This window comes from Miniopterus natalensis, chromosome X (assembly GCF_054644295.1).
Source record: "Miniopterus natalensis isolate mMinNat1 chromosome X, mMinNat1.hap1, whole genome shotgun sequence".
NCBI lineage: Eukaryota > Metazoa > Chordata > Mammalia > Chiroptera > Miniopteridae > Miniopterus > Miniopterus natalensis.
In genome coordinates, this window is record NC_142103.1 from 83,655,593 (window position 1) to 83,716,540 (window position 60,948).

The window sequence follows — 60,948 nt, forward strand, 5'->3', positions numbered from 1 at the left end:
GGATTAAGTATCAGTTCTGTCAGTGTGATTCAGTTTTAAAAGTACTGATTTGGATTAAAAATGAAACATGCCCATCAAAACTGGCAGGATCCATATGACTGTAGATGCCAAAACTCTCATAAAAGATCTAGCAATGTGGCCCAAGGATGAGAAAGGCTTGGGTCTCAGGTGACTGTATAATTGCTGTCTTAATGAAATCACTGAAACCAAAAAAGCACCATAAGTAATGAAAGCCCAGAGTCAAAGTGAGGTACTCTCTGGCTATATCCACTCCGCAATTCTCCAGGTTATTTTAGCTGGTGAAACACCAGCATTGTTTTCGATTATTCCAAAGATTTTCTCAAATTCCATATCCTCTGTTGCTTTCCAATATAGAGAATAAAAAACCAAATACTACGTCTCCCTAACTGCCCCAGCTTCCCCAATTCTCTTACAACTAGCCTTAAAAACCTTTTCTAGGTGGAAGGGAGATAAAGCATTACTGGGAAATCTTTTTCTTTTATTGAAATAATAAAACAGTCACAGGTTATGTTAACGAAAATGGTGGTGGTGTGCACTGAATTTCTCCACTCCAAAATTTATGTTGAAACCCCATTCCCCAATGTGACTGTCAGAGATACGGACATTAAGGAACTAATTAAGGTTAAGTCAGTTCATAAGCATTGGGCCATAATCTGATAAGATTGGTGTCCTTATAAGGAGAGACAGCCACCAGAGAATGAACTCTCTCTCTGTCTGCATGTGCACAGAAAAGAGTCCATGTGAGGACACAGTGAGAAAGCAACAATCTATAAGCCAGGAAGAAAGGCTTCACCAGAAATCAACCCTGATGGCACCTTGATATTAGAGTTCTAGTCTCCAGAACTGTGAAAAAAATTAATTTCAGTATTTAGGCCACCCGATCTGTGGTATTGGTTATGGCACCCTGAGAAGATTAATACAGGCAAAGTAAGGATATCCAGGGGGTCTTTCCATCCCAGAATCATTGAAAAACCTGGGAGAAACTTTCAGGTTAAACCATATCAGAACTCTGGAAGATAATGAAAGGTTTACAGCAACTAAGTGAATACTTAACTAGGAGAAAGGCCACTAAAACACAGTAGGAGAGCTTTGTGGCATTTTTACTTACCCTTGTCTCATCCTCCTGCCCAGTGTGGCAGTAATGATCTGGAAGATAGCAGCCTGCATTCCCATTTGTAGGTACCTGGTTGTAAAGGGACCAGAGCAGACTTTATTCCCAAAGAATAGTATGTGTCTGTTTTGACCTGTGTGGGGGTTCCCTGAAGGACTAACAAAAATACTGGACTTTGTTTCCCTTAAATTAGAGTTCCCTCACTGTGGAGATGTGGCAAAAGCCTTTTATGAAAAACATTGAAAGGAAAGCCACTCCCACCTGGGACAAAAATAACAATTGGGGCAAACAATAGACACATTGATAGCCTGGCAGGAAAAGCTGGGCTATGAGATATTCTGAGGAATAAATTTTGACAAGCTTCCCTGTAGATTGGGGAAATTAGAAGACCAGACACATATCCGGGGGAGGGTGCATGCTCAGAAAAGACATAAGAAAACTACAAGCTTTCACAGCTGGCTGATCTGTAGGCTCTGAGGAAGTAGGAAGTAAAGGTCAAGACAAAATTGTAAATGGCCTGGCTAAAGGTTGAAAGATTGTCCCAACACAGAGCCAATCTTCAAGGACCTGGACAGTATATTTTCCTCCCTCCCTCCCTCCCTCCTCCCCTCCCTCCCTCCCTCCCTCCCTCCCTCCCTCCCTCCTTCCTTCCTTCCTTCCTTCCTTCCTTCCTTCCTTCCTTCCTTCCTTCCTTCCTTCCTTCCTTCCTTCTAAATTTGGTTGCAGGTGTGTAAGGAAATCTCTGTTAATTGACTAGCTCACAACTGAGCATATACTACTTATGGCAAAGAATACAATCTTTACAAAAGTAGTTTAGAAAAGACACTAAAAAAAAACTATAACCCACAGTGAGCAACAACTAATCTCTGGGGGGAGGGGGAGAATCTAAGTTACAAAATGTCCAGTTTTCAACAAAAAATTACAAGGCATGCAAAGAAACAAAAAAGTATGGCCCAGATAGATGGATGAAGAAAATTTGATATATACACATAGTTCACCCTTGAACAATGTGGGGGTTAGGGGCACTGACTCCCCACGCAGTCAAAAATTTGCACATAACTTTTTTTTAATCCTCACCCAGGACATGCTTAGAGAGAGAAAGGGGGGGGGGAGAGAGAGAGAGAGAAACAGAGAGACAGAGACAGAGAGAAACAGAAACAGAGAAACATCAATGTGAGCAATCCATTGCCTTCCATATGTGCCCTGACCAGGGACTGAACCAGCAACCCAGGCATGTACCCTGACTGGAAATTAAACCAGCAACCTTTCCGTGCACAAGATGATGCTCAACCGAGCCACTCTGTCTCGGTGCATATAACTTTTCACTCCCCAAAAACTTAACAACTAAGAGCCTACTGCTTGACCAGAAGCCTTACTGACAATGTAAACAGTTGATTAACACATATTTTGTATGTCATGTGTATTTTACACTGTATTCTCACAATAAAGTAAAGTAGAGAAAAGAAAATGCTATTAAGAAAGTCATAAGGAAGAGAAAACACATTTAGTACTGAACTATATTTATCGATACTGTAAGTTTACATTGTCTGTTTTAGACTAAGTGGTGCATCTGCGAGTTTTTTTCAAATTGTCGATTAAAAATATCTGAGTATAAGTGGACCAGCACAGTTCAAACTGGGAACAAACTTTCAATTATAAGATGAATAAATAAGTTCTGGGGATCTAATATACAGGGTGGTGATTATAGCTAATAGTACTGTATTATATACCTGAAAGTTGCTAAGAGAGTAGATTTTAAATGTTCTCACCACAAAAAAGAAATGTTAATTATGTGAGGTTATAGAGGTATTAACTCACCTTAATGTGGTAATCATTTTGTAATATATACATATGTATCTCAAATCATCACATTGTAAATTATATCTCAGTAAAACTGAAGTAAAAAAGATAAGATCTTACTGGGGTAGGATAGGCCCTTAATCCAATGTGAGTGATGTCCTTATAAAAAAAGGATCTGAAGATAATGAGAAGATCATGTGATGAGAGATGCAGAGATTGAAGTGCGGTAGCTATTAGTCAAGGAATGCCAAAAGTTGCTGGAAACTACCAAAACCTAAGGAAAAGGCAAGGAAGGATTCTCCCCTACAGGTTTCAGAGGGAGCATGGCCCTGCTGACAAGTTGACTTAGGAATTCTAGCCTCCAGAACCATGAGATGATAAGTTTTTGTTGTTTTAAGCCACTCAGTTTGTGGTACGGTTGTTATGGCAGTCCCAGGAAAATAATGCATGCCCCTTGCAGAGAAGATAACATGTTCAAAGGCCTGGAGGCATGAGAGAGAGAACTACAAATAGTTCAGTGTGTTTGAAATTTAGAGAGAGAAGGGGGCAATGCCAAGAAGTGAGGCTGGCTAGGTGAACAATCAGAGGCTGGATTATTCAGGAGTTTGTAATTAACCCTAAAGATAAATAAAATTCATTGAATGGTTTAAGAAGGGGAATAAGATGATCAGATTTGTGTCTTAGAAGAGTACTATGACTCCAGCAGAAAATGGGTTGGAAGAGAACATTGTAGGCAGGAGTAAAAGTTAGGGGGCTACGGAATTTGTCTAGGTGAGTATATAAATTGGCTATTGTGTCATAAGAAAATTCTCCAGATTCAGTGGCTTAAAACGACATCCCATATTATCTTTTGTGAGTACTTGGATCAGTTGCTAGATGACTAATCTAGGCTGGGCAATCTGGGAGTCAGCTGATGTAGACAGGGCTTGTCTGGCCATGACTCCATCCCCTGTGTTTTTTAGCCTCTTCCTGAGAACAGCGGACAAACTTGGGCACATCCTTCTCATAGAGGTGGAAAAGGCACAAGAGAGCAAACCAAAATGGACAGGTACTCTTTCAGGCCTCTGCTGGCATCATGTCTGCTAACATCCTGGTGGACAAAACACATCACATGGCTGAGCTCAATTTCAAAGAGCAGGAAAAAACATTTAGTCCTTTGATGGGAGAAGCTATAAAGTCACATAACAAAGGCTATGCATATGGGTAGGGGTGAAGAATTGAAACCATTAATACAATCCACTTGTCTTGTGGTAAACTACCTTAATACAATGGTGGGAAATTACCTTAATGTAATGGTAACCTCCAAGTACACTACTAGGCAAGCTATCCCAGAGGTCACAGGAAAGACAGACCCACAGACCATATGAAGAGGGTGATTCACATTGTTTATCAAATAAACTTTAAACACACAGCAAATGGCAAGGAGAAAGAGATAAGGTAGGTTTACCCACTGAATATAAGATATAAGCAAGTAGAAGGACCATACTTCCTGAATCTCTCACTCTCTCCCTTGCATCAGCCTTTCCTTCTGATGGTGTGGTTGTGAGCACCAGAGTTGAGGCTTGAGTCAAGGGTCTGCAGACAGAAGATGCCTGGGACCAATGGCACACACTTCCTCTGACAGATGCAGAGACAACTATCCCTAGCCACAGCTCTCTTTATTTATCTCATCTGTCTTTCAAATTAATGACATTTATTGCTATGGAATGAATCATGTCCCCCAAAATTCATATGTTTAACCCTAACCCCCACTGTAATAGTGTTTGTAGGTCATAATTAAGTTTAAATGAGGTCATAAAGGTGGGGCCCTAAACTGATTTAACTGGTGTCCTTATAAGAGGAAGAGAGAAAGATCTCTTTCTTTCTCTATGTGCACACACCAAGGAAAGGCCATGTGAGGAGGACACAATAAGAAGGCAATCAGGAAGAGACTCTTCACCAGAATGCAACCATCCTGGCACCCTGATCTCATACTTCCAGTCTCCAGAACTGTGACAAAATAAATTTCTTTTGTTTAAGCTATCTAGTCTGGTATTTTGGTATGGCAGCCTGAGCTAAGACACATTATACCTAACACATCATATGACTTTCACCCACCCCATTTGTTTTCTTGTCTTCCACAGGAGAATCAAATATTCTCAAACAATACAGCAAATATACAGTGTACCAACACTCTGAGAGAGGGTAGCGATGTGAATTAGACTAGAAAGAATGTGAAGAGAGAGAAATGGAAGGATTAATAAGTAATACTGCCAGGATTTCTTCGTTGAGGAATAAACTAGGATAAGATTGAGGAACAGGAAGGAGTCAAGGCAGACCTCTGGTTTCTGGGTTGGGCAGCTGGCTTAATGGTGATGGCATCTCCAGGAGAAAAAAAAAATGCATAAGAAGAACAACCATTACGCAGAGGAAGGTAGTAAGTTAGGTTTTGCACAGGATTGAGTTTAGGTTGGTTGGGAAGATGAGACTTCCAAGGGGAAGTGTTGACTGATTAGTTGGATGTACAGATGTGGAGCTCAATAATTAAGTCTGGCAGGAGAAGTAGGTGTGAGTGTCATCAGTAAGTAGAAGGTAAACAGAGTCATGAGAGAATGCAGCAGCAAGAAAGAAGGAGACCCAGGGTAGACACTTCTTGGAGATCTTGGTTTGAAAGACAGCAGTCTGAGAAGAGAGGGCAAACCTGCAATGATGGGGCTAGGCAGCCACTGGAGTCTTAGGTACCAATCATTTGATGCCAAGAGTTTATGTATGAGACAGATTGATAAGTGACCACTGGGTCTCACAATAAGGAAGTTATTAGTGACCTCAGGAAGAGATTTCAGCAGACAGCATGGAGGGGAGCCAGATGTTAATGGGTTGAGGTGAGGGAATGGAGTTACCTCAAAATGACTGGCTGTGACAGGGAAGAGAGAGCTTGGCTGGAATAAAAAAAAAAAGAAATCATGCAGACACCAGAGAGATTTGATTTCATTTTGTTTTTAAATAAGTGCCTGTAAATGTTGTTGAGAAGGAGTTAGGACAAAGGGAGAGGCTAAACATGAAGGATCTTTGATAGAGCAAGTTTCCTGAGCACATGGGAAGGAGAAAATCGAAAGAGCCTTAGACAGGAGGAGGGGCCTTTTCTCTTGAAAAAAGAGAGAGAGCAGATGCAGGAAGCTTTGTAGGGTTGGTGGCAGGAGGTTGAGGGACTTCCTCTTTGTGGTTTCCATTTTCTTTGTGAAAGAGCAGAAAAGGTCATTTATTAAAAATGAAGTGGTAGGTTAATGTTTCAGGAAAATGAAGAAAGTTTTCAGGTTTTGTTTCTGCTCTTGGGAATTAGGGGTAGGCTGTAGAAGCCAAAATGATTTCCAGACAGACCTAAGGACCCATTTGAGTCTGAGATCATAAATCAGTAGGGACATAAATCAGTGGGTAATTTTCATAGCTCTCCTTAGCAACCCATGTGCTAGTGTACAGGAAGAAGGCAGTTGAGGTGATCAGGGTTGGAATTTGCCTGCCAGAGGGTACAGAAGGACAGTGTGTGAGGGAATTTGGGACATGTGCAAGAGAATGGCTGAAGTGATGGATGGTAGAGTTTAACGCGGGTAGAACACCAAGATGTGAACCAAGAGGGAAGCAAAGTCAAAGCGTCAAAAAGAAACTAAAGATCTTGCTGAGGTTGAAGGACAGTCATCTTGGGCATTAGTGAATGAGGAAAAGAGAGGAGCAGGAGGTGGTCTGAGGGGTTACGTCTGAGGTGGAGATTTTAAATATGATGCACTTCTTAGAGATGACCAAGTCCACAATGTGGCTATGGGAGAGGGTGGCTAAAGTGAGGATCCCTGAATGAGAAGGTAAAGGAAGAGTGAGGCAAGGTTCTGGATCCACTTAAGTTACCCAGAATGAAGGCTCAATGAAGTAACATAGAGTTTGTTTGAATCCAGACCCTCTACTTTTCAGCTGTATGGCCATAAGCAACTTATTTAACCTCAGACTCAGTTTCTTATCTGTCAAATGGAAGAGGTGTATTAATACTTACCTGGTTGGGTGGTGGGACGATGAATGGCACACCATGCACATAGCACAGTGTTTGACACGGTAGCTGCACAGTGCATGAGTTTTACCTCCCTTATCATATGTGGTCCACGACTTGAGAAAGATGCTCTAGGTGTGATCTGATTGGTAAAGAATGAAGAGGGATCTTGGCTTCCTATTATTGGGGAGATAACATGTTTATGACACAATCACAAGCAGATTGTGCTGCCCTTTTAGTGTTGCTTCACATTATTGGCTCACATAGAAGTGTGCAATCAACTTTCACCAGCCGAATATTTTAATATAAACTCCGCAAATTTAGTCAGGCTGGCTGATAAACATCTGGCCTGGAATATCTATACATCATCTATATCTATATATCTATATCTATATCATCATCTATCTATCTATATCATCTATATATATCTATGTCTATATATCTATATCATCTATATCTATATCTAATCTATATCTATATTTATATCTATATCTAATCTATCTATCATCTATCTATCATCTATCTGTATAACTCGGCTGAAGCATGTCTCTGCATGCCTTGAACTTCATAGTAATCCACCACATTTTAATAGGCTGTTGGAAAGAAGTGGAGGACTCGGGAGCCTGCGGCAGGAAGGCACAGCGGGGCAGCAGCCGTCTCCTGGGCTCCTTGCACTTTCCTTTCTCCTTTTTCCAACAACCTGTTACTGAAACTTCTATTGGGCACTGCTGGTCCATAACTAACGGGCCCTGACATAATTTAATTGCATCTTTCTCTGAATCTTTCATTGGCTAGATGTTTTACAGCAAATAATAAAAATGTGGAGAGGTACAAATTTGATCATTGTGTTTTAAAATCTCTTTTAAAATTATGAAACATGCATAGCTAGAAGTAAACATAACATAACGTGTAGTTTAACTAATTATTTTAACTAATTATTTTAAAGTGAACACCCATGTAAGCACCAGCAGGGTTAAGAAACAGAACACTTCCAGTCCTCTTGTATCTCTCACTTGGTATACCCTTCCTGATCATACTCTAACCCTCCAGGCATGTTCATTAGCCTGACTTTAGGTAATTATTACTTTCCTTTGTAATTTTATTACCTATGGGTTCATTGCTCAGTCATAGAGTTTAATTTTGTAAAAACTTTATATAAATTGAATCATAAAGTAGGCATTATTTTTTCATCTTGCTTCTTGCATTCAAAACAATGTTACTAAGATTCATCCATGTTGTTGCACATAACTGTAGTTCATTCATTTTCTTTGCTGTGTATGTAGTATTCCCATTGTATAATTATGTCACACTGTTTTTCTCTTCTACTGTTGATGGCCATTTGACTTGTGCCCAGTGTTTGACTATTACAAATATCCTGTGAAAAAAGGAGGATTTTCCCTCAGGCCAAAGTGAGACTCGGGTTAGCAGCAGTTTACAAACATTTCTGACCATAGCCACAATAAAAATACATCTTATATTGTGACCCAATACACTCATAAATGTATAAACTGAAACAAAAATTTCCCCAAAGAATAACTGACTTGATATGTGTAAGGCACTATGATATTTTCCTTTGTATCCGATTCTAGTCTATTTCCTTTTTAAAAGAAAATTCTGGTTGTGACCCATTAAATTCATTTTGAGATCCATGAATGGTTTTCAACCCACAGGTGGTAGTATTCTGGAAAGTGGGTTACAAAAGATATGGATGGCAACACTAGACTAGTGGAGCCCTTCCAAGATAAGCCTTCCACAGTTTCCATGACTACCCATTTTTCAGGCCAACAAAATCAACCATGCATTGAACCAAAACTATCATGGCAATCTTCTCTTTCCTCTCTTCTTCATCAGAATTGGGATGTAAATATAGCACACAAACGAAGCAGCCAAAATGTGGGATCTGTCGCCAGTGTTCTCAGAGAGAATCTAGACCTGTCTCTGCAGGAAGCCTCATGTCCCAGAAATAGTTTGTCCACATATATCACCCAGGCTGCAGAAGAGCTGACCCCTTCCCTTAGTTCAACAGCTGTTCAGAGGATAATTTCTTTATTTCTTTATTGAGATGGCCCTTCCCCAGGGTGTGGAAGAATTACTCATGGCTTGAAGAAACCAAACCTCAACCCTGAATCAGAGGACATACCTCCTCATAAACCGCCCTTTGTGTTTTCCTCACATTCCCAAGTTCACCCAGCTTCTCAGCACTGGAGACAGTGAATGTCACCTACCTCACCATATGCCCAACTACCCATTGCCATTGGGTTGACTTCCCTATTTGGGTATTATCAGGGCTCTTTCTTAGCTTGTTGGAGATGGGACCCCAGAGTAGATGTCCACAGCCTTGCCAAGGTGACAGGTCAAGTTTCCAACTCTGATTTTTCTATAGAGTTGTGACCTGTGGGTGGTGAAGGGGAGTGACATCTGGGAATTGTGGGTGTGGGGTGGGCATGAGCGTGATGGCATAGTTCTACTTTTAGCAGATGAAGCAAGAACATGTGATGTTTTGGAGGACCTCAAGGGAGTGGGTGGTTAAGAGCAAGGGTTTTAAAGTCAGATGGCCTGGATCAACCCCAGCTCTTCCACTTCCTGGCTGCATGACTTTGACTGTTTAATGTCAGCCATGGTTTCCACATGTGTAACTGCTACTTCTCAGACCTGTTTTGAAGATGAAATGATACAATGCATGTGAATCAATAAATGCCTACCACTCAGAATTGGCTCACTGATGATAGCTGCTGTTATTAATACTTTGCTGTTATCATATTGGGTAAGAGGAAATGGTGGAAAGGCCTAGGCAGTGACTCTGGGAAGCAGGTAAATGCAGGATGGAATGCTGGGAACTGCACATATACAGTAGTCCCTTCTTATCCATGGGGGATACGGTCTGGGACCCCCAGTGGACGCCTGAAATCACGCATAGTACCAAACCCTATATACACTATACATACAAAACTATACATACATGACTATGATAAAGTTTAATTTAGAAATTAGGCACAGTCAGAGATTAATAATAATAATTAAATAGAAAATGTTAATAATATACTGTGATAAAAGTTATATGAACGTGGTTTCTCTCTTTCAAAATATTTTTTGAATTGTTTGTTTCTGAAATTTTCTGTTTAATTTCTTCAGAATGCCATTTACCACGAGTAACTGAAATCATGGAAACCAAACAATGGATAAGGGGGCAGTGATACCACACTCAAACCCAGAAACTTGCTCTACCTGGGGTGGCAAACATAGGTTTGTCTTAATGGCTTGTTGGCTACTAGAAATTACAAGGTGAGTTGCTCTGAGAAAGACTCTGAAGCCACAGCAAGTGCCAGTGAGGAAAAAGAAAAACTTCTTGATTGTCATCCTGTCCTGCAGGAGGCTTGGCATGGAGAGGAGTAGAGTTTGGAGTACAGAGACCAACTGAGCATTTGCCTTCCCTGCCGCTTTAGTGACTTAATATTTAGTGATTTAATCTTTAATTTACCAGGATTTTCAAGGTCGCTCTTTTAAAAACATCATTTCTGATGAGCATCTTACTGGGTGGTATGTAAGCCTCAACCACATTTCTGCAAGGTGCATATTTGAGGAAGTAGTTAGATGCATAGTGGAAGTGGGTCAAACAGTAGAGGAAGAAAGAAGTGTAAAGGAAAAAACAGGCAGTCACAAAATAAGGCAAGAAAAGAGGAAGGAGAAAATTAGAACACGAGCAACTTCTAAAAACAGCATCATCCTAAACTCAAGCTGGGCCCCAGGGCAAGGCAACTGCCAACACTCTGTACATGACTGAGATAACATCCCCTCCTGGTGGCCAAGGAGAATGTGACTGTTGAGGGATCAGTCTGGAAACCACATATTTGAAAAATGTGAGGAAAAATGGTGAATGAATAGAAAATTTGAAATATTGAAAATGTGTGTTTTCCATGTGTGTGTAAATGTGAGCTGGGTATAGAAACCAGAGGGTATTAGAAGTGAGATTAAAAGGTAAAGGAGGAACATGCATCCTTTATAGATGACATTTACTGAATGTTTACAGTGTGTCAGGCACTAGTCTAATGGTTAAGTGTGTATTATCTCATTTCTCCTCACATCCGACTTATGAGATAGTACAATTATACACCCATAGTACATTTGTGGAAACTGAGGCATAGAGGAGTGAGTGCACACAGCCCAAATTCACTCAGCAAGGAAGTGACAGTGCTATAAGTTCCACCCTGGCAGTTTAGCCAGAGCTCAGTGCACGTATTTGAAACATAAAGGAAGCCAGAGATTGAGTGTAAGTTTCAACGATTTGTAGATTAAGTAAGTAGGGAAAGGAGCTGAATTAATAATGAAGACATGGAGATAACGTATCTTTCCCCAGGTGAATCATTCCACAAATATTTACTGAGCTATGACTCTGCATTCCCTACTGTGCTAGGCACTGTGGGGGCTGCAAATCAATATGGGGTATAGTCCCCACCCTCAAAGAGTTCACAGTTAAGTTGCAGAAATAAAATGCACATGTAGGACACAATCAGAAAGCAACATATAACTGCATCAAAAGATAGTATAAACTGTGCAGGGCCGAGTAATGGTGATGAACAGAGTAAGGCTAAGGAGTAGGGGTGGGAGTACTGTATAATAAGCCACATTAGATTAATGGAAGTGTCTGGAATTCAAATGAGCCTGAAACAAAGAATTTGGACTCCATAGTGAGAGATGAAATACTGTTGGGAGGGAAACTTTAATCATCAGTCATAAACCCAACTGAAGTTGTCTTCCTGCATATAAATTTACTTTTTAAATATTTTACTCCAAGTCCTTCCAAGAAGCATTTCAGTAGTAATATCTCCTGGCTCTTATGTCAAAAGAACACTTTCTTGCAGCAGTTCTTCTTTGTGACTCCCAGGAAGAGCAGTGGGGAGCGTGCAGAGGGAAAGAGGCCATGTGGGGTGGGAGGGGGAGAAGAGCTTGGTGGTCTAGAGCATAGACTCTGGAGCTGGTCTAAATCAAAATTTCTGGTTGACCTTGGCAGCTGTGTGACTTTGGGCAAGTTACTTAACCTCTCTGTGCCTGTTTCTTCATTAGGTTGTGATTAGGATTAAGATGATTTAATTCATGTAAAGCACACGGAACCACACTGGCATTCAGTAAACTGTTCCTGTATAATTGTAATAAGAGTAATAATCGAGTCTTAAAATGCATATTAATGAACTTTTCTCTTTTGCTTTTCCATGTGGTGGATCCTGTCCCTCCTCACCCTGGGATGGGGGAATGGAGGGATGTGACCTGGGCTAGTATGGGAGAGAAAGTATTATTTTCATTTGAGGTTGGCAAAAAGATTTTTTGAGTTGAAGTCATGATTTTGAAAGCCAGGCTTGCTGTGAGAGAGGACCATTTTCTAAGTTTCCTTGGCTCAAACTTAGCACATCAAAAACAAATCCTGAGGGTGGAGGCCACATTGCTCTTGCACAGCAGAGAGGACACCCTTGCAGCACAGGGGGTCTGGAACAGGAGACTTGCTGTCCCAGACAAAGGTGGGCTGTGAGAGAGAGGAAGTGGGCAGTGGGCCCTAGGGATTGTAGGAAGATGGAACTCCCTGCATCCTGACCTGAGCCTGGGAAGGGGCATACTGAATCAGTTGGGAGAGTACCAAAGGTTAAGGGCTTTTGCTTCTACTCCCATTGGTGACTCCCTGAAGGACGCTTGTCCAGGGCCCCACCTAATCATGGGTTACCAAGGAGGAGGAGAGGGCAGAGAGAGGGCAGGGACCCAGAAGCCTAGCCTTGTTCTGGGGAGGTGGGATGTGTGGCTGAAGCTGAAAGTCTTGCCTGTGCCCTCTTCCAGGAGGCAATGGCGTGGGCTCCAGGGTCTGTAGCTCACAGCCAGCCAAGGAGGGCAAAGGAAGTAAGCAGAGGACAGACCCCACCAGCTGCAGATCTCAGCAGCAGACTCCAGCAGAATGTGTAGGGCCCAGATGTGAGTGAACACTGGCCTGACCTGGCCCTAGGACCAGCCTCAGGCCGGAAGGCCCAGCTGTCCCTCTGCCATGAGGTCATCCACAGTCCCTCTGTCACACAACCAGGTGCCCCCATCCTAGTAAAGGAATAGGGTGGGGAGGCATTCTGAAAGACAGAGCATTTTAAGTCTAAGATGTCCTGTTATTCCAAAGCCACTATTCAATTTAGCCGAGACAGAGACACCAGGCTTTGCAAGACTTCTTCGTTGTTTTGGTTTTTGGTGGCAAATGGGGACAGGGACTCACGAGTAAGTTCAAATCCATTCTAGACTATAAAGGAGCTACCTTTTATTCAGACATCTGGTCACAGTGGAGGAAATCCATGACTTTGCTACCTTCAGACAAACACATCTGATGAAATATTCACATGTCAAGCCCCTGACACCTGACTTTTCTTACAAAGTGAGATTTCTGGAATGCTGGAGAGCCCAGGTGCATTGTAATTATCTGAGGAACTCTTAAAAACCCAGATGCCCAGGTCCCACCCCAAGACATTACCGTTTAATTAGGTTGGGGGTGTAGTCTAACTGGAATTTTTTTTTATTGTTCAAAATATTACAGATGTCCCTTTTTCTCCTCATTGACCCCTTCCACCCCACCCTAACCCCCTCCCCAGTCCCTCACCACACCATTGTCTGTGTCCTTGGGTTATGCATATATGCATATAAAGTCTTTAGTTAATCTTCCCCCCCCCCACACACACACACCCACCAAAGCACCCCAGGTGATTCTAATAGGAAGCCAAGTTTGAGAACCATTATATAGAAAAACATTTCTCCATTGCTCAGGATATTCTCACTGAATACAGAAATAACGGAGTGAGTACATGTTCTTACTGTAAATACAATTGCCCTGACATGAGGTGAGGAAAATGCCATCCAAGGATCAGACCTTGCAGATCTGGTGTTTTTCTAGTGCACTTAGCGTTCTCCACAGAAAAGCAGGCCTTCAGGGTAGCTATCATCCAAGCGTCTACAGCAGCACTGTCCCTGACTACACAAACCACAAATGACATTTTAAATTTTTTAATAGCCACATTGAAAAAATAACTAGAAAGAGGTGAAATTAATTTTTAATTAAATTTACTGGGGTGACATTGTTTAATAAAATTATGTAGGTTTCAAGTGTACATTTCTATGATATAAGATCTGTATATGTCATTGTGTGCCCACCACCCAAAGTCAAATCTTCTTCCATCACCATATATTTAACCCCCTTTACCCTTTACTACCCCCATTCCCTATTTAGCCCAATATATTAAAATATTACCAGCATAATATATCAATATAAAAATAAGATATTTCATATGTTTTTGTACTCAGTTTTCAAACTCTTGTGCTTTATAGCATATCTCAATTTAAACTAGGATGATTTCTTTCTTTTTTTGCCACACTTATAAACATTTATTAGCAAATAGGCAAAAATGTCATAAAACCTGTTCTAGAAGCTCAATGATGTTTCAGATCTCTGTCCTTTTAAAAAATTATCTTTATTGTTAAAAGTATTATAGATGTCCCCTTAGCCACATGTGACTACTGAGCACTTGAAATGATCCTAGTAGAAGGGGACAAACTAAGACCATTTCAAGTGCTCAGTAGTGACATGTGGCTAGTGGCTGCCACATTGGATGGATAGTGCTGGTTTAGACATGATGGCATTTATCAGCATTAGATGCTGAATCACAGTGCTAAGGAGATGACATTTTAGCATAAAATGTATTTCCCTTTGAAAACATGGTGATGATATCAAGGTGCTGAGAATGTAATATTTGTTTCTTCCCATAATCCCAGTTAGCTCTGTCAGGTCACAAAAAGTCCTGCCCTACCTGAATATAACCTAATGGAAATCTTATCTCTTTCCTTCAGAATCAGTTCTCCAGAGAAATTATAGGATGAATTCAGTCTGGGAGGTGAATTTAAAGCAATTACAAGGAGTTCTAAGACCTAAAATGTGAGCTCAACATTTAGGCAGAGGAATTAGAATCTTTTTTGCCTTGTAACCCATGGTACTAAGAGAGTTGTATGACTCTGGAGGCTGAAGAAAACCACTCTGCTTCCTTTCATAACTCCTGGGACCCTCTCCATACTACAAGATGTCCAAGGCCAATTGATCAGATTTTGGGGCCAAAATTAATCCACATTAAGCCCTTTAAAGTTGAAAAATGTGTCCTGTGGAACAAGTGGTTGAACTCTTCCTTCCATTGGTCTTGTAATTTCAAGAGTTAAGTATTGGCAGTGAGACAAAATACATAGGGTAGGTCTTACAGCCTGCAGTTAAACATTTAAGCTACTTAAACCTTTCTAATGTAGGGAAAAGGATCCTTCTAGATGTATCAGACCAACTACTTAGAGTTCTGCATTGGGGTTGAAGGAGATAAAGTATTTTGCTTCTTTCTCTCAGGAAACACTCTCCTTGGGGACTTTCGAGAAAGAGGTGGATGAGCTGTGTAGGGATTGAAATCTTCCTTGGCAGCTTGCCTGACATCAAATGTCACATAACAACGACCCCTTAAGCAAACTGTCTTCCTCTACAATGTGAGAGCACTTAATAGTCTTCCTCCTCAAATCTCACTTTGAAGAAAATATTTTTTTCTAATTTATCTACTTAAGAAGTGTTAACTTTTTTGGCTCCAAATAACAAACAAACAAACAAACAAACAAACAAACACACTAGATTAACTAGGTTCTAGGCTCAGATGTGCTCTAACTCACTAGTTGGCATTGAGTGAGTCCTATCAGTTTTTCTAAGAAAAGAGGAGAGTAGCCCTAAGCACAAAGATTGTTGTAGAAGAGTAGGATTTTAATCCCAGAGCCCTTTCCTGTGGGACCTTCATGGTTTCAGCCCAGTGGCCCCCTCATGGCTCTTCAGAGCATGCCTCCAGTGCTTGGAACTGTAGAGGGTGCCTTGACTCAGCCCCCAGCCATACACCCCAGCAGAAACAACTCCCGCTAGTGAATATTCATATTCCTGCCCCTTCATAGCAGGGTGCCCCAGGAAATACCACCAGGCTTGCTTCTTCCCTCAGTCTCTGACATTTGCCAAATTTAACCACATCTGCAAACTGGGCAAAATTCAGGAGTGAGGAGTGACTACACACTTGAGCTTTGGCACCAGAAAATATCGGGCTTGAATCCCAGCCCTGCTAGTTACTGTGCAACCATAGGAAAGCTTCTCTGTCTCACCAGTCTCAGCTTTCTTTTCTGTAAAATGGAAACAATTGCAGCCACTGTTGCATAAGATTGATGTGAGGAATAAAAGTAATCATGTGTGTAAGACACTCAGCATAGTTCTTTGCTCGTGTCAACACTATCTTTTTCTTCTCTCTCTCACAATGTGGCTCCTGGTCACCTCTCCAGTCTCACCTGTCTCCCATGGTCAGCAACACTGACATATGAGCTGTTACCTAAAGGTAAAAGTCCTTTTTACTAATTCCAGTTTTCTGCACATTTCCCTTTACCAGGAACATTCTTTCCAGTGCCTTTGGCAGGCAAGTGCCTATTTATGCTTCAGATCTCAAGCAGAGGCAGATCTAAGTTTTATGGGGCCTGAAGCATAGACAATTTGTCTGGGAAGAGGCTTTAAAAAATATTTTAAAAATAAATTCAACATTAGCTATGAAATGAAAGAATATTTAGAATGAAAACAAAACCACAACAAATAACTGGTGCCTTAAAGATTCAGGTCCCTTCTGTGATCTCTTTGGACAATGTGGCAGAAATGCTTAGTAAATGAACTTCCCATTGCATCTTGACTTCTCCTTCCCACCTAGAACATGATACAACTCCCAGTATTCACTGTGGGGTCTGAGGCTTAAGCTTTATAAACTTCAGGGTAAATTCACCTCTAATCTCAGATTTTATGTCACTTTCTCTCTGAGTCTTCTCTGAACCTCCAAGAGCAGAGCTGGAGCCCTTATCTGTGTCTTTAGGACCTCTTGGGTTATAGTTTCATCATAGCTCTTACCTCTGTGAATTGAAATCACCAGGTTGGGTGTCTGTCTCTTCATATAGACTATGAGCTCTAGAAACCAGGGCTAGTTTCTTGTGTGCTAGTCTACCTTCAGTGCCTAGTCCAGCACTGGGCTCACAGGAGACTGTTTAAATATCTGTTGAACTAATGAGTAGATATCAGGCTTACCCCCTCTAACTTCAGGGAACCCTGATTCTTCAGACTTGAGAATTCTCCTCCCTGCCCTTTCTAGATGCCCACAGCCTCACAATTTCAATCCTGTGACACTAAAATATTTCCACTAGTAGGCATTCTCACAGGATAGTTGAGTTTAATTGCCATTATTTATTCAGTATATGACTTCTTCCAGAGAGCTTCTTAACCAGAGACATGTAATACAAGAGGACATGAGGTAAGTATGGGATTTTTTTTGGAAAGACGGGGTAGGGTGCGTTCACATTCTGCCCCAGTTCATCAGCTTAGCTGGGTCTTTATTTTTCAAAAATGTCAAATGGCTATTTTCCCCATTCATTGTTTTGCAGGATGCTATTTTTGTGGGTATTCTTTGTCATTAAGCTAAGGGATGGTGGCCCCTTTGCCAGCCTCAACAGGTGAATGTTGTGTAGCCAAAGGAAATCATGGAAATTTCATTCTCCTTGCCAAAGATAGCTTTAGAGATGTCCCCATGTGATTCAACTCTGGCCAATAAGAAATCTGGGAAATTCTGCTGTGGTGGGGGGTGGCTTCTAGAAAATGTTTTCCTCCTGAAATAATAGATACTAAAGGGAAATCCCTTTTTTAATTGTGAATTCAGTTGTGCAAATGTAATGCCTGGAGCACAGGTTGTCATCTTGCACTCATGAGACAAGTGTGAAGAGGGAGCAACAGGTTGAAGATGGCAGAAAGGAAAGCTGGAAAGCCTCTGGCACCTGACCATGTTTGGCCCACTGGAAACTAGAATCACTTCTCTCCAAAGTACTTGTTCATTTAAATAACAAAATCCTTTTGTTTAAGCTATTTTTAATCAGGTGTTCTACAAACTGTACCTGAAAGCACCTTGATAAACTTTCTAATACAGCCAAGGAGACAAATTGGGAGGTAAATTAAAGAATGCTTAGAAATCACTTCATTATTTTGATGATTATAATACACATTTATTAGTGTCTTGAAATTGTAAAAGCATTTTGCTTCAATGACATACTTTGTGTGAAGATAGATAATTTACTTCATGAAGATAGAACATTCACATTACATTAACTTTTGTATCAAGCTGGAAATGAGAGAAGCCAATTGATTTGCATGTGAACAACCCTCTTCTTAAAAGGAAAAGAGTATACTATGAGCACACATGAGAAATATTCCAGCAGAGAAAAAAACCTTCCAGGGTAGCACTTCCCAACATTTCCAATGACAAAGGACATCTTTATGGTCCCCTCCCACATAATAGTGGTTGAATTTTAACAAGAGCTCATGGTAGGGGTTGGGGGGTTAATGACAAATTTAATTTAAATATAAAGATAATTTTAATCAGTCTTGTTCTATCACTCACAACAGCATCTCCATGGGTTTAAAAATTATAAAGTGCATGCCAGACATCACTGGTTAGTGGAGAGAAGTGTGATGCCTTTCTAGTTCTCAGAGGTCTACAGCTCTAGAGCTGGACACCATTGTTCTAAAAGACTTTGCCACTCAACTCAAGAAGGTCAAGTTGTTAGAAGGTGATGCCAGGGAACTATTCGTTTCTCCACTGGGTGGTGGTGGGAATGGTTTCACAGCACCACCTCAGACCAGAATTTCTATATTCTGTTTTTTTCTTTAGTGCTATCACGCCTGAAAACCTGACTCATTAACTGTAGAGTTTAGGTAATTAAAATAAGCTGACTGAAGAGAAATTAAACCAGTATGTATAATGCAGATGTCTACAGAAGATGATATTCCCAGGGCTCTAGGGAGCAGGCTAATCAGGCTTTAATCAGGAACTTATCATTCAGAGAGAGAACGAATTCCACATGGGAGATAGGGAGGGAACAGGAGCACAGGCAGAATCTCAAAAATCTATCTGGATGAACCTCCCCTTGGGAGGGGGCAAACCCTGAAACCCCCTCACACAAAAATGTATGCTGCAGTGGACTGACTCTAGGTAGGAAATTTCCTGATAGCCTGCAACAGAGAGATGCAGATGAATACCTCTCTGGGTTACAAAGCCAGCTTAAACCGGCACTGTTTTAGATCTCTTCTGCCCAATGATTTCCAGAGAAACAACCATGCAGACAGGGTGACAAGGAGAAATGAGGAATCCCCTGGAGCAGCCTTCTGAGGCAGACACATATCCTTATCAGGTTAGGGTCCTAGTGTGACAGGATGTGTTGTGTGCCGGGAAGGGAGGGATTGGCGTGTTTCTGAATTCCCAGCTCTGTACGAAACTTTTCTATGAAGTACCTTTTTCTGAAGAAGAGAAAAGGCTCAAAACATTACTCATTTAATTACAGTATATAGTTGACATTCCTGAGCTCTTTCCCATTTTGTAAAGATGTTGATAGAGAATATTTCTCCTGAAAGGGGGAACCAGGAGAAATATGGCCACAGAGGAATACTATATATTTCCATTATCTTCTTCCTAATCTTTACAAACTTGGGCCCAAACTCTGTAAAACAATGTGGAGGGGATGGTGACAGAACCACAGGCTCACAGACTAAGCAGCAAACACTTGATGCCTAAAATGAATATCCATGAAAAAGAATTACCCACAGTTCACCAGTAAACATTCCAAATTTATGGTTTTAAGCTATTAGTCAATGCTGATAAAATGTATATGTTCTCTTCAAATAGCTTTTCAAAGTCTACTATAGTTTGGCCAGCGTTCGTAGGCAAGTTAAAACTTACTGATACATATAAACAAAAAGGACCCCATAGGAGAAACTGCATAGGTGTACATTGTTGAGGAAGGTTTGTGAAAACAAATGAAGTGATTGGCACAATTGTTAAATGGAATATGGACTAAAGATTAGATACTAGTATTGTATCCATGTTAAATTTCCTGAATTTGATCGCTGTACTGTGCCTATGTAAGAGAAATGCCTTTGTTCTTAGGAAACACACACTAAAGTATGTATTTAGGAAAAGAGGGGTGAAAGAAAAAAAGTGAGAGTGATAAAGCAAACATGGCAAAATGTTAATAGGTGAATCTGGGTGAAGGATGTAAAGGAATTCCTTTCACTATTCTTGATGATCTTCTATTAATTACCTTGAAATTATTTCAAAATAAAACATTTACAAACACCATATGAAGTCATTTTAGATTAATGTACTTAAATACTACAGCTGTAGACATTCAGTTTTCTCATGGGATTGATTTTGAAAGAGATCTCTTTCAAAAGACATATCCTATAGTTAAGTCTTTCCAAATTGCAAGGCCACCTTCAGAAGAAAAGGAATTATTGAAACAATCCATGTCTGTTTCATGCTCTGAAATGACTGATTTTTTTCCAACCATGGATCATCATTTACATTTGATTATTTGTTTATGTTAATATCAAATCACTCCTTTGGTATTTTATAGTTCTGAATCCTCATACCATTTACATTTCTCTAGAAGAGATTTCTATCGCCCCTCTTCTTTTGTATCGTACACAGCAATCAACAGACAGCTGAGCAGAATCTTAGGCTCCAGCAGTGCAGCTTTAATAAATGGGGTAAATGCTTATAAAAAACAATTGGAGAAGATTCCATGGACTGTTAGTCTCACAAAACAGAATCCTAGAACGCTCAAATTTCTCATCCTACAGAAAGAATTTCCAGGTGAGGTTATAAAAACTATAATTAATCACAACAAAACCACTTTCAAATTTCTGTTTTTAAAACATTCCCTGAAGTAAAAAGGCCATTAAAGGACTGTATAAGGAATGAAAGGCAAGGATAAATTGAAAAATTAATTTATTATGTAGAAACATAAACAATATTTATTAGCATCAATGGCTGCAGAGAAGCAGCCTGTAAAAACTCACATCCACAATTTACTGGCTGAGAAGTACTGACACATACACACATAATGATAGCACTGATTTTCCAAGGTGGTTTCCAAGGAAGTGCAGCATTTGAAAATCAATTTTAATGTTTATTTTCCCATTTATGAAACTGAAAAGATTAAACCCACATTCAGTTAAAGTCTAGCAGGGCCTCAGGCATTCAAGCTGTAAATTACCAAAAGATGCTGCTATGTCCTTTATGAAAGATGATAGATATAAAAATAATAAACTCATCTTCCATCAAAAGCAGTTTCTCAGACTGCAGTGGGTCTTTTCCCTCCAAGAACTATGTGTTTGGGTGCTAATTTTTGTAAGCAACTAATGGTAAGAGAAGGGCAAGGGCTGAGTTATCTCCAAAAGTAAAGACAGCTTACACTTGCCCTTTCATAAGGTCAAAGGCCAATGTATTCACTCAAGACACTCATGTGGATGATCCTACTTGTTTCTTTTCTAACAGTAAAAAAATAATAATAACCTGTTTATGGATTTGAATAACTATAATAACAACTCCTTCAATATACATGGCACTTTATAATTTAATATTATTCTTTCTGACAACCTTGTGAGGTAGACTGGGCAAGTATATCATCCAAATTTGGTGGATGAGGAAACTGAGGCATAGAGCAGTTAAGTAACTTGTAGGGCTTAACAAGTATACTGTGCTGTCTCCAGTAATGAAAAGAGAAAGTCTAAACATGTTTGATGATCTTATTTCAATACATTTTGAGAAAATACTTGACTTCCATCCAGCCAAATGATAGTAATTCAATTGGAGCAGCTATCATGACAACTTGTGGCATATAATTAATTAGACAAAGCACTGAGAGTTTTAAAAATTGGAATTCTAACTGAAAACCACATTTTAACTCTCAACACATGAGGGAATTTTCTCATTTGTTTGTCTTTAGGTCAACCTAGATCTGCAGTATGAACTATAATTTTATCCTTTCAGAGATATAATATAAATAATTTTAAAACAAAAATTCTCAGTTCACCATGACAAATTTTCATCATACAGAAAAAAAGCAGTGGTTTCTCTCCCCCAAAGTGAATGAACACACTTGGCCCCAAAGCAAGGGTATCTGTATATCAAGGATTAAAGATGATAAAATGTCCAATTTAGTTACCAAACCTCTTTGTCCTTATATAAGTGGCTTATAATTGGGCTTTGGGAATCTGACAGGCTGTCACTGTTAGTTTGATTTGCGGTCACTCAAATTGTTTACCTATTTTCTACATTAAAATGACTTAAAACATGTTTGAAGACTCAGATTTTATAGTGGCTCTTGAGACAGGCTTCCAAACCGAGGCTAGGAAGTACTAGTCTCTCCATCCCTGTCTAATTCTGACCAAACTCGCCATTTTTAACCCGTCCCCTCACAGTCTGGCTGTTAGAAACTGGATGGGTCAGAAAGTTCAGTCAGCTATTCAGACTGTCAACCCTGACTGACCTGTAATGTCCAGCCTAGTTAGTGACAGGTCATCTGCTTCTAGGTGTTTCATTATCAGGGTTCTTATGGTAGAAATGATGGCACTAAATCCAGGCATTTTCCCAGGACAACTGAGGATATGCTACACAATCCTTTTATGAAACAAATAGAGTTCAGAAATTATACTGAAGATAGGAGAGCATAGAAGGATAACATTGGAGACCTTGTACAAATTAACTCATAATCACAGCAAATCAAAATGCATTCAGTTAAAGACAAATATCTCCTAGTCATTTCATCACTTTCTATAACTTAAGCTTCTGAAGTCAACATCTAACTCTGTGGGAAGAACAAACCCTTTTCCTTCAACTAATAGAAAATGAAATGTCCTATATACCTGTACTGTGTAAAAGAGTTTTCTAGAAAGTCTCCAACTTTCCTAACAGGCAAGGAAGAAGTGGAGTAAAAACTATGAGTTTTAATTTCTTCTTTCTTAAAAAGGCAAATCCTAGCAAATTATACTAGAAATTTCCCAGAACTGTAGGACAGGACTAAGTTTTGAAGAGGTTTAAGCCTGCCTTCTAGTGGATTCACATCTTCGACCTTCCTGAGAAGTTAAGTACTCTGCTCACAAAAATCTGCATCATTTTGTTGTTTTAACAACCCCAAGTTTGCTCCAGAACTTCTTCAACATATTGAAGGAACACACAACTTTCCTAAAATTCTAGGGCTTCCATAACCAAATTTAGAATTCAATGTTGTATCCATGGATCTTTGGGTATAAAGTCTCTAAAGCTAGACTTTTCAATCAATTAGAGATAGCAGACCAAGGTGGCTACAGTTGCTTAGGTAAAAGAGCACTAAGGAAATGAAAATGGAACACCTGTCTATTCAAAATCCAAACTTGAACAGCCCTCTCTGAAAGCTCTAACAGTAATGATGCTGCCAATGGCAAAACCCTAGTAATCTTCTCTGATCATCAAGCCAGCTCTTGGGTGAAAACTATGCTCAGGGATAATAAAACATTAGGTTACCCAGACCACAAGTCCAGAAAACTAGAAAACAAGAAATCCCCTGACTTCATTCTACCTGATACATCTAACCAGCTCAACTCAGATATCATGGGTACTTTTTCAGTGAAAAAACCAGTAACACCTGGGAGAACATGGTCGACTGTGAATGGTGGTACCTTAGGCTGCTCCTCTAGCACTCAGAAGTTTCCCTGGCTTCTCTCCATAGTTCCCACACACCCAAGAGCTCTCTAAAGGGAAGCAACTCACAAGGAAGTGAGAGATAACTTCCTGCTTTGTTATCTGTGCAGGGCTCATCACTTGTATGAAGAACAGTAATCAACCCAGAAAACAATATGTCTTTGCCCCAAGAGACTCAGGTCCCATTAAGCAGAGCAGAGATCATCAGCATTCAAGATCTGGCTAGGCATAGAACTTATTTTACTGCTAGAAGGTGTCTCATCTCTATCTCCGGATGACCTTACATCTGCCTTTCCTACAGAATCTGAGGATTTCTGCCACCGGCAATGACAGCAAATACACTTTAGCCACCGCTGAAAGCTTTCAGAAACACTGGAGGAAAAGAGCTTTTTGCAAGGGTGGAAGAACTGATAGAATACCAGCATGAAGAGAATGGCTGTGCAGTACCCAATGAGCAACTTCAAAATTAACAGAGGTGCACACACATACATATAGATGTCAGTCTTGTAAAGATACCACATAAGGAGGAGGAAGGCGTTCTCAATGAATCTCAGCATGTAGTACACCAGTAGCCGGTACCAGTTCTGGGACTTGCTGATGAGGTCAGGGCTGTTGATTTTCAGCTGCACAGCTGACCAGCAGAACATGTTGATACCAGCATAAAGTAAGGTGAGGAAGCACAGCACGATGGTAGTGCCCACTCGACTGAGGGCCTTCTCGATGTTCTCAGGGAATGGGGAGCCACTGCACCAGAAGAGGATCCAGGGGTAAAAGAAGAAGCTGAAGAAGTTAATGAGTACAACCAGTACCACCCAGGCCTTCAGGACAGAGGTAAAGAGGACCAGGACAAAGACTCGAGTGGCAATCTCAAAGCTCCTCCAGAGGAAGATGCAGACATAGGCCAGTGGCTTCACTTTGACATCGTATTCATCATACTTGATCTTGATGGCTAGAATGTTGCAGCGCAAGGCTCCATATACAATGGACAACAAGGATAGCAACATGCAGACACCTAGGGAGAGATGAGAAAGCACTGTCAAGTCTCACCTCCACCAAGAATCTTACTATGGTAGATACTCCGTCAGTCCTCTACCCATATTCCTTGGACCATTCTGTTTTATGTGTGCAGCCTGACTTCTACCTTCAGTTTCTGCTCACTGTGCCTGAGATCTTTTTCCAGGGCTGTAGAAGGCTGCTCTTCTCAGGTGCTGGATAGCTCCAGGAGAGCCCTCAATACCCCAATTGTAGCCCTGATAATAGCTGGAATGTAACTACCCTAGCTCCCCCACCCTTTGAGTAGAATAACTCTGAGGTATGTATTCTATACTGTTTACCAGTAGTTTTTCATAGGGTTACTTTCTAGTCATCCATGGTGATAGCTGTCTAATAATGCTTACTTTATTGGCTGCCTTCCTTTCCCTGTTTCCTTTCCCTTCTCCCATGTTCCTTCCACCTTTCCACCAAAAATACATGAACTCAAATCCTTGTCTCAGGGTCTGCTTCAGGGTCAACTCAAACTAAAGCACCTTCCTGACCCCATTCTTGCTCTGTCTAAATATGTAGAGTCCTTTATATGGTGTATTTTGTTTCCTCAATTGGCTTATAAGTTCCTGAGGAGTCAAGAGTGACAATGTCTGGTATTTTGTCTTGATCTCAACATATACGAGTAAGTAGTAGGTACCCAAAAAGAAGGCACTCAATAATAAATTGCTCAGTCAGTTCCTTTCTAACTGCAGGACGTTTTACATTTATATACTGACTGTAGAATACTCACTTTTCCTTACTCTTCAGTTATATTCTTAAATTCTGCAGATTGCTAAAGAAATGAGAAACTCACTGTTACTGAGTCAATCTGCCTTCTTGAAAGACCTCAGTGTTTCAAGAAGTCTCAACTCTAAGCTGTTTCTCTCTTAAAAATGACTTATGGCTAATGGGTTTATCCAGGATTGTACCAAGCAGCAGAACAAGATGTGGTTCATTTAAATGGAGCATGGCACTGTGTTTGAGAGCACCACACTGTTGGCTGTGAGTTCTACTATCTAAGAAATGTGCCGCCAACTCATGAGCACAAACTGTGAGGTCAAAACATAAATATAATCACAACACGGGCTGCCACCAACTCCAAATACTGGAACAAGGAGGGACAGGAGGCAGGGCTTGGAGTTAGGAACCAAGAATCTGGCTCTGGATTTAGTCTTACCTTGCCAGGCTACACTGGGGAAATGGCAATCTCTCTGGGTTCTGTTTTCTCACCCATAAAATTGAGGTAACACCTTCCATGCCTGATTCTTAAAATGCAATGTCATTGTAACATAACTGCCTTTTCCTAAATGTATAATTTTAAATGCATGGGAATAAAGGTGTTTTTTTTTGTTTTTTGGGTTTTTTTTTTTTTTCTTATGTAAGTTCTGAATCAATGGGGAAAAAATCTATATTTGGTGGGCATAAAAACTCTGAAACCTTGGTACTTATTTGCCTGGGAGAAGCTCAATTTTACTCAAAGCATCAACTTTTCTCACAGTCTTTGGCACTGATTTAAATCATCAATATCATTCACTGGAAAGACTGTTATCTCCCAAAATTTAAAAGATAGAGATACTATCACAGGAGTAAACTGGGAAGTAACTGGACTGAGTTATTTTTCTTGAGAGGTTAATTCAGTGAAATATTATAAAGCAATACATATTGTATACTTACAAATTTCTATACCCTAAGAATCTAGTATCGAATCCTTTTCTTTTAGTCCTTATGACTTTTCCACTATAAGAAAAATACTTCAAATGCAGAAAATAAGCTAAGTATAAAAAACTAAAATGTAAATTATATATTCATACACATATAGTATTTATATTGTTATATTTATGGTACTTTAACTCCAAATTATTTATTACTTTTAACAATGCAATGACCCAAACAATTTTTAAGCATCTATCCATTTTTCTCCTTAGGTCGATTATTTCCAAGTTATATCTTTTTCTCTATCAAGAGAGTTACCCAATTATTACCCAATTGATGCTTAGTAGTAATCAACCACTGAAACCTTCTGAGAATGTAAAGAAATTATCTTGAAATCACTGACTTCAATGATCACTTCCGGTATTGGGTGCTCACTGCAAAATGCTACAGATAGAAAGGGGGGCAGGAAGAGATACACTTGGGAGACAAGAAACTTGTAGAAAATGAGTGGAATGTACATTTCTACTTGTAGAATTAAGCTGTTATCTAATGAATGGCTAGGATGATCTCATGCAAATATGTACTTATTCAGACTTAAATGAAGTTCCCAGATACCATTTCCAAAACTTATCTTCCCACAGTCAACACACAAAGAAAAAGGAACAGTTGACAGTCCCACCTATTTAAGTAGCACTTCACAGAAGTCTAATATCCCCTAATAATCCTATTCTCATTTCCTATGAGTGTGTGTGGGGGGGGGGGGCATTTTGCTGTTTTCATCTTTTATTAGAACGCATGACATCACTTTAGGTAAAGATAAAAAGAAGGCTTTGTCAATATTCCAAACCCTTGCTACACTTATAAAGTTTCTTCCCACACAATTCCAGCCAAATGAACCCTTTCCAAAAGAATTCTCTTTATATTTCACAGAGAAATTAATTTTTATCAGGCATGAATTTGCTCATTTCCTGACTTGATACCAAAAACTTAATCTCCATGTTAAGCGATGAAGAACAATTTCTTCCCCGGGATAAAGGGGACACTTTCTCTTTTGCTTTGGAGAGATAAAAGAGGCTACTCTGAAGATGGAGGATGGTAAGTGATTGTTCTCTGTAATGTGACCACTCTTCATTGACACAGGATCTTCAATAAAATGACTGAATTAATGAAATGTTAGAGTGGCATAGATTTTTGAAAAAAAATTGTGAATAGCTTCAAGGAAGGAATTGAAGCAGCCTGAAGGGATATGGAGTGCAGTGGGGCTGGGAATTGAAATTTTAACCAGATTTCTGAGGGACTGTGATTTTTAACTCTTTTTGTCTCAATTCCATAGACAAACTGTCTTTGTCACTATCTGGAGTCAGGATCTCCACTTGTACTATATTCTATCACTGCCTCCTCAAAAATATTGCTCTACCAGTTATCATTTTTCTCTTCTAAAATTTCAACTGCTCCCTCTGTCTTGGCTCTTTTTCCTGAGTGTACAAATATGTCTAAGTCAGCTGCATCTTAAAAAACCATCCTTAGTTGGCAGAAATGTACAAAATTGTAAAAGTGGTATGATAGATACATGGAAATTCATTATAACATCCTCTCAACCTGTTTGTATTTGGGAAAATTTCTATAACAATTCTAAAACGAAAGGAAGGAGGGAAGAAGGAGGAAGAAGAGAAGGAAAAAGAAAAGTGAGGGTGGAAGGAAGAATTCCTCCCTTCACTCTGCATTTCTTTCCATTCACTCCACTACTGCACTCTCCTTGACACCTTTCAGTCAACCCTCTGGAATTATCTCTAATCAAAACACCCACTTTCTAATCCTCAACTCCTTGCAATCTGGATTCTGGTCTTGCTCCTACCTGATGTCTCTGCAACATTTGACACTGGTCATTCCCCACCTTCTTGAAACTTTTTCTGTAGAAGTGATCTCATCATTTTCTTCTAATCATCCTTTCACTTTCTTTGTAGCCCTTCTCATTTTGTACCATGGTTTTATTTTCACCTTCTATCTAAGGGCCTACCAGGTAGATATTTCTTCCTAGATATCTTAGGGGTAACTAAAACAAACAGCAACACAAAAACAACATTTATATTTCCCTGAAAATCTCCTCTTACATTTCTTCTAGCAGGCCTTGACACCATCACTGCAGATCATCCTATCCAAAAATCTGTGTTAATTTGGACTTTCCACCTTCCTCTCCTATCACATCCAAACAGATCTCTAAGCTACTCAGTGTAGCTTGTGGACCAGCAACTCTGTCACTGATGGAGTTTATTAGAAGTGCTCCACCTCAGGCCCATTGAGTCAGAACCTGTATTTTATCAAGATTGTTCAGGTGATTTGTATGATCATTAAAGCTGCTTAAAATTATTTTCTTCCTCCCATTCTGGATCTGTCATTTGTTAATTTTCATATGGCTCCTGCCACAGAGTACTAACTCATTTGTTTCTCTGCCATCTGCCTTCTTCTCTTTGTCTGTCTGAATAAATCCTACATGTTCTTCAAGGTTCAGTTCAAGTGTTACCTTGTCAATGATGCTTCCAAGATTCTCCCAAGCTCAGCTAACTGTCACTCTATTGAGATCTCACAGGCACCTATGCAGTTTAATTTCACCACTTGATACCTTTGGTTTAGTGTACTCTCCTAGAGGTAGCTATTGTTTGTACATATGTATTATTTTAATCCTCACCCAAGGATATTTTTTCCATTGCTTTTCAGAGATAGTGGAAGGGAGAGAGAGAGAGAGAGTAAAACACTGATGTGACACATGGATTGGTTGCCTCCCACATGCACTCTGACCGAGGCTGGGGATGGAGCCTGTAACCGAGGTACCTGCCCTTGATGGGAATCGAACCTGAGACCCTTCAGTCCATGGGCCAACGCTCTAACCAGTAAGCCAAACCAGCCAGGGCCATACATATTTTTGTCACCTAACACAGTGACCAGCACAAAGTAGGTTACTGATTTATGTATGTTGAATAAATGAATGAATTAAAAATTGCACAATCTGTGAACTGCCTTTTTTCACCACCAAATAAGATATTTAGGCTCCAAATGTCTCACAGACACAGTTGAAGTGAGCAATGAGAACTCTCAAGGCCCCTTACCAGAGGATGACTTCTGGGGTTATGGGCTTCCTATGCAAATACATCTGCTTCCATGTGCCTTTCTCAATTAAGAAGTTGCACCTGGGGTGTGGGGATGGGTGAAAAAGGTAAAGAGGAATAAAAGGTACAAATTTCCAGTTTTAAATAAATCATAGGAACATAATGTACAGCCCAGGGAATATAGTCAATTATAACATAATAATTTTGTACAGTGACAGATGTTTACAAGACTTATTATGGTGATCATATCAAGGTATCAAATCACTATGTTGTACACCTGAAATTAATACAATATTGTATGTCAACTATAAGAAAAAAAAAAGTTGCACCTGTTTCCAACATTTCCTGAGAAGTGGGATCCAAATTAGAAAAAGTTTTTGAGATTTAAGTCTTACCCTAAACATTTTTCTTTAAGGTACATAAGAGGCCTGTAAAACAGGAAGATGTAGGAACGGTGCAATATTCTCTGACCACAGGAGTAACTGAGAAATCTAAGTACAGATTCAAGATGTGGAGACAAACCAGAATTAAGTCTGGGTTATCTTGGCAGTGCTGTGTCTTCCTGGACAGTTCTCGAGATCACTGTTCTTGCTGGATTCCACGGTGTACACTCTGGAGTTATCCTTGACCCAGTGTTCTGCTTTAATTCCAACCCAGGCCCTGACAACTGGTCAGCAAATTGTTATGAAGATGTTAAGAATGAGAGATACCATCATCACCATGAGCTTGTACCGACATCTGCCACACTCTCTTCCCAGTTGATACCACAAATATTGCTTTGGTTTTTTAACAGCTTTATTGAGATATAATTCACATACCATGCAATTCACAATTTAAAGTGTACAATTCAATGGGTATTTTTAAAGTAGATTCAGAGGTATGTACAACCATCACCAGAGTCAAGTTTCCTTTTTTTTCCTTTTCTTTCCTTCTTATTGAAGTAACAGTGGCTAATAAAATTATATAAATTTCAGGTGCACAGCATTATAATTTGATACCTGTATACTCTATTTTATGTTAGAGTACAGACTATTAAAAGTCTGGTTTCCTTCTGTTATCATATATTTGACCCCCTTTACTCATTTTCACACTTCCCCTAGCCCCCTTCCCTTCAGGTAAGCACCCTTCTGTTGTCTGTATCTATGCTATTGTTTTTATTTTGTTTTGTTAGTTTGTTTGTTACTTTTTTGTTTTACATTCCACATATGAATGAAATCATATGGTTTTTGCCCTTTCATGTCTGACTTGTTTCACTTAGCATAATATGCATAAGATCCGTCCATGTTGTTGTACATGGCAATATTTCATCTTTTCATGGCTGAGTAGTATTCCAGTGTGTGTGTGTGTGTGTGTGTGTGTGTGTGACATATATTTCATTCATTTATCTGTCAATGAACGCTTAGTTTGTTTCCATATCTTGGCTATTGTAAATAATGCTGCAATGAGCATAAGGATGCATATATCTTTCCGGATTAGTGTTTTCATTTTCTTCAGATAAATACCCAGAAGAGGAAATAATGGATCATGTGCTGGTTCCTTAATTTTTTTTAATCCTCACCCAAGGGTATGTTTGTATTGATTTTAGAAAGAGCGGAAGGGAGAGGGAGAGAAAGAGAGAGAAACATTAGTTGGTTGCCTCCTGTACACACCCAGACCAGAGACTCAGCCAGGAACTTGAGTATGCGCCCTGACGGGAAATGGAACACACAACCTCTCAGTGTATGAGACAATGCTCCAACCAACTGGCCAGAGCTGATTCCTTCATTTTTAAAGGAAGTTCTATATTGTTTTCCATAGTGACTGCACCAATTTGTATTTCCACCAACAGTGTACAAGGATCCTGTTTTCTCTACATCTTCTCCAAAACTTGTTCTTTCTTTTTTTAAAGTATGTTTTTACTGATTTCAGAGAGAGGAAGGGAGGAGAGAGAGAAGCATCAGTGATGAGAGAGTCGTTGATCGGCTGCCTCCTGCACGCCCCCAAATGGGGATGGAGCCCGCAACCCGGGCATGTGCCCTGACCGGGAATCGATGCCCAACCTCTGAGCCATGCCAACTGGGCAAAACTTGTTATTTCTTGTCTTTTTAAAATAATACTCATTCTAACAGGTATGAGGTGATATCTAATTGTGGTTTTGATTTGCATTTATCTAATAATTAATGATGTTGAACACATTTTCATATGCCTGTTGGTCATGTGTAGATCTTCTTTGGAAAAGTGTCTATTAAGATCCTCTGCCCAATTTTTAATCAGATTGGTTTTTTGTTGTTTTTATGAGTTCTTCCTATATTTTGGATATTAACCCCTTATCAGAAGTATTATTAGAGAATATGTTCTCCAATTTAGTTGGCTGTCTTTTTGTTTTGTTGATGGTTTCCTTTGTTGTGCAGAAGCTTTTTAGTTTTATATAGTCCCAGTGTTTATTTTTGCTTTCATTTCCCTTGACTTTGGATTCAAATTCACAAAAACACCACTGAGATCAACATCCAGAAGCTTAGTGCCCATGTTTTCTTCTATGTATTTTATTGTTTCAGGTGTTACATTCAAGTCTTTATTCCATTTTGAGTTAATTTTTGTGTACAGTATAAGATAATTGTCTAGTTTCATTCTTTTGCATGTGGCTGTCTAGTTTCCCCAGCACCACTTATTGAAGAGACTTTCAATTCTCCATCGTATATTCTTAGCTCCTTTGTTGTAAATAAGTCGTCCATATATGTGTGAGTATATTTTTGGGCTCTCAATGCTATTCCATTGTTTTGTGGTCTATTTTTCTGCCAATACTACACTGTTTTGATTACTATACTTCTGTAGTAAATCAGAAACGAAAGAGAAGTTACATCAGGTACCACAAAAATGCAAGGGATTATAAAAGAATACTATGAAAAGTGATGTGTCACCATACTGAACAATCTAGAGGAAATGGACAAATTCTTAGAGGCATACAACCTTCCTAAACTGAATCATGAAGAATTTGAAAACCTGAATAGGCAGATCACTAATAAGGATATTGAAACAGTAATAAAAAACCTCCCTAAAAACAAAAGTCTAGGACCAGATGGCTTTACTGGTGAATTCTAATTCAAAGATGTAATAACTATCCTTCTCAAACTATTCCAAAATATTGAAGAGGAAGGAATGCTTCCTAACTCATTTTACAAGGCTAATATTACCCTGATACCAAAACTAGGCAAGGACATCACAAAAAAGAAAACTACAGGCCAATATCTCTGATGAACATCACTGCAAAAATCCTCAACAAAATACTAGCAAATTGAATACAATAATACATTAAAAGGATCATGAACCATGAAGAAGTGGGAGGCAAGGACGGTTCAATGCCCACAAATCAATCAACTTGATATACCACATTGACAAAATAAAGGATAAAAATCATATGATAATCCCTGTAGATTCAGAAAAAGCATCTGACAAGACACAATAACCATTTATGATAAAACTCTCAATAAAATCAGTATAGAAGGAAAGTACCTCAACATAATAAAGGCCATATAAGACAAACCCACAGCTAGCGTCATACTCAATGGTGAAAAACTGAAAGCTTTTCCTCTAGGATCAGAAATTAGACAAGGATACCTACTCTTGTCACTTTTATTCTACATATACTGGAGGCCCTAGTCAAAGCAATAAGAAAAAAAGAAAATAAATAAAAGGTATCAGAATTGGGAAGGAAGAAATGAAGCTGTTACTACTTGTAGATGACATGATCTTATATAAAGAAAACCGTAAAGATTCCACCAGAAAAACTATTTGAAATAATAAATGAATACAGTAAAATTGCAGGATACAAAATTAATAGACACAAGTCTATTGCATTTCTATATACTAACAATTAACTATCAGAAAGAGAAATGAAGAAAATCCCACTTACAATTATAGCAAAAAGAATGAAATACCTAGGATAAACTTAACAAAGGAAGTGAAAGACCTGTACACTGAAAATTACAAGACATTGTTGAAAGAAACTGAAGAGGACACAAAGAAATGCAATTATTCTGTGTTCATGGCTTGGAAGAATTAACATTGCTAAAATGTCCATACTACCTAAAACAATCTACCGATTCAATGCAATCCCTGTCAAAATCTCAATGGCATTTTTCATAGAAATAGAACAAAGAAACCCTATAATTTGTATAAAGCTACAAAAGATCCTAAATAGCCAAAGCAATCCTGAGAAAAAATAGTCATTTTAGTACATTTTTATTTATTGACTTTAGAGAGACAGAGAGGAAGGGGGGAAGGAGACAGACAGAGAGAGAAACATTGATTAGCAAATCATCCACTTACTTATGCATTCATTGATTGCTTCTTGTAGGTGCCCTGACTGGGGATTGGACCAGCAACCTTGGTGTATCAGGATGACCAACTGAGCTACCCAGCCAGGGCCAATTTAAGTATATTTTTATCATTTCCCCACCCTGCCTTAAGCAACCACTAGTCTACTTTCTGTCTCTGTAGATTTCCCTATTCTGGTCTTTTATATGAATGAAATAGTATAACATGTGACCTTTTGCAACTGGTTTCTTTCACTTAGCATAATGTTTACAAAGTACTTCTACATTATAGCATATATCAGTCCTTCATTCCTTTTCTTTTTTAATCCACACTCAAAGATATGTTTTTATTTTTTTTAGAAAGAGAGGAAGGAAGAAAGAAAGAGAGAAATATCAATGTGAGAGAGAAAAAGAAAGAAACATCAATTGGTTGCCTCCCATACAGGCCCAACTGGGGATCAAACCCACAACCTAGGTATGTTCCCTGACGGGGAATCAAATCCACAACCTTTTGGTGCATGGGATGGTGCTCCAACCAACTGAGCCACCTGGCCAGGGCCTTCATTCCTTTTTATGGGCAAATAATATTCCAGCATGTGGATATACATTTGTTTATCCATTCATGACTTGATGAAAACTTGCAATATTTCCACCATATGGCTATTGTGAATAGTACTGCTACAAACATTCCTGTACGAATATTTTTTCATTTTTCTTGGGTCTATACGAGTAAAATTGCTAGGTCATATGGTAACTTTATGTTTAATTGTTTGAGCGAATGCCAGACTGTTTTCCAAAGTGATTGCATTGTTTTACATTCCCACCATCAGTGTATGAGGGTTCCAATTTCTCCACATTCTCATCAGTATTTGTTTATTATTAACTTGAATTTTTATTATTATTAACTTTTTAATTCTAGCCATCTTACTGGGTATGAAATAGTATCTCATTATGATTTTGATTTGCATTTTCCTGGTGACTAATGATGTCAATCATCTTTTCATGTGCTTAATGGCCATTTTTATATCTCCCTTAGTTGCTTCTGGTTTTTAACTATGGAAAAAACTCATACTAGATTTCACAATGTCCCATATATATCCCAAAAAGTTTTTCAGAATTCAAAGGCCAGATCTGCATAGACTAATTCAAAACAATAAATTAGCCATACCCACAGCCATCAATGAACATTTAACTTTAAAAAAATGTAAAATTCAATCTTCTCATGCTTTTTTAATTTCCTAAAAATACACCATGGAGCAAAACAAAGATTTCCATGCTGGCAATGGCAGAATACTTTGTTTTGATTCAATATTTCTGCCAAGAACAACTGCACACACACCTGTTCAAAGGCATCAGAAAGCAGTGAGCGCTTCTGGCACCAAGATCTCAAAGAGAAGAAAAGTCCCGAGAGAAAATTCTAAAGCTGCTTTTCCCCTCAAGACACGTCCATATGATAGTGGATACTAAGAGACTAAGAATTTGAACCCAGCTTTTAGCAATCTCTCAAAGGTGGTGGGTGTGGAAGCAAATCTTAACATTCCGGCCCTATAATGGTCCTGTTATACGCCTAAAACTTTCTGATAAGAACCTAAAGGGCAGAAATAGATAAGCCCTTCCAGAGACTAAAGTACAAATTTCAAACAAGTTGTGAATGAGTCAAAATGATCTGTATCTAATCTAATTACCTGTCATAAACAAAAGAAACATCTTCCTGGAGAAAGATGATTCACCCAAATTATCTCTATTTTTAAAATTGACTTTTAGAGAGATAGGGAGAAAGAGAGAGAAACATCAATGTGAGAGCAAGACATCAATCAGCTGCCTCCTGTATGCCCCCTACTGGGGATCAAGCCCAAAACCCGGGCATGTGCCCTGACTGGAAATCAAACAGGCAACCATTTGGCGCACGTGCACAGGATAACATCCAACCAACTGAACCACACTAGCTAGGGCAAATTACCTCTATTTTTAATATAAATATCTGACTTTTAATTAAAAATAACATGGCATGCCAAGAAAAACAAAAAAATAATCAAAATCCAAGGATAAAAATAGATAATAAAAATAGACCCATAGGAGATATTGGAATTTTCTGACATGGATTTTAAAATATCAGTAATTAATATGCTCAGGAAATTATATAACAAGATGGAGAGTTTATCATAGACTGGAAACTATTTTATTTATTTATTTATTTATTTATTTTTAAAATATATCTTTATTGATTTCAGAAAGAGGAAAGGAGAGGGAGAGAGGGAGATAGAAACATCAATGATGAGTCATTGATTGGCTGCCTAGCCTAAAACTGGGGCATGTGCCCTGACCGGGAATCGAACCCCGATCACCTGGATCCTAGGTTGATGCTCAACCGCTGAGCCATGCCTGGCTGGGCTGGAAACTATTTCAAAAACTCAAATGAAAATTCTAGGACTAAAAAATATAATAAATACAATTAAGAAATCAATTGATGGGTTTAATAGATTAGAAATAGCTATAAAGAAAATTACTACTTAAATAGAAGGCAAGTCAGAAATAAATGGAGAGACAAAAAGCATTAGAGACTTATGGGAAAGTGAAAATGTCAGAGAGAGAGAGACAAAGAGACTCTGAAGAAAAAGAATAGGTCAGAAGCAATATTTAAAGTGATAAAGGCTAAGAATTTCCCAAACTGTTAGAATATCAGACTAAACCCCAAAAAGGATAAATATGAAGAAAACCATATCATGGTTAAAATTAAGTATATCATGTTAAAATTGCTGAGCACCAAAGTCAAAACCTTAAAAGGAGCTATATGTTGTCATTTAAAACAACAACAACACACACACACAAAAAAAAAACACCCAAAAAACAGAAACAAAAACAAAAACACAGATTTACCTCAAGGGAGCAACAATAACGAGGACATCTCAACAGAAATAATAAAAGCCAGAAGACAAAGGAATGATACCTCAAAGTGGGAAGAAAATGACCTCTACATAGATTTCCATACCCAAAGATGAAGGTAAAAGACATTTTATGACAAAACAAAAATGAGGGAATTTGTCACCAGCGCACCTGCTCTAAAGAAAATACTAAAGGTAGTATTTCAGGTCCAACAGAAATGATTCCAGATGGAAGCATAGAGATACAGAAAGGTATGAATAAGGACCAAAAGAATAAATACAACTCAATTTTCATAATGGGCAAAAAGATTTGAACAGTCCCTTCACACACACACACACACACACACACACACACCCCAAAAAGACATGAAGAAAAACTCAAGCTCATTCGTCATCAGGAAATGCAAATTCAAACAAAAATGAGACACTACTACACACCCATTACATTACTAAAAGTAAAGCCAAGGATTGGCAAGGATGTGGAGCAATTGGAACTCTTATACACTGCTTTTGGCATGTAAAGTGGTACAACCACTTTTGCAGTTTCTGTTGAAGCTTAACATAGGCATTCCCTATGGCCCAGCAATTCTACTCCTGAGTACAGGCATACCTCATTTTATTGTGCTTCTCTTTATTGTGCTTTGCAGGTATTGCATTTTTTACAAATTGAAGGTATGCGGCAACCCTGAATCAAACAAGTCTATCAGTACCATTTTTCCAACAGGTAATGGTTGGCATTTTTTAGCAGTAATGTATTTTTTAATTAAGGACATACATTTTTTAGACATAATGTTTTGCACACTTAATATACTACAGTATAGTATAAATATAACTTTTATGTGCACTGGAAAACCAAAAAAGTCCTTGTGATTCATTTTAATGTGATATTCACTTTGTTGTAGTGGTCTGGAACCAAGCCTGCAATATCTTCAAGGTATGCCTATAGATGTAACAGAACTACATACATATGTATGTTAAAAGGCATGTACAAGGATATTTTCAGCATCATTATTTTTAATAATCCCCAGCTGGAAATAACCTAAATATTAATTAAGAAAAATGTATCAATTCATTTTTGTATATTCATAAAATGGAATACTACCCAGCAATTCTAAAGAACAAACTTCTACAAGCCACAGCATGGGTAACTCTCACAAATACAATGTTGAATAAAAGAAGCCAGATTTCTTATTCCATTTATATAACATTTAAAACACAGAAAAAGTTCATCTGTGATGTTAAAAGTCTGCTTTCTGCTCAGTGGTTACCCTTTGGGAAGAAAGGTTGGTAAAGTGATTGAGAAGGAGTGCAGGGGAAGCTTATAAAGTGTAGGTACTCTTCTGTTTCTTGACCTGGGTAGAGGGCTACATGGGTGTGTTTACGTTGTGATAGTTCATCAAGTTTCATCTGTACAATGAGTATAGATTTCTGTATACATTTCATACTTCAATAAAAATGTTTACTTAAAAACATCTAGGTGTACTACTGCTGTATCTCCTAGGCACTCAATAAATGTTTAATTTAATGAAGTTGTTTCAGAAATAGTTTCCTTCCCTACCCTGGCAAAATGCCAAGTAAGAAACAAACATAGTATAAACCCCTACTTAGATAACTATAGCAAAACTGGTTCTACAGATGTAACCAGAATGACACCTTAATACTGTAAAAATACATCTTAAAGTTTTAGTAACTAAGACAGTATGGTCACCAAAATCTCTCTTGAACATCTGCCAGTTTACAAGATGTTCAGTCAGAAATTGAAGACTTTCCTTTTAATACATATTTACATATTTGTTTAGTACTCAGAATTTTCAGGACAAATATAATAAGTACACATGATATGATTATTACTGTCTACTCTACAATCCTCGGAGATCCTGAATGATTTGCTATTTTTCTCCACACATATTATGATTACTTGCTTAAGGAAACTGGATGATAAAATCCCTTCTGGTTCATCTTTCTTATGCTCCAAAAAAATTACTTCATGCCAGGGACTACTGTAAACACTTTACAGGTGCTAAATGCTTAATTATAACAATTCTATAGATACTGTTATTAGCCTCATTATACAGATGAGAAAACAGAGACACAAAGATGCTAAATAACTTCACAGAAATCACTTAGCTGGTAAAACTGCAATAAAAATCTAAGCAGTTTTGCTCTAGACTCTTAACTAGTTGTAACTAGTGGGCAATTCTGCCTACATAAATATAATGAGGGCTATTTCCCTAGCAGTGGTCTTAGCCCCCCTTTTTTATTGCTTTTATCAATAGGAAGCAAGAAGCAGTAGTCAGCCACACTTGAAATTGCCCAGGGCCTCAAGGAGTCTGGAGAATCTCCCCAGAATATTTTGGGGAGTTGTCCAATTCTTCCTTGCTCCCACTGAGCTAAAATTTCATATATATTTTCTATTACATGAGTATTTTATATATAAAGGCTTCCTGAAATTATGCTGTCTAGGCACCTGGGAATGGGCAAGCCTTAATACACCAAACTGGTTTCTGGTAATGGTCTCCCAAGGCACCACCAATGATCAGAAAGAAGTGGGGCAAGCTCTTCTATCTGTTCTACCAACTTCCTTATCATCCTGCTTCAGGCAGAGAAAAGAGGCATCAGTGAGTTGAGCTAGAGAAAAGAAAACCATTGCCCTCCTTAGCCAGACAAAGGAAGTTAGTACTGATCCATGTGTGGGGACCCTCTATCAGGTTATCTAAGTGTAATGGTAGTGGAACTATTCAGAACCCCAAGACAAAGTTCTGCATTCTTCTGGAGAGTCTCAACTATGGCAAAGAATAGCAAACTATCTTAAAACATATATACAGTGAACTTTGTAAATCATCAAGCATGGCCACTTGACCCTCTACAACTAACGTAATCTCTTGCATTTTCTGCCTTTGCCAACACTTGACCCTTAGACATTCACAAATATTTGCACATACATCCTTACCTCCACTAGTCTTTCAATTGGTACAATAATTCTCAGTATAATTTTCCCCCAAAACTATCTTCCCTTCCCTCTTTTCAAATGCTTTATTCTGTTCTTTTGATTTAATGGTCTTATTGTATATGCATTTATGGTTGTAAACAACTGGAAAACCTTTCAGAAACGGGTAGGATATAAATAATAAAAAATGGATAAATAAATGGCTTGGACCTTGCAAAGAAGACCTCAGTTCTTCTTCTGTGTGTAATTATACCTGCTCAGTACTCCCAATTGTAAGCTGCACAACCAAGACCTACTTCCTTTACAGAGATGGGTGAGGAATCAGAAGGTCCTATGCTAGATTCTTTTTTTTTTTCTTCTTCAAATGCAAGCTCTAGAAGGAAACCTGAGAAGCTATATAAGCAGCATTGCCATGCTCCAGGGAACCCAAGCACAGTCTTGACAACACACTCTTATATGGAGGGGGATAGCATTGTGTCTTTCCACTGAGTAGCATTAAGTAATTTCAACTGGCTGTGGCCAAAGGTTCCAGGAAAAAAAATGAAGGCTACACCGAGGCAAAAGCCAAGCCTCAATGAAAAGTCTTTGTGATATACAGAAGTGTGTTTCCCCAAGTGCATTTGGAGGTGAGCTCAACTGAGGAGGAATGGATATGAGCACATTCTCTGAATATAGCTGAAAATGCTCTTTGGTGCAGAAAAAAAAATTAGCTTTTTCTGACTGATTTATTTCACTTAGCATAATATTTTCAAGGTCCATCCATGTTGTTGCAAATGGTAGTATTTCCTCCTTTCTTATGGCTGAGTAGTATTCCACTGTGTACATGTACCACACCTTCTTTACCCAGTCCTCTATCTCAGGACACTTTGGTTGTTTCCATGTCTTGGCCACCGTGTATAATGCTGCAATGAACATGGGGGTGCATATATCTTTGCAAATACATGTTTCCGAGATTTTGGATATATACCCAGAAGGGGGATTGCTGGGTCATATGGTAGCTCTATTCTTAATTTTCTGAGGAATTGCCAGACTGTTTTCCATAGTGACTCTACCAGTCTACATTCCCACCAGCAGTGAATGAGGGTTCCCTTTTCTCCACAACCTTTCCAACACTTGTTGCTACTTGTCTTGTTGATAATAGCCATTCTAACAGGTGTGAGGTGGTACCTCATTGTAGTTTTGATTTGTATTTCCCTAATTGCTAGTGAAATTGAACATCTTTTCATATATCTGTTGGCTGTGTGCATGTCTTCTTGGGAGAGGGGTATGCTCATTTTTTAATTGGGTTGAAAAAACACTGTATTTAAGCCACTGTTTACATATCTTCTTCATTTACCAAATCATATGTTACAAACATGTGCCAAATGGTGCACCATCCTCAAGCCTTGAAGATGTTTCTAATATGTATGGGATCTTCTCCAAAGAAAGACAGAAAGATAAAAATATAAGGTTAAAAAATACACAAGCAAAATATATTTACGTATGGCCCATGTTTACCAGAAAATGCAATGCCCAGAAATCTTCATTCTCTTTGTACTAAGTGAGTGAGTTTCATGGCACATTTGTTCTGCCAGTCACTCTTATTTTGAAATAAAAGAAATCGGTTAACCAATTCTCTGTTCATTGTATTATCATCCTTTTAACTAAGCATTAACTAAAATAATTCAAATGTAATTCTAAAAGGTTTAAAAGTGAATAAAAAAACTTTGAAATAATTAGCAACTTTTCTAGATTATTTCTAGATATTCATCATTACACATACACTCACATAAACACTTCCTTTAATCAATCTTGACATTTGGATCCTGGACCACACATATAAGAACTCAGAAAATGTTAAAAGAAGCAAATAACAACTGTACATCCTTAAGTTCAACTCAAAGTATCCAATTCCTGGAAGCTCTAAGTCATGAATTTATTTTTTTACTTTTTACTAAACATAGTGAACATATGCCATTGTAATAACCTTGTTATAAGATGTTTTGAATTTATATTCAATATAATTTTCCCTAGAGAAAATTCAACTTTGCTCTATCTACTAAGTTCAAATTACTTTGTATCCTGAGGCACAATTAGAAATACCAGAAATAACTTCCAATCTGAAGCAAGCATTAAAAACTACTTCTTTTGGGGCCCTGGCTGGCTAGCTCAGTTGGCTAGAGCATCATCCCGATACCTTTGATCCCTGGTCAGGGCACATACAAGAAACAAGCAACGAGTGCACAAGTAAGTGGAACAACAAAGCAGTGTTTCTCTGTTTATCTCTCTCTCTCAAATCAATCAATAAATTTAAAAAGCTACTTATTTCTGGAAATATAAAGATTCTCTCTCTCAATCTTCTTTCTCAGTCTCCTAAAACTGCAGAATCAACCTTAATTTTAAAAAATGGCCAGCATCACCAACAACTATTATCCACATTATAATATAGCTGTGTCAGCCAGTTTAACACTTTCCACATGTCCCCCTTGCCCATTTGCAAATCTCCAGCCCTTAGCCAACCTTTCATTCCCCCACTCAGCAGTTCGAGTGATATTTGACTGCAGCAGATGGGGAAAATTGAGTATGTCACACATGAGAAACAAAAATGTGAACTGAATTCAGTTTTGAAAATAGTCTTTAGCATGTCCAAATGCCTATTACCAGGCTAGGCCCTATTACACATGTGCTAAAGGCATAAAGATGGGTGTTTGCAATAATGTATGAAGGATGGTAATGATACCATTGTAATTAACCCAGTTATTAATTAATAGGAAAGGAGCAAAGGGAAGGCCAGGTAATACACGCATGCCATTTGTACGGCTTTGCCAGAAAGCTTCAGTTTAATACTCTCCAGATCTGTTCCCTGCAGATCTTGGGGGAAGGGACTGGAGAAAGAAAGAAAGAGACATATTCCCAGTAAGTAGAGAGGGTGCTTGCCTGTCAGTCATACCTGGGAGCAGGTCATTGGCCAGAATAGGTGTGGCCACTGTAAGGGCAAAAAATCTAAAATACATAAGCTCCTGAACAAAGGACCCCCCTTCCCTCTCTCTCCCTTGCTGCTCATGCCTGACTTCTGGCTTGTGGGGCGCTCATGCTCTGTACTCACTTACGTGGCCCATAGCCGTGTGGACTCCACACACAATGGACTAATGGATTTTAACTAGCCTGATGCTACATCAGACTCAGCTTCACCATGGAATAGAAACTCTGAACACTGGCTTTGCTTTTCACTCTGTTGAATCCCAAGCTGCACCTTTATCAAGACTGGTTTAAGAGAAATGGGACTTTGGAAACTGAGGGATATAATTTCTCACAAATAAAAAGCACTTATTCTCCTGTGAAAGTCTTAGAAACTCCTTTTTCTCAAGATATTGTAAGAACCTGACCCCCAGCACCCAGTGGGGAAAGGGATCCCTCACTCGCACTAGCAAAGGAGAAATTCCACTTGTGCAGTTCTCTGATAACACTATCATTTATTCATATTTTTCTCAAAGTACCTATTTTGAGATAGTTTTTAAAGTAGACATAAAGAGTTGGTTCATTAAAAAAGATAAAATTAATAAGCTCCTGGCTGGACTGATGAGGAAAAAAGACAGAATATGAATTACCAATGTCAGAAACGAAGGGATACCAATACAGTCCTATAGACATTCAATGTATAAGGGAATATTATTAATGTTTGCAAATAAATTCAGTAACTTAGGTGAAATGGACAAATTGCTTGAAAAAACGCAACTTACCAAAACTGACACAAGATGAGGTTAAAAATCTGAATAGCCATATATCTATTAAAGGAATTAAACTGATTAGCAAAATATTCCCATGAAGAAATATTAATTTATCACTGCTTTGCATCAAGACTAGAGAATGAGCCAAAACAGACTACAAGCTCACTTTAATTGCCTTTTGTAAGGCTACAAATTTCACTATAATCCATTAAAGCTACCAGTGTTAGACAAAAAATGTAGGGCCTGGCTGGGCGTGGCTCAGCAGTTGAGCATCTACCTAGGATCCAGGAGATCGAGGTTCGATTCCTGGTCAGGGTATATAGGAGGCAGCCAATCAATGACTCTGCCATCATTGATGTTTCTATCTCTCTCTCTCCCTCTCCATTCCTCTCTCTGAAATCAATTATAAAGATATATATATATATTTTAAGTAGGTACATACCCCATACAGCCTTGCCATCTAGCACAGGGGAACTTCCATAAATAAATGATTAATATTACAGTAAATTAACCTCTAGTGAGTATCTCCCCAAGAACCTGCACCACATGCCCATATTTTCTGTCTATCTCATTTAATTTTCACAACAATCCTGTCAAACCTGTGCTGACTGATGCAGTTTATAGATGAAGAGACAAAAATTCTGTGAGGTCAGCTTTGTCACACAGCTAATGGGTGGCAGAAGAGGCCATCAGTCCAAGCTTCTGATCTCAGTCTCAGAGAATTTAAACAAAGAAACAGCTGTGTTCCAACTAAGAGGTTGCCTAGAATGAGACTTCCCCCTGAATTTCCCAGCCACTGATGCTCTAGAGCTGTGGCCTTCCCAATCCCAGCTTCCCAATAATGTCTGCCCATGTGTCTCTGGCCACCTAGATTTCTCCATGAGCTCCCACATCTCTTTGTGCAAATTCAATTCAGATCCTACTTAGGCCAGAAGAAAGAAAGGAGAAGGGAGTAAAAAAGAAAAGAAAGGGAAGTGAGAAGAAAAGGAAAGAATAGACAGCTTTTTTTTTTTTTTTAACATTTCAAAACACTTTCCTACGCATTATCTGCTTTATCTCCCTACCCTCGTAAGGACGTAAGGACGTAGGCAAGACAATCATTGTCACTTCTGCTTAATAAAAAAAGAACATTATACCTAGGAAGTCACATATATCAAAAGCAGAATGAAGAAATAGTGTTAGAATACTGTTATAGTCATACTAAGTACAATTTTTGTATAGCCTCAGAGCTCAGAATGTTTTGTACATTTTAAAGGGCTGTAAAAACAAACAAAACAAAAGGAGACTATGCCACAGACCATAGATAGCCTGCAAAATCTAAAATATTCCATTGTGTTCCATTGCAGAAAATTGTTGCCTGCAATAGAACACTTTTAAGCCACAAAAATGAATGAACTAGCACTTACATTCATCAACACACATAGTTCTCAAAATATTATGTTGAGCAAAAAAATACAAATTTCAGAATGATATTTGCAGTATGATAAAGTTTAAAGACCTACAAAATCAATATATAATGTTTATGGATACAGTTCATATGTAGTTAAGTTATAAATCATGCAGAAGAATGATAAACTCTGAAATCATGATAAGAAAGGGACACAAGTTACCCCAATTGTACTAGTAATGTTTTACTTCCTAAAGCGAAAAAAAAAAAATAATTCCGAAGCAAACCTGTCATGTGAATATTTTGTAAAACAGGAAAAGAGCTACATGGTTTATTATATTATTCTCTCCTCTATATGCTTTAATATTTTACAATACCAATAGTTTGAATTAATGTACAAAGAAAAAGTATCTGTAGTTAATAAGTGGTGGGTGTTATAGATATTGTGTGTGGTTTTCAGCAAGGCCTCCAGAAAAAAGAAAGCTCTCTCATGATATCCTTGTGAAGAAGTCAGAGAACTGGTATTTTAATGTGAGTGCAGTCAGATAAGCAATCTGTACTCATACTCCTCATTGCTTCTTTTCAGGCTAAAGGGCATTTGTCAAGAAGTGCTCAGGGCTGTGACTTTGGGCCGTCCTAGTCTGACATTCTTGCCAATTATTGGACAAAGACAAAAAATTATAGCTGGGACAAAACTGAGAAGACAAGAGAATCATGATTCAAAATTATCTGAACAGACTGATACCCTGGGCTTGAATCCAAGAAAAGGAATTATAACAAGAAAAATATCAAGCCCTACCTTTACACATTTTAAAATATACTGTACAGATACTGGATGGGTAAATCTTGGTTTAGCTGCTCTCAGTATGAAAAAGGAACTGGGAGAATTTACTGAACCATCCATCAATATAAACCAACTGTGTGATTCAGCTCCTTCAAAAGCTACAACATTTGGGCACATAAATAAAATCACAGAATTCAGATTAAAGCAAAACAGGAAAAGAAAACACAATCCCACTGCTAACAGCTCTTGTCAAAATAAGTCAGCAATATCACATACAGTTATGAATGTCATGTTTAAGAAAAAAAGTGACAAGTCAGATTGTATCTCAACTGCAGTGACCTTGATGGCTTCAAAGCATATCATTAGAGAAATGACTGAAGGATGTGAAGAATGGAAAAGAAAAAGGATACAGTATAGTTGTGAATATTTGGAGATCTGCCATGTGGTAAAGGGGAGTAGATGTGTGTGTTAATTGAGTGGGAAAAACCAGGTCTAACCATCAGGCTAAAGATTAAAGGAGGATGATGTCCATATAATATAAGTGAAAATGCTCTTAGTTGTGTCAACTTGGTGGGAATATTATCATGTAAGGGATTTGTTGTTTTTTCTCCCAGTCTCCTCTCAACTGCTGAAATAGAAAGTGAAAGAAGTGACAGTGTCCCAGTTCTGAGCCTAGACCACCCACAAAGGCTCTGCAGCTCTGCATCCTTTGACTTTTTCAGAGCCCTTCTACCTCAAGATTAATGGGCTGGAGAAGTAGAGACCACATGGAAGTGAGCCATTCCAAGTCCTAGACCAGTCATTCCCAACTGACCCACAGGCTAAATGTGTACTAATGAGCAAGCTCAGTCAAGATCAGCATAGTCTGGCTCAGCCCAGAACTTCCCGGTTGACCTGTAGACTATTGAACAACAATAAATGCTTACTGTTTAAACCATTAAATCTTAGGTAATTTGTTACTCATAATAGCTAGCTGACACAATGGTGACCTCTTGTCACCTTTCCAGACATATGGCAACACAGTCTCTACTCACCCCAGGCTATTCCCTTAAGACTCCCTCCAGAAATCTACAAATAAGAAGCAGGTCTCAGTCTCTATGCTCATGGATGCTCCTAAATTCCAGGGTACACACAACCGGTTATCTTTCAAGGAAGCATCAGTGGGGTGGGCCTATGAGTTTAGAGCTTAGAAGGCAGGGAGTGAAGTACTTGGCTACCCATGTTATAAGCACCCTTCATCTTGAAACCCCACTTTAGGTGGCTTGTGGGAGGGGAGGGAGTGGCCTCTCACCATAAATAGTATGTTATAGAAGTCCCTATTCTCTCACCTATTCCCTACAGTATTTCCTTATAGAACCTGAGGGTGGGGATGTAAGGAGTTGATTGTGGTAGGGCTGCTTTATTGCTCTTGTAAAATCCTGAAAAAAGAATCTGGCCAATATTTAATGGCTTTTTTTTCTGATTGCAGTGCATCCAGCACTTGAATCTGATATCACTTCTGGAAGAAAAGGAAAAGTCCCACTTAACTTATTATATAAAGGAAAATGTTCTAGCAACTGTCTTATCAATGGAACAGTGCCTTTTAAGTGCTGAAAACTCCATCACTAAACACAGTCAAGCAGAGGCTGATAAATCACCTTTTGGAGACACCAAAGATGGGATTTCTACATAAAATGCAAAATCAGACATGACTTCTTAGATCCCTTCCACCTCTTAGCATTCTACAACTCCCTGAGAAGCACTGCTGGCCAATGGAACTTCAGGGCCATCAGCTTTGCCATTGAGAGCAGCTGAAATAATGCCAGCAAACTGCTCCCCTCCAATTTCTTGTTAGATTAGCAAAATAAACCCTGGGGTTTAACCCTGTAGTTAAGTGTTTGTCCCTTGCAGCAAATGCATCACTAATCATATGATGGATAATGTCAATGTTTGTCTCTGTGACATACCCCAGCCCATGTTTCAATTATAACTGCCTTTCTCCTTCCTGCTGAGGAATTCCTTCCCCAGATTTGTTAAGGAGGTGACTGGAGTTAGTCAAGACCTACCTAAATGGCAGCCATCTGAATTTTAAAAGGACCATTCCCATTTCCTTTTTCCATATATATTTGATTTGTTGTTTAACTCTCAGAGGACTTATATTTTTCCAAGTCCTTTGGGGGCATCTCACAGATATTTTTTTGAGACACTGACATTTATAAGATAGGTTTTATTTTCCTGAACAGAATACAAAAACAAGCAGTGCTTGATTAAGCCCCTGGGCTGCAGCTTGCTGACCTCTGAACTATAAGACAACCTTCATTTTCAAAAACTTAAGAAAAAAATTGGGTCTACTCGTAAAAATCAAACAGACAATTACCACATCTGGTCTCTCCTTGTGTCCCTGCGTGCCACATGAAAAAACAATGAACTGGGGAAAGGGTATAGTGGCATATACCAGACTTGCCTTGGTCAAGGCCCATTCCAGTTATAAGTCCTCAGAGAGCAAAGATGCTGTGGTAGTTTTTGAGCACTCACTATCTGTCTGTGGTTATGGAAGGTATTTTCCCATAAATGCTAATCCACCAAGACCTCAACTTAAGGTACTGATACATCTTAGGAATCATAGTCACACCCTAGCCAGTCTGGCTCAGTGGATAGAGCGGTGGCCCTTGGATTGAAGGGTCGCAGGTTCGATTCCATTCAAGGGCATGTATCTGGGTTGCAGGCTCAATCCTCAGCCCCAGTAGGGGCGCGTGCAGGAGGAAACCAATTGATGTGTCTCTCTCACATTGATGCTTCTCTCTCTGTCTCTGTCTCTCTCCCCTCCCCTCCTCCACTCTCTCTGAAAAGCAAAGGAAAAAAATATCCTCCGGTGAGGATTAAAAAAAAAAAGAATCATAGTCACTCTGAGGCAACCTGGATGAGGGAGAGAGCTGTGACTTAGACATAAATTAAGACATTCTACCATACAGCCTAGAATACAGGCAGAAAGAAGATAAGATTAAGGGAAGTAAAATTAATAAGAGTGAATTATTTTTTAAAATTTTAATTTCAGCATTATCTTCAATATGTATTTTTCAACTTAAGGCTTTTAACTCATTTTTGCTTATCTATATAGTAAAACTTACCAGAATGTCTAGTTTTCATTTACCTGAAATATTAATGTTTAAAAGGAGCTATCTCCACTTCTCATATGAAGGATTTTCATTGTGTTTATGCACATAGAGTTTTTTTGAAATCTGGCTTAATCAAAACCTTCCCTTAATTTGATAATGTGAGAATAGCCCAAAAGTTAGAGAACTGTTCATTTAAAAGCTGAGATACCTATTCGAACTTCAAGAATACAAGAGCGTGCCCTTGCTTCCATCATTTACCACAAAGAAGCTGTTATAACCAATTGTCTCATCTGGCTTACAACTATCACTGAAAGACAGAAGCAAAATCCAAAGATTGCCTGGCCTCTGACAGCTGTATTTTCAGCCTAAAATATTTTCCAAAATGGTTACTGCAGTGAACTTCCAGAACTCTACCCTTTCCCAGCAAGAGTCGGTTTCCTTCCATCCTCTTACCTTGAACTTCAGCAGGATTCCTAACTGCTTCAACAAAGAAAATACAGCAGAAATGATTTCACATGACTTCCAAGGCTGGGTCACAAAAGGAGATACTCTTCCACCTGGTCTGTCCTATCTCCCTCTTACGACACTGACCCTTGAAAATAGCCATCATGCTATAAAGAAGCCCAAACCAGCCCACATAGAGAGATGAAATGAAGAAGATCTGAGACCACCAGCAATAGCCAGCATCAACAATAAGAAACGTGAGCCCAGCCAGGCGTGGCTCAGCTGCTGAGCATCAACCTAGGATCTAGGAGATTGTGGTTTGATTCCTGGTCAAGGCACATGCCCGAGTTGTGGGCTCGTTCCCCAGTCCGGGGCGTGCAGGAGGCAGCCGAGTAATGACTCTGATCATTGATGTTTCTATCTCTCTCTCTCCCTCTTCCTCTCTCTGAAATCAATAGAGATATATTTTTAAAAAAAAAAAAACAACAATAAGAAATGTGAGTGAATGGGCCTCCAATGGATTCTAGGCCCCCATCTTTGGGCCACCCCAGCTGATGCACAGTAGAGCATAGGTGAACCCTTCTGAGCTTTGCCCAAATTGCAGATTCATAAGCAAATAAACATTGTTATTGTTTTAACTCACTTTGAGCTTAGTAACTGGAATGCAAATTAAGGACTGAATGCACATATGAATGAATTTCACCTAAAACAAAATAAACTTTATGTTTTGCTCCCCATGTTGATCCCCAAATGCAGGCAGAGATAAAAAAATATACTTACATCGTCCAACAGTGACGTGCTGCTGCAAGGTGCTTATATATAGCTGCAGGGTTAGCTGGGGGGCTGAGCCCAGGAAAGCCTGGATCACTGATGCCCGGCTGAACGCAGATCGGTGGGTGAACATCTTGCCCTCTGCCTGGCCTACTTCCTTTTCAATCTCCTCTGAGAGGCCATTTTTTGGCATCTGTCGCTTCTTGGTGATGCTGACATAAGGCTCTTCGATGTGGCCTGACTGACAATAGATGCAAAAGACTTCAAAACACCTGGAAACAAATCAGCAAGTCATGATAATCAGAGCAGACAGGATTCTCTTTTCTCGGTTACCATGCTTACACTTAGCTTGATTCTCAAAGCCTTGAATTGGCTACTCTGGACTGCAGCCCCTCATCTAAAATTATCCACACCAAGAGCCAATTCTGAGCACACAGTCCCCTTGAGTCCCTCCAGCAGGCCAACTGGGACTGAGTAAGAACCAAATTGAGAGGGGCCATCGAAGCCCACTGAGGCAAGGAAATCAAGTAGAGCCACAGAAAAATATTCAATTTGCTTTCCTGACACTTATTAGCTGTGCAGCCCTGGGCAAGTCATTAGTCCTTGTGTTCCCCGGGGAGACCACAATATATTTCCTATTTGTCTACTCTCATAAGCCCTTATGGAACACGACTAAAGTCGATCATACCCAGGGGCTGGCCAGCTATGTCTTATTTATGGAATTTCAAGCCTGCACTGTGGATGGAGCCATAACCAGTCACCTTTCTACACTGACAAGAGTACCTGACTTGGATTTCCTCTCTAGGTAATGATATGGATACTAAAGGAAGAGTACTGATGTGTCTGATTTACTTTGAAATACATACACACACACACACACACACACACACAAATGGATTGGTGGATCAATAGAGGGATGAATAGATGTATGAAATAAAATGTGAATTATAGAATCTAGGTGGTTAATACTTGGGTGTTCACCATAGAGTTCTTTCAAGTTGTTTTCTGTATGTTCCAAAACATACAGAAGGGGGAGAGGGGTTGGGGGGCTGGATGAAAGAAGGTAAAGGGATTAAGCAAAAGAATATATAAAAAACACATAGACACAGATGACAGTGTGGTGATAGCCAGAGGGAAAAGGGGGTAGAGGTAGGTGGAGGTGGGAAAATGGGGGGAAAATGGAAACAGAAAGAGACTTTGTTTGGGGCCATAGGTGCATGATGCAGTGCACAGATGATGTTTTGTTTTGTTGAGCTATACACTTGAAACCTGTATGGTTTTGTGAACCAATGTCACCCCAATAAATTTAATAAAATTTTTTTCCATAATAAAGTGCTGGGGGAAAAATCAGTTTCTCCTAGGAATAAGAAAAATGTGATGGTCTTAGGTTTAAAATTATTAAAGGACATTTTCCCCCAAACCTGCATTTTTATAACAACCGTATAATGCTGCCAGAAGTTTTTATGGCTTCACTTTTTTTATTGAATGTTAACTTTGTACCCTCACCATGAGGCAACTATGGCAATAAGAATACATTCATAATTTGAAATAATAAAACTTGATGTAAGAAAAGAAATGCAGGAACCTCTCTGGTGAATACAAAGTAGATCTATTTTGTGATTATCACCTTTGTTCATTTGTTCCTGGGAGAAAGAAGGTAAAAACAGTTGTGTGTGTGTGTGTGTGTGTTATGTGTGTGCTTAGTCAGCTACATTTTGTCCAATGGGGTCAAAGACACATTAATATATTACAAGAAAAAATGTAAAACAGCCTGGACCAATTTGTTCACCTGAAAATAATAAAGTTCAGGTTATGAGTTCAAGTCCAGCTAATGCAACTGAATTCATTCTGAGGAAAAATCCAAGTTTGAGGCCTAGCAACTTTATACTGTTGGACCACTGACCACAGCAAAGATGGACCATTGTCTTTATTTTCAAATATGTGATGACTGGAGATGCACTTTGCTATGTGCTGTGAGGAATGCAAAGACACCTGGATACCAATCTAATGGGAAAATGGACATACACATGATAAAAAAAATGAATAGTAAGTACGACTAATATCTATACAGCATTTTCAATTTATAAAATATTTCTCATATATTAACTCACTTCGAAAGAAAGCCTACTGCAAGAATTTGAATCATAGCATTATTTGTAATAGCAAAAATCTGGGAATACTCTAAAGGTCCCAAAATAAAACAATGATTAAATAAGTTATAATATATGTATTCAATGAAATATTATCCAGTCCTTAAATTTGATGGTATAGACATACAGATACATCTACTGATATATAAAAATGTTTGCTATATTTGGAAAGTGAAAGGAGTAAATTACAATAGAATTTATATAGAAAATTCCATTTTTTGTAAGAGAAAATTACATATGTATAAAAATACATATAAATCTCTCACATGTACACACACATAAACAGTGATGGGCTTGAGCTGACTCATACTGACTCAAGAGATTGTTAAATAGTTACAAATTTTGTGATCCAGTTGTTAACCAACTGGTAGCTTGAAATATGCCATGATGGGAATTTTACATCACATATATCAGCAAACACTGCAAATCAGGGCTTTTTCCCCTAAGAGATAGTTTATTAGCTTATCATTATAAAAATATTAGTAAGGATATATGTACAACAAAATGTTAAGAATTGTTCTCTTTAGTCAGTTAAATTAGAGGCTTTTTATTATTTTTAAATTGTACTTATGTGTTTTTTGCTCTTCTGTCATTTTTACCAACAGATATTTTACCTCAATAATAAATTCAAGCCTAGAATTTTAAAAGACTAAACAAACAAACAAAAGAAACACCAACACATGCTAAGGGATGAATGAATGAAATAAAGGTTCAGAGGAGAAAGCAATTCTATTGATGTTGAGGAGGGGACATTAAACAAGAACTTACAATACTGCAGATGAAATGAAACTTTAGTGTCTGTCAATGGAAGTGAAAGAATGTCCCACAATGTGACACAAAGTGGCCTCCCTTGCAATCCACTATTTTCCCCAAGTAAATACACTTATCTCAGTACAGAGTTTTACACATAGTAGTTGTTTAATAAATTTGTGAAAGGCCCTAAGACCTCCACTACTTGCCACTACTGGTTAAGGAACTTATGATAAGAAATTTCTATTTCTTATTAAAATTCTCCAAGACTCATCCAATTACTCCAAATATGTCTTTTTGCTGTTTTTTGCTTGAGAGGTTGTCTAAATATAGCTGTAAATTAAATATTTTCATCAAAATCATTCAAGGTAGTTTTTCAGTATGAAGTAGATCAAGGATTGGCAAACTTTTTCTGTAAAGTATTTACAGAGTAAATATTTTAGGCTTTGCAGGTTATGGTCTCTATTGCAACTAGTCAACTGTGCCACTGTAGTGCAAACGCAGTCATACACAGTACATAAATGAATGAGCATGGCTGTTTCAATAAAACTTTATTTATAAAACAGGCAGTGGGGGGATCTGGCCTGTGGGGCATAGTTTGCTAACCCCTAATGTAGATAATCAGCAGGTTGATCCTTTTTTAAAAAAAAGAAAATTTCATTTTCAAGCACCACAGTAGGAGTTCATTTCTTAGCTGAAACCATGCATGTTGGAGTCAGCATAATAACCTGTGGTAACAAAAAGCCTTGAAGATAGTTAATAAAAACATGTTTCAAAAGAAATACTATGATTTCTTCTATGTCATGTTATCTACATAAGACACACATGCATGGTGAAGCTACACAAGAACCAAAGTGGTTAAATAGCAAGTGCCATATGACCTCTGAAAAGCCAGTTACATAATCTCACTGAGTCTCAATTCCTCAACTGTGAAAAAAAAGATGATGACAGCTCACAAGGTTTTACAGTGGAAGGAATTAAATATTGTATGTAAAAGCACTTTGCAAACAAAAAGTTCTCTTCAAATTTAGGCTATAATTATTTGAAAGTCTTTTGAAAGTTTACAATAGAGAGAAAGACTATGGTGAATCATTCTGCAATGTTCTATAAAATATTACTGGAACTTCTTAGTTTTTATTTTATAAACCCAGATTTTCATGTGCCATTTTTCCTCATTATACCAGTAAAAGAAAAGGAAGGAAACTTCCTTGAACTAGTATAGTAACTCATTTATATTCATTCCTTCTCCCAATTAATTTATAAAATTAACATACTGTAAAATAATGAACAAATTTTGTTGTTGTTGTTGTTAAGAGGTATTTTTCCCCCTCTGGTTTTTCAGAATATCTATTATCATTCACAATAAGACTGTCCTTAAAACAAAAAATAAATTCAAGACATTATTCTGTGTTCTTACCATCAAAACCTAGCCTTAATTAGAAAACAACCATACAAACTGCAACCTTCGTTTTAAATATAAGACTGATATAAGTGAAATATGATGCTCTCTGCTGCTTCCCTAAAGCAGGGGTGGGGAACATCTGGCCCGTGGGCCATACATAATGGCCCTCAAAATCACTTGGTCTGGCCCTGCGAAAGCAACTACAAGTGGGACTCAAAATTCAATAAATCTAGGAGCTTTTCTCATAGCTAATTTTTAAATTGATAATTTTGTATGGCCCAAGAATGATGTTATAAATATCCAAATGGCCCTTGGCAGAAAAAAGGTTCCCCATCCCTGCCCTAAACGAAAGAAATATCGGGGCCTCGTTTGCAGTTTTTGGCCCATAATTATTATGGTGTAATATAATTCAGTTTAACTGAGTAGATTCAAAAACAGCATTTCACCTAAAAGGAATATGTGTTGGGCCAGTTAGTGTGCACCCAAAAATAAATAGAGCTAAAATTTCCAAAAACAATTTCAAAATATTACTAAGTCTAATTGATAAGGAGGGGAAAGAAACACACCATGCCTTTCCTTGGTACGGGGGAAATAATGTTGATCCTGTGTAAAATCTTAGAGTTAAAATAGAATCAAACAGTGAGCAGGAAGAACTTCTAATAACATATTAAGTCACACTAATATATACAACATCAAATTGCTCTTTTTTTCATCTAGAAGCAAGGAGGCTTGGAACTACATCTTGTGTATCTCAGCTTTAAGATCATGGGTCCGATATCTCCTTGAAATAAATCAGCTGTATTAGAATGACAGAGTCCTTGTCAGAAGGGGGTTGTTTGTCGCTTTGTTTATTATGTTTTATTTTGTTTCTCCCCCTGAAAGAAGACAATGAATCATTCAGAATTTTCTGGAGATAAATCTTTTTACGGTGTTGAAACTTTTCATATGGCTAGTTATCTCTTCAAAGCAGCAAACTTTTTCTTTCTTTAATAAAGTTGAAATATTTTTACTGTAAAAACTGAAAAATGTAGAGAAGTATATAATAAAGGAGGAAATGATCCACTTTCCATATTTTTCAGGAAAAAATTGAAATCATTCATAACTCCACCATTCGGAAATTACCACTCTTAACTTAGTATATTTCCTTGAGCTCAGGTTTATAAGTGCCATCCTGTTTTATACATAATATTATATCATTAGCTTTATCTTAGGTCACTCTTAGTATTTAGAAACATTTTAAATGGCAGAAATGATAGGATATTATCATTTACCTGGATGACTATTTAGGTTGTGTTTTTAAATTTTGCCAAGATGACCAAACTTTCTTAAGACCAAACTATTGATAAAATGCACTCCACACTCCTCTGCCTTCTTTCACAGAGTGTAGAGAACATAATTCACTCCACTTCATTTATAAGAAGCCTTGTGTATGTGGTCTAGGGTCTCATTTTCTTCATCTATAAAATGGGGACAATTACATCTAGTTCATGATGAGGATTCAATGAACTGAGGCATTTAAGCACCTGCCAAACCATCAAGCACAAGAAGCATTTGACAAGTGTCAGTTCCCTTTTCTCTGTCACTTTACTTAAACATCACCAACAATGAGTTTTCTTTTCACAGATGAGGTTAAGAAATGATGAGAGACTTGCCCAAAGTCATATCACACTGATTTTACTGAGCAGTAATATAATCAGGATGCTGTGGCCTACTTGGCCAGGGAAGACCAAGTCTCTCCTCACTAAATGGCTCCAGGGTGTGGGAGCTTTAAAATTTAAATTTCCCTCACTCCCTTTCTCTCCTTTTTTTCTTTCCTCTCTCTCTCTCTCTCTTCCCCCACCCTTTAACTCTTCCTTTGCTCTTAAGATGTCAGTAGCAACTTCTTTTGCCAATGTACCTGTTTCTCTTCCTTTCTAGAATTCCACAGCTTCTGGAAAATTTGTTCACCAACTTTATCCTGACTATGTATAAACTACAAGTCCATACCTTGAGTGTCACCTAGAATGGTCTTTAATATGAAGTGCAAAGTTTTATTATAGGGCTCTGTATAACCTATTTTGCCACCTGACTTGGTGCTGTGTGTGGAAGAGCGGGTGGGTAGAGGGAGATGTTTCCTAGTAGGACAGGTCCCTGGCTAGCTGAATAGCTGAATTTTCTGGCAGCTGAGGTGCTTCTCTGGCCTTTCTATCTCCTCCAATTCCTCTATCATCTATGTCTAAAGCTCAGTAATATAAATTTATTTCTAATCCAGATAGAAACCCTTGGTTTTGCTTTCCCTACAGAGCTAAAAGACATCAAAACAACACATTTTAAACTCTCTTCACGGTCCTTGGCTAAGCCAAAGTCTACTTCATTATCATGTATTTCTCTTGCTTTGTATTAATAAAAACTAATTTCCAGAAATGTCACTGATAGTTTTTCTTTCCTTAACACACTGCAAGTGTTTGTCTTCGTGGCACGTTGCGTTCCAGCTTCAAGGACGAGGTTTATGTCAGGCGGGGGCGGAAAATGGTTCTACAACCGTGTGTTCCCACACACAGGAAAAAAGGCCGACGTATTGCTTTCTAGAGTTATGTGTGAGAGTTGAATAAATTAATATTTGTAAAGCGCTCAGAACAGTGCCCAGCACACAGGAAACTCCACGTGTTTAATAAATTAAATAATCTGTCCCCACTTTTGCTCCAATGGCCATTTAGGACACACTTCCCAGGGCTTTATCACGACCCAAGGCCATCCTGCCAGAGCCCACGGGACCGTGGAGAAAGCCCGGATTTTTAGGAGGCTGAACCACATGAAATTGCCATTTCTGTCAGATTCCCTTGAATGTTGGCAATTTCATAGGCAAGAACCTAAGAGGAACGCAGTTTGCCCGGCTTTCCTGCCACCATGCCAGGATTCTGTCGCATTCCTGGGATTGCAACGGTGGGGCTGAGGGGCGAGGTGGCTGGGCCTGGGCCGGGTCTCGGTCCCACCACCTGTCCCTTCCGGGAGAGGCCGCCCCCCCCCCGGCGGGCGGCCAGGGTCTGCGGCCTGGGGCCCGGGGGCCCCGCACGCACCTGAAGAGGGGCCCAAGCTGCAGCAGGTGCAGCAGCAGCACGAGCGGCCGGTCGCGGCTGAAGTCGCGGTGCACGAAGAGGAGGGTGAGCTGCACGAGCGCACAGGGCAGCAGCGAGAAGAGCAGCGTCAGGGACTGCCACATGCCGTCGCCGCCTGAGCGGTAAGTGCTGCTCAGGTAAAGAGCCGCCATCGTCTCGGCCATGAACAGGAATACGGACGCCAGCACCGAGCCCGGGAATTTCATCTTCGAGCGGTGGCGGCGGCCCGCGCGGACTCCCGCGCTCAGCGCCGCCCGCACAGGGCGCGGGCCCGGGCTCAGGAGCTGAGCCTGGGGGCGACCTACTCGGCTGCGGAGGGGCGGAGAGCGCTACCCGCTGGGACACGCCCATGCGCGCCGTGCGCCGCCCGCGCGCCACAGCGCGCCACCGCACCCGCAGCGTCTCTGAGGCGACCGTCCCCAGCGGGTCCGAACCCGCGCCTCGCAACGGCCCGCGCGGGGCTTTAAAGGCGCCGGCGGCCCTGCTGGCCCCAAGCGCCGCCGCTGGGTCCTAGAGCCCCTTGGTCGGGCGAGCGTTGGCAACCTCTCCCATCTCTTTGAGAAACTGCTACCGATGAGGGGCTCAGAGTTAGGGTGTGCACGCCCTTCCCGCCCAGTCTCAATTTCCTGGGCCTAAGGAACACCTAATTCCTCTAAGGGCTTGCGTTGCCAGTCGTTTAAAAATAACCCGCCACACAGATGCTTTTCAAAACAAGTGTATTGTCATGCACCCCGGGATTACCTCTCCACTGGGCCAAGTAAACTGCCCCTCAGCCTTTCAGATGCGGGACAGTGGTCTGAAGCGTTGCTGCTGATGGTGAAACAGCACCAGAGATAATCCTTAGGAGGCAACGTATCTCTCCCAGAGAAACTGCCTACAAAATTTATTCCTCTATAACTGTGACTAACTCAGGGCAAAACCAAGACCTAATAAGGAAACGGTTTTCTAGCCTTGCTGGTGCGTGTCCGCCCCAAAACGAACACAATTCCTTTCCACTCGCTGAATCTGTGACAACGTCAGGATGACCTCAATCCACCTTGTCTCTTAGAACTTCAGGAGGCACCATAGATCTCTCTAAAATTCGGATCCTAAACCTGTTCCAAGGGACTAGACTTTAATAATGACAAGGTATACTTTTTCCTGCCAAAATTAGGTGATTCCATCAATCTGTAGTAATCACTAGCATTTTTCTCTTTTGGAACACGATGTGAACACAAATAGAATGTGAAGATTCGGTAGGAATCAAGACAAAAGTTAAAAGTTATGAAGGGAGAAAACATGAAGAGATGTTTTTCTTCATTCTTGTGTGGCCTGGGAAAATCTATTTATAAGGCTTAAGGGGAGGATTCAGCCAACAGCTGAGAGGTACCAGGCCCATTCTCTAAAAGGATTACTAATGTCTATTTATAGAACCCAGCCGGCCACCATGTCCTGGATCAAGATACACACAGTCACAAATAACAGAATAAGCAGCAACACTCCACAGAGTATTTTTATAATATTTTATTTGATGCCGTCTTAAGCTTTAAAGGAAACATTAATTTGTAGCTTAGACTTATTCATTATAGCACAATTAGCGTTAGATTTTATTTTAAGGCAAAGGATTATCACAGGTTTTATTTTATTAAGTAGACTCTACATAAACAGGAGTGGTGATAAGCCAATAAATAACATCACTTTAAATAGAATCCAGTTTACGGCAAATTATTTTCTACAGTACAAAACTAATACAGAAAACACATTTGGAAAGATCACAGTGTTTAGAACATTGCAACATCGGTTTTAAAAAGCAGTAAGGTGCATCTCTAAACTTCTGACTCAATCCTGCTTCTAAAGAGTTTTCATTACACTATGCAGTGGCTGTGAGCAAAAAACCCATGTGAAGGGGAGGGAACGTCAACTGACTGCAGCACTTTTCCCTCCAGGAGCAACCAATAACACAAGCTAAAATCTGATGAGCATTTGCAAGTTGCTCCTTGTCAGTCTGCACATCAGCTAACTTGCCCCGGTGACCATGTCTTTATGTTATCATTTGCCTTTTTGTCCTTGAGAAAAATGTATACATTCCAGCTTATGGTTGCTAGTTTCCCTGTCAAATACATAAATGGATTTTGACTAAAAATCAATTTAATGTCACATATTGCATTATACTTTCTTGCTAGGACTGAAATACCCATCATTTTCAAAAAATATGTACACAATAGACTGATAGAAAGGGGTGTTGGTATAATAATATGTAACATACCAGAATACTTGAGGATTTGGTTTTATTATAAAATACAGTACTACAACATTTTGTGATATAGTAAAATATCTGACAGAATGTCGTGCTCTATATTTGGACCTAACTGCTACAGATGTCTATAATAATTAGCAAGAGGTCATAGAACCTGTTTTTGGCAAAAAGGCATTTTTGAAGAAGCCTCTTGATTTATGCGCAAGACCTTCAAAATTTTAGTTATATACCACAGATAAATGGTGTTGGATTTAATGCTACTGGAAATTAGTATGATTTTAAAGTAATACTAACCTTTATTATTTGGTGTATTTTCATAATTTTATGTTTTTAACTCCGCATTTGTGCGAGGCATATCTGCAAAGAGCACAATTTTATTAAAAATACTAATTTATTGAGCAGTTCTTCAAAATTCAATAATACTTTAATAATATGTTTTCATTCCTAGGTATAATTACGAATAAGCAACTATATTCTATTGACAGATTACTCTTGTGTATCTTCCAAAATAATTAAGGAATTGCACTAGTTTACTAGTGAATGTGAAATGTATCATTAGGAAGGTGAACTTTTTTTTTCCTCCAATGATACAATTATATTTCTGTAAGTATTGTGAATTGTGCAAAAAATCTTTTTGGTGAAGTAAATTCTATTCACTTGGGAAATGTACATTCTGAAACCTAACGTGGTGCTTGACTATTTCCATATATGGCTTTGCAAAGTTTCCCCTAATCATTGGTTTCTACAAAATCCATTTTTAAAATGTTTGTTAATTTAGCGCCATTAAATCCATGAGGTGAAAAATCCGACTTCCTTTCTAAGTAGAGCTATCACAAGTGTTCAAAGTTGGGAAAGTTGATACCGTTTTAGAGAATGGGCTGCCCTTCCTTACCAGGTTCTAAAACCAAACTTTTGCTCCTAGAATGTTCCACTCCTACTCCTGGATAGTTTGTATAACACTGATGGTGTACTTTGCATTTTCAAGAGCAAAGGGATTCTACTGCTGCTACAGTCTTCAGAAGACATCTCTAATATTGGGATACTAAAGTCCTAATAAACAACAGACAAAACTGATCATTTGAATCGATCTTATTTGAATGCATCCACATATAAAGGTTACTACAGTTAACTTGGACCAAATTCAGAAACAGAAGTTATTTTCAATGGGTAATTAATTGCCACATAAACAGATCATAAAACAAAATGGGGGTAGCATCAGAGGTCCCACTAAAACACAGGCAAAAAGATCATTTGCTAAAGGTTAACAGTTCTCAAATATAGTCTATATCTTCTTTAAACTGACTGCTAAGTTACAGCTACCTTACACATTTTACAAAAACAGTACACATTAAAGCACTGTAAATTAACAGCATGCACAGAATACAAAAATAAAGCATCAGCAGGAATGGTATTACTCTACTTAAGAAACTGTACTCTGTATTTACACCTAGGTATACACATCCAGATGTTCCTCCCCTCACCTTTTTACAGTGCTCATAATTTCTGAAACGAGAGGAAGGTGTGTATTTAGGTACTTTTAGAAGATCATTGCCCATGGGCGAGACATTAAAGCCATCTGCTGGTTTCAATTTAGAAGGTGGTTCCAGAACAAGAAGATATATCTTGGCTCTAGGGTGATTCTGAATACAGAGACTAAGTAGAGATAGGCTCCAAG

The 60,948-nt window shown here is 38.9% G+C and overlaps 1 protein-coding gene across 1 annotated transcript; it reads right to left on the reverse strand.

Annotated features, from left to right (window-relative positions):
* Positions 1-20,826: 20,826 nt before the first annotated feature.
* On the reverse strand, positions 20,827-57,243 carry XK (X-linked Kx blood group antigen, Kell and VPS13A binding protein). Its single transcript, XM_016216751.2, has 3 exons — positions 56,999-57,243; positions 49,650-49,912; positions 20,827-24,563 (listed from the first exon to the last, which is right to left on the reverse strand). Exons 1-3 carry the CDS (start codon positions 57,241-57,243, stop codon positions 23,737-23,739), a joined length of 1,335 nt encoding a protein of 444 aa, XP_016072237.2. The 3' UTR covers positions 20,827-23,736.
* Positions 57,244-60,948: the final 3,705 nt, after the last annotated feature.

Bases quoted from the DNA above. Each gene is read 5' to 3' on its own strand.
- XK (XM_016216751.2), bottom strand. From the start codon at position 57,243: ATGAAATTCCCGGGCTCGGTGCTGGCGTCCGTATTCCTGTTCATGGCC. The intron at 49,913-56,998 runs GTGCGTGCGGGG...ATTTGTTTCCAG, and splicing joins CAGCTTGGGCCCCTCTTCAG to GTGTTTTGAAGTCTTTTGCA. The intron at 24,564-49,649 runs GTAAGTATATTT...ATCTCTCCCTAG, and splicing joins GCACGTCACTGTTGGACGAT to GTGTCTGCATGTTGCTATCC.